The 72,089-nt window shown below is 40.6% G+C and overlaps 1 protein-coding gene across 1 annotated transcript; it reads right to left on the bottom strand.

Moving 5' to 3' along the window:
• Positions 1 to 31,148: 31,148 nt before the first annotated feature.
• Positions 31,149 to 69,911, bottom strand: Ndnf (neuron derived neurotrophic factor). Its single transcript, XM_006991637.4, has 4 exons — positions 69,395 to 69,911; positions 40,152 to 40,340; positions 34,665 to 34,789; positions 31,149 to 32,685 (listed from the first exon to the last, which is right to left on the bottom strand). The coding sequence occupies exons 2-4, from the start codon at positions 40,337 to 40,339 to the stop codon at positions 31,292 to 31,294; spliced, it is 1,707 nt and encodes a 568-aa protein (XP_006991699.1). The 5' UTR covers position 40,340; positions 69,395 to 69,911; the 3' UTR covers positions 31,149 to 31,291.
• Between the last annotated feature and the right edge of the window lie 2,178 nt (positions 69,912 to 72,089).

Raw genomic sequence — 72,089 nt, 5'->3', positions numbered from 1 at the left:
GATGGATAGATGATAGAGGTAGGTAGGTAGATAGACAGACAGACAGACAGACAGACAGACAGACAGACAGACAGACAGACAGACAGATAGATAGATAGATAGATAGATAGATAGATAGATAGATGATAGATAGATAGATTTGTAGGGCTGCAACATAGCTCATAAATAGAACACCTATTTGGTTTGCACAAAAATCTAGGTTTCATCCTAGTAGAGCAAGAAAAAAATATATAGAAAAAAATCTCTCTGCTGACCTTATAGTTCAAGTAATTCCATTTTGGAGATCAGTTTGTGTTAGTTTGTATGTGTGCCTCTAACTTTTATGCTCATGTGTGTTCTCAGGTGTTGACATGCAGGGAAACATCTGATAACTTACCTCTCTACTTTAGTCTTTAAAACACATAAAAATATGCACATTAAAAGAAACAAGAGATTGAAGAGACAGCAACCCACGGGGCGGGAGAGGAGTGTTTGCCAGTTGTTTATCTGAAAGGGATTTGTATCTAGGCTATATAAAGATCTCACAAGTTAACAGCAAAGGAACAACTAATCTAAACAATAAACAGACCCTTTTCTAAAGAAATATGAAAGCCAAAAATACATGAAAAAAATGCTCTCAACATCTTTAGTCATAAAGGACATGCAAATCTAAATTGTAGTGAGACTACAGAAATGTGATCATGGGACCTATAATCCTCAGGAGACAAAGGAAGAGAGAGTTCAAGGCCAGTGTGGGCTCCACAGCACTGCAGATGAAGCTCATTGTGTTGGCCTGGTTCATGTAGTGCCGTAGATTTCATCTGCAGGACCAGAGCAAACAAGTGATGAAAGTAACAAAACACCTCCTCTGAGATCCCATCTCACCCAAGTCAGAGTGGTTCTCATTGGAGAAATAAGAAGGCACACATGCTACTGAGGATACACAGAAAAAGGAACCTGTGTCTACCTTGGTTGGAATATAATGTAGTTCAACCACTGTGGAAATCATCATGGAGATTCCTTATAAAACTAAAAATAGATTTTGCCATATGAATCAAAGTCAGACAATACAGACACATCCTGCACATCCATGATTCTTGCCCAGTTATCTTCCTATGTGAGAAAAGTAGACCAGAGAAGAGACTATCAGGGAAGGGGAGCGGCTGGGGGAAGGGAGGATGGATGTGAGAGAGGAAGGGGGCAGTGAATACAATCACACTACATTTTCTGTACATATGAAAAAGTAATGATGAAACCATTGTTCTGTGCTATTAAAGAGACTATTAAAAACAGAATAATGATCAAGCAGCTCTTTTTCTGTTATGAAACATTCAAAACAACACTGAAATCACCTTTCCCATAAAGGCTTGATAGCATTTTTCTGAGAAATCATCAAGGATTAATGCTTTTTCAGAAGATAGGACAGATGGATTAAAATTTCATAACCTTCATGGAAGTGTTTTTAATGTTTTTTCATCATCTATGAGAAAATTGGTGATGAATTTTTAATATTTTCCTTCAAGGTATTTTCAGAAAAATCTGTGCTTCCAGTCCCATTTCAGTGTTCTTGTTAGCAGCAATTTCTGGCGGAGGGGAAAGGGAGGCAGGCAGCAATCTGGAGCTCAAGGCTTAAGGGCTCTCCTTTCCACCTTTAGAGTTAAGCAGAAATCTAAAACACTTCTGGGTCCCAGCTTTCCAGGAGAGGGATATACAGCCTATATGAATATATGGGGCTACATAACTATTGTTGGGGCTGTCTTGTGTGCAATGGATTTTGTTGTTGTTGTTGTTGTTGCAACTATCAAGCTTTCTTGCCATTGTCAAATATCCCCAGAGGTGAAATTGCCCCTAGTGGACATCACTATGTTCTTAGGACAAGCTTGCTTGCTTTTTCCCCCTCTCTCTCTGTCTCTCTCTCTCTGTCTCTCTCCCTCTATCTTTCTTCTTCTTCTTCTTCTTCTTCTTCTTCTTCTTCTTCTTCTTCTTCTTCTTCTTCTTCTTCTTCTTCTTCTTCTTCTTCTCCTCCTCCTCCTCCTCCTCCTCCTCTTCCTCCTCCTCCTCCTCCTCCTCCTCCTCCTCCTCCTCCTCCTTCTCTCTCTCTCTCTCTCTCTCTCTCTCTCTCTCTCTCTCTCTCTCTCTCTCTCTCTTCCTTTTTGTGGGATCCCTCTGGGTAACTATCTCTCTCTGGTCTCCAAGGTCAGAGTTTCTATTGCTGTGAAAATACACTGTGACAAATAGCAACTTGGGGAGGAAAGAGTTTAGTTTACAGTTTAATAGCCCAGCATGAAGGGAAGTCAGAGCAGAAACTCAAGGTAGGAACCTGAAGGCAGAGGCTGAAGGAGCACTTTTCACTGGCTTTATCCCTATGATTTTCTCAGCTTGCTTCTTAAATACAACTCAGGATCATCTTCCCAAGGCTGACACCACCCACCGTGGGCTGTGCCTTTCCATATCAATCATTAATGGAGAACATGCCCTACAGACATTCCCATAGGCCAATATAATAGAGATGTTTTTTTGAACATAATTTCCCTCTTCCCAGATATATCTGCATTTGTGGCAAGTTGAAAAAACTAAACAGCTCAAGGGTCATATCTGAGTCAGAAGGAAATTTGCCTCCAACCCTACCCCAGAGGCCTCCGGTTGGCCTCTTTCAAGAGACAGTACATCAGTTTCCAAGATGCCATTTGAGTGCTCAGAATTTATTTTGCTAGATCTTCTAAAATTTTGGGGTCCCAGGGTTTTTTTTTCCAGTTTTATAGAAAATGCAATGTGTTGGAATATTTGTTTGTTTGCATTTTTCATCTATTTTGTTTTATTTGGAGGAAATAGTAGACTGAGGATTATGTTATCTATACTCTTATTAAAACTGGAGTCCTAAACATGTCCTACAATGCTTACTTTTATAGAACAAAATCTTCTGTAATGGACACAGCAGATGGATATCCATTTGAAGCTCTATCTGGTGAGTCTCTCATATTCCTGACAGCCTTGTACAATGGCTTTGGATGCTGGCTTGAGGTCTTGAGGTCTTGGCTTTCAGAAATAGTCATGCAAAAGGGAGACTGTCAGATGCAGAACACCTGTAAGTCAAGGTGGTCTCCCTGCTGTTGAGCACTCTCTGCTGCAAGGACCGGATGCACATTGGGGCCTGTCTTCATCTGAGAGCCTTGTTAGTGAGAAGATGCAGCGATGGATGCAGGGGTGTTACCACCATGTCTCTTGCTCGGTCAAGGAGTGTGCTTCAGAAGTCAGCAGTTCCACTGCAGTCTCCTGGTTCCAACTGTCATGGTAATCATGCAGGTAGACCTTCATTCAGCCAGTCAACAGTGTAGTGTTGTTTGGAGGTGCCACTCTCTGGAAATTCTTAAGATTTGAAACAACCGAAATATTTTCTCTTTCCCATGGCTGGGCCAGGTCTGTTTATATTTTTTCCTTGAAAGTAGATTATGTATCATCATCTTTTATCATAATTTCAAAGCAGTTACTGATTTCATGTTGATGAAACTAAATGTTGATGTTGGCAAACTAAATTTGGTTTTCTGACCTACTTGAGAAAAAATTATCAGTGGAAATTGATCAAGATGTGGAATACACCTACAAACAACTATTTAAACGACCTCCATGATCTCATGGAAGAAAGACCTACTGGAGACAAGTTTCATGCAGGCTGAGCAATTGAGGTGATGGACCATCAGGGTTAGAATGTGAAATGAAAGGATTTGATGGTGAGTTTGTTCTTTCTCATTTCTACAGAGATATAAAGACAGAAGTGGAAGGCTCAGAATTAATGCCCTTAATTCAGTTAAGGGCAGAGAGCCAGAGATCTATTCTGAATGGCTGAAAAAGGAAAACTGTAGCTAGAGTTTTCCTGCCTTGCCCACAGTCAGGACAAATCTGTTACCCGCCAGTCCCACCGCCGCTCAGACCCAACCAAGTAAACACAGAGACTTATATTGCTTACAAACTGTATGGCTGTGGCAGGCTTCTTGCTAACTGTTTTTATAGCTTAAATTAATCCATTTCCATAAATCTATACCTTGCCACATGGTTCGTGGCTTACCGGCATCTTCACATGCTGCTTGTCATGGCGGTGGCTGGCAGTGACTCCTTCAGCCTTCCTGTTCTTTCTTTTCTCCTCTCTGTTAGTCCCGCCTATACTTCCTACCTAGCCCCTGGCCAATCAGTGTTTTATTTATTGACCAATCAGAGTAATTTGACATACAGACCATTCCACAGAAGAAAACTAACTTGAAGAACTGGAGACCTGCTAAAACCCAAATTAGACACAGAGATCAATTTCATATAGTCATACTTTTTCTTACAAACAACTGTTTTACTAAGTGTTTAGATGTTCTCTGCTCTTAATGACCTTTTTTTTATGATGCCATTAGTTTAGTCAGTCAGGACGATGGATAGCCTCTACCAGTTATCTTCTCATGGCTGTGACAAAATACTTGACTAACATAATTTGCAAGAAGAAAAATTACTATTGACTTATGACTTGATAGGTTTTTGATGTGGTCATTTGGATGGATTGTTTTAAGTCTGTGGCAAAGCTGTTCATTATGGCAGGAGTACAGGAAAGCTGCTCACTTGGCAGTGGCCAGGAAACGAGGAAAATGAGGGTAAGGGGCTGGGTCTTGTCTTAGTTATTTCTCTATTGCTGAGATAAGACATCATGGCCAAGGACACCTATAAAAGAAAGTGTTTAATTTGGGCTTACAGTTTCAGGGGGTTAATTAGAGTCCATAATGGAGAAACAAAGGCATGGTGGTAGCAACGGCAGAAAATTTACACCATGATCTGCAAGTAAGAGTGAGAGAGATACTGGGAATAAGGGTCTCTTTGAAACCTCAAATCCCACCACCAGTGACACACCTCCTCCAACAAGGCCATACATCCTAATCATTCCCAAACAGTTCTATTCATTGGCAATCACATATTTAAACATAGGAGCATTTGGAGGACATTCTCATTCAAACCACCAGTCTCAATAGTCTTTTCAAGGGCACATTTCCAAATTACCTACTTCCTCTACCTAGGCCCCACCTCTAAAAAGTCCTGCCACCTTCCAAGAGCACAGTCATCTAGGAGCAAGCCTTGAACATGCAGGTTTCATGAGACACTTATGATCTATAACATCCTTTTGGGCTGGTTGTTTTATTACAATGGAATCTAAATTTTAATGTGCATAAAACAGATGATATGTTTTATTTTTGTTCAATATCTCAAGTGCTTAGAACTTTTCTTATATATACTAAGTACTCATGAAAAAAAAGGTGTAGTGAGAGCAAGGCAGAGACAGAGAAGAGGTGAGGAGCGGCTAATATCTAGAAAACAAACTATTACAAAATCCAGTGTATGATTAACCCTTGCCCTAAGACAGGAGAGACAAGATGGTTATATTGGTTACTCTTTTGTTGACATATATTCCTTTTTTCAGATTCTCAGGGTTTTTATCATGAAATAGTGGACCTTGTTAGAGGCCTTTCCTACTTCCATTGAGATGATCATATGATTTTTATTGTTTTTCCTATGGTGGATCACACTTTCATTCCTAGAATAAAGTCCATCTAGGCATTGTGAGTTAACTTTGTATGTGTAGTTAACTTGGTGTGGTAGTTTGAAAGAAATTGACCACCCCCAAAGGGAGTGACACTATTAGGAGATGTGGCCTTATTGGAGGAAGTGGGTCACTGTGGGGGTGAGCTTTGAGGTCTTCTATGCTCAACCTATTCCCAGTGTCACAGTTCACTTCCTGTTGCCTGTGATCAAAATGTGGAATTCTCATCTTCTACAGCACCGTGCCTGCTTGCATGCTGTAGGATGCAGCATGATGATAATGGACTAAACCTCTGAAACTGTAAGCCACTCCAATTAAATGTTTTCCTTCATAAGAGTTGCCATGATCATGGTGTCTCTTCACAGCAGTAGAAATCCTAACTATGATACTTTGATTTGACAGTATTTTATTAACAAATTTTTAGCCTATGTTCATAAGGAAGATAATCAGATAATTTTCTTTGTAAGGGTGTGTGCCCATGTCTAGCTTTGTAATACTTTCTTCATAAAAAGAGTTTTGTAGCTATCATTCTTGGTTCTCTGTTGCTGTGATAGAACACTGACCAACAGTAAGTTTGGGGCATAATTTTACTTTACGCCTCCTCCAGGTAACAGTCATTTACTGAGAGAAGTCAGGGTAGGAACTCAAGACAAAAAGCTGGAAACAGAAACTGTGAAGCAATTCTACTTACTTACTGGCTTTTTCACTTGCTCACTCAGCTAGCATTCTCATAGAGACCAGGCCCACCTGTCTAGGGATGGTGTTGCCTACAGTAGACTGGACCCTCTCATATTATCACCTATCAAGACAGTCCTTCACAGACATGGTCACAGGACAATCTGACCTGGACAATCCATTAACAGAGACTAACTCAGATAACTCTAGATTGTGTCTAGTTGACAGCTGAAGTTAACTATGACAATGACAGTAGCTTTCTTTCCTTTTCTGTTTTAGATAATTGTTTGGGAAATATTGGTATTTGTTATTCTTTTCAGGTAGGCAGAATTCAGCAGTGAATTCTTCAGGATCTGATTTTCTTGTTTGATTGATTAGAAGACTTTATTATTGTTTTAATGTCACCGTTTGATATTAGCCTATCAAGACATTAACATTTATAGTTATCATTGAAGGGTATTATTAATTCTATTTATTTCTTTAGTTTTGTACTATTCAGCACTTCCCCAATTCTCACTGCTTATTTACTTTTATATTGAGGTTTATTCTTTTCTGAGCCCAGGTGTGTTTATCTTTTTCTCAGTGTTTAGGGTCATTTAAGTATCTTCTACAATGCCTGCTTAGTGGGAATGAATTTCTTTATCTTGTACTTATCATTTCTCAGGTCAATTATGAAGAACAGTTTTGCTGTACATAGTAATCTAGGTTGACAATTAATTTCCTTCCAGGGATTGAAATGCATAATCACACCTCCTGGACTTGAGAGTTTGCCTTAAGAAACCCATTTTTCTGATGGGTTTGTCATTGTATGAGACTTGGTGTTTCTCTCTTACAACTTCAGTTTTACTCCTTTTTTTTTTTTTTTAAACCGCAGTATGGAGGGTTTTTTTGTTTTTGTTTTTGTTTTTTCCCTGTCTTGAATGTTTGATGTTCTAAATGCTTGGCATCCAACAGTCATCTCTTTCTCTAGTTTTGGGACTATTTTCTGTGAATTGCTTGAATATAGTTTTTGTGCCTTTAGCTTCTCTTTCTGTGACCACAGTGGAACGATTTGATATTTTCGTGTGTCCCTCAAACCTCATACGTTCTGTTCATACGTTCTTAGTACTTGTCATTGTCTGAAACTTCTAATACTTTAGGTTGTCATCAGGTCCAATAGTCTGTCTCCTACTGATCCTTTCTACCAGAGACATTCCACTGGGTTTTCATTTGACTAGTTAGCTTTTTGTTTCCAAACTTCCATTTGAGTTTTTAAATTCGTTTATATCTCTTTATTGAATTCAAATTTATTCAGATCTTTTATTGACTTATTTCCCTCAGCTCATTGAATTCATTTATAATTTTTGTGTCCTTTTTAAAAATGTCATTGAAGATTTTTATAATCAATCTTTTAAATTTCCTGTCAGGTATTTCATTCAATTACCATCCTTTACTGTGGATTTAGTCATTTTCAGAGGAGTCAAATTGCTTTAAATCTTTATATTTCTTGTGTTTTTGCTTCAGGACTTGAACATCTGGGATTAACTTGTTGACTGAATTCCAGAGGCAGTAACTGCAATGCTCAGATGGGGTTATTTGCAGTAGCTATCCCCAAACCTTCTTCAAAAATCATTTCTTTTTCAAAACATAAAATTATTGTACAAGCGAACATACATGGTTAAAATGTCATATAAACTATCACTAGTCTGGTAACATTCTATTTACAAGTTAAGTTATAATCCATTAGTGGTCAGTCAGTTTACTGTGTTATGCCTAGTATTTTCAAAGTAAATGAAATATGACTTAAAAGTGTGACAAAGTTAATGTGAATCGTGCATCTTAAGTATGAATATTATTTAATAGACTGACTTTCAGAAGTGCAAATGTGTATGCTAGAGTACTCTCTAAACATACTCCCTAATATGGCCAGAGTTTTCAAATAAAAAAAAAAACCTTTTATTTTGAAGGTTAGACAGCAAACTCCAAATTTTAATTTTAGTTGTTCCTTATTAATAACATGAAGATAACTATGAGCCTAAAAGGGAAAGGTAGCGTCCTTTGTGTAGCACTTTCACAGAATATCCAGAAAAAAAAAAAATAGTAGTTGGGATAGGAGAGATAGCGCAGGTGATAAAGTGCTTGAGTTTGATTTTCAGAAGGCATGTAAACAAGAAAAGAAGAGCTGAGTGTGATGACATGCACTTATTCCAGTGTTGGGGAGGCAGAGATAGTGAGATAGGCAGACCCATAGAGCTTTCTACCCAGCCAGCTTCATCCACTCTGTAAGTTCTGGTTCATGACAAGCCCAGCTCAAAAAAAAAAAAAAAAAAAAAAGTTGCCAGTATTTGATGAGAATGAGAGAATGACACCTGAACTTGTCTTTGGGCCTCCAAGGACATATACACACATATGTATTTGTACCAATTTGCATCTGTACATACAAGCATGCATACACACACACACACGTACAAGAATTGGTATCATAAAAGTGTGCAAATTAGCATAATTAGAGTGAGTTGTTTACTGATCTCTTACACTAGCTTGCTGATCCCTTGAATATAATTAAATAAGTTCTACAAAGCACTCTACAGAATATTAATAAAAACATTAACAGAATGATTTATGCTGCAGGAAAAGATAGCCTTATGTCTATTTTTAACTCTGGCTATGACTTGAACACATCTACTCAAGTTTTGAGGGCTGCTAATCAGATAGCATGAAGGGGGGCTTCAAAGATAAAGGAGGACATCCCCTTGTAGGTAAGGCTGTGTGGCTTGCCTGGCTTCCATCGAGCTCTCTCTTGTCCATCCTGTTCCTGCCAGCATACAGCAAGTAGGCCTTTATTAGGCTCCAGATGTCACTTTACTTCCAGGGCTTTTAGGGGGAAAAATACATGTTTGTGAGTTACCCACTCTGTGGGATTCTATTATGGAACATAAAATAGATTAAGACAACCTCCAAGTCAAGGCCACTGACATGTCCATATGCATTTCAACGTGCTTCTGGTTAGTTTTGGAAAGAAAAAAAGCTGAAGGTGGACTTTATGATGAGAATAAATTTCACGTACTTGAGAAGGGTATCTGAGTGAAATATATTCTAATGGCTTAGCTGGATAGCTGTTGAGCCTTACTTGCAAGATCAGCTTGGGCACCAAGTCCAATAACTTGTTAGATTTTCTTTCTTTTGGCAGTAGAGAAAAGGATTTTTACCTTTCAAAATTATAGTGTGCATAAAAAAAATACTGATGAGTATTTGGGAGGAAAGTTATACAGGCCATTAAGAATACAAGAGCAAATAAAATTAGCAATAAAGAAAGATAAGTAGGAAAATATTGATTCCAGAAAAATAAACAGATGGTATCATCTTTGATCTACTTTGTTATTAGCTGGAATTAAAGATCTGTGGTTGGCAAGTCTGTTTTGAATACTGGCTTTTGGAAGAGTCTTAAGAATCGTTGCTTGCTTAAAGTCTTCTGACGATGTTGAACAGGGTCTAGGCATCAGTGGCTAGAGCTTGCCATGGTGCTAACATCAGCAGTATCCAGTGCTCTCTATCAAGGCTGGAGGGCAGTGTTCCTCCAGCAGCTGAGATCTTTGGACTGAGTCTTGGTGTCTGCACTGTAGGATGTGGTGCTAAGGGTGCTCATATGTAGTAAGACTTAGTATGTGCTTGAATTTATTACAGTGCTTGGTCCTATCAAACTTGCACAGGGAATTGAAGGTGAAATCCTTAAGTACTTGGAGTTACCCACTATTTACAAGATGGAAGCTGATGAGTCCAGGTGATTACATTGTTAAAATCATGAAATAACTAACTTCTGGGGACTGGAAGCATTACTCATTCCAGTCTTAAAGTTTCATCGATTTTCTCCACTTTTAATGAAGATGGCAGATAAAATATTTGTTAGTAAAAGCCTTTGAAAGGGGCCTTGAAAATTTCCCAGTAAGAGTTGCTGTGAAAAGTGTGTCCTACCATAGTGAGGTATCTGTTCAATTTCCCCATACCAGGGACAAAATAAACAAGACAACAACAATCAAACATTTTTCCACTACCACGAGAGCCTTTTTTCTTAGCAAGAAAATGTCTCATTTAATCCTGAGTAAACAATGGCAAAATATATTTATTGTCCAATTTTAGGGCAACAAGGGTTGGAAGTGTCTAAAAGGACTTTGCAATTTGATGGTTTCCATTCCCCTCTTTACAGTTTTGCCAGGATTGTGCTGTTGGCAAGTGTATCCTGGACATGACCTTAGCAGTCCTCTTTGAGATACATAGCCAGTGATGTTTCAACAGCATGTTCCACTTAAGAATGTGCCTGTGGATAGCACACTGAAGCGTTTTGCTAAACCCAGATTAGTTGGTCCATGTACCAGTTCATGAAGAGCACAGTTATTTTTAAGGAATGTATTTTCTGAATGCCCCCATGGTTTTCTATTTGTTTGTTTTTAATGAGCGTAAATGCATGCGTGCGTGCGTGCGCCTGTGTGTGAGAGTATGGAGGATAGAGGCCACATTGGGAGACTTCCCTTTATCACTGTTTGTGGTAACATATTGTGCACCCCAATAAAGCTTACCTGGGGATCAGAAGACAGAGCCAGCCACTAAATTAGACACAGAGGTCAGAGAGTGGTGGCACACACCTTTAATCCTATCACTCGGGAGGCAGAGATCCATCGGGATCTCTGTGAGTTCAAGGCCACACTGGAAACAGAGCCAGGAAGAGGTGGCACACACCTTTAATCCTAGCACTTGGAAGCACACACATCTTTCATCCCAGGAAGTGACAGAGGGCAGAGAAAGGTATGTAAAGCATGAGGAAATAGGAACTCCATCTCTTGAGGCTGAGGATTTTGTAGAGGTAAGCTAGTGGCTGACTATTCTGCTTCTCTGATCTTTCAGCTTTCACCCCAATATCTGGCTCTGGGTTTTTTATTATAAGGTTCATGTTACAACCGTCCACCTTGTTCCTTTTAAACAGACTCTCACTGAACCTGGATCTCACTGTTTCAGCTATACTGGCTGATCAGCAAGCTCCAGGACCCACTTGTTCCTGCCCTTCCTCGTGTGCCCCATGCCCTGCCCAGTGCTGGTGTGTCAGCCACACACCACTGCCCCCAACTATTTTTTATGTAGGTACTGGACATCAGACTTCAGGACTTCACTCTCCAAGTCACCTCCCCAGTTCCTCCTGTTTTTTGTTTGTTTGTTTTTCCTGTGTATTAAGGCCTATCTCTGGCTACTAATATCATTTTTTTAAAAAAAAATCTCTCCAAGGATCTTCCTCTTGAAGTGCTATGAGTGCAATCATTTCAGGGGATGTCACTTGACTAGCATGGCAACAGTGAGATCATTATGCTGGAATTTGGGATCATTAGACTTTAAATGAGGCTCCACTGTTATGGTGTAAAGTTTCCATCTTTCAAGCAAGTTTCTGTTGAGATAAGTACATGCATTTGATTGTAAAGCATTAGCAAGGCAGAGGCCAGCCAACAAGCACACTTGCTGTCTACGCAGACTGTTCCCAGCTTCACTCTTGTTACTTGGTGGTTTCAGCAGGGATTAATTTAGTGATAATTTTGGCTGGTTTTAGTTTTGGTTGAAGCTCATATTCTAAAAGCAAATTCAGATCAATGATTGAAATAAATATAACCTGCTTAATATTTTGATGTCCTATCCTGGTGTGTGTGTGTGCGTGCGTGCGTGTGTGTGTGTGTGTGTGTGTGTGTGTGTGTGTTATGTGTATGTGCTTTATGTGTATGTGTGCACATGCTTTTGCCTGGGCAGGCTTATTTAGAAGTAGAGGTTAATGTCTGCTGTCTTCCTAAATTGCTTTTCCTACAATTTTTTTTTTCTTGGAGACAGGGTCTTTCACTGAACCTAGAACTTTCCATTTTGCCTAGATTGGCTGGCCATCAAGTCTTCAGGATCTGCTTGTCTCTGCCTTAATCCCCAAGATGTAGGTGAACACTTCCATATTAAGCTCTTATGTAAGTGCCGAGTATCAAACTCAGGTCCTCCAGCTTGTGCAGCAAGTACTTGACCCACTGAGCCATGTCTGCAACCCTATATTTCTAATTCTTAGACACAAACAAAATTAAATCAGAATTGTCCAAGGAAGAAGTTTCAAAGGGCATCTTATTTTTACAGATCTCAATTAAGAGATTGCTTTCCAGGGGGGAGAACAAGGGAATCTGTGGCTGATATGTAGAACTGAATGGTATTGTAAAATAAAATAAAAGGAAAAAAAAAAGAGATTGCTTTCCTTTCTTGGGTAGAGAAAGGAGAGTTCTAGAATATTAGCAATGGGTAGATGAAATATTTGAAAATATCTGGGTTTTTTATTATAAGACATTTTAAGATTCATGTTACAGCCGTCCATGTTGTTCCTTTTAAACAGACTCTCACTGAACCTGGATCTCACTGTTTCAGCTATACTGACTGATCAACAAGCTCCAGGACCCACTTGTTCCTGCCCTTCCTCGTGTGCCCCATGCCCTGCCCACAGCTCCCAACTATTTTTTGTGTGGGTACTGGACATCAGACCTCAGGTCTTCACTCTCTGAGTCACCTCCCCAGTTCCTCCTCCTGAACCCAGATATTCAGCAGGAAGTAGAGCATTGCCCTATTAGAGCTCACAGTCCACCTGTGATGGGGAATCGTATGTGGAGACAATCGAGTATACCAGCTGACAGTTTTCCAAGCTCTACCACTGCAGCTTTTACAGAGTGTGGATGACACTGCCCAGTGGATGGAAATAAGCAGCAAGTTGCTTGTGCTTAAATTGGTATCACAATACCTGCCCAGAAGATTTATAGCTAAAGAACCAAAATTGTAGCTGAAAGTTTTCCTGTGTCCCACCTGGCCCATGGTCCCACAGCTGCTCTGACCCAAATAAACACACACAGGCTAATATTATTTTTAAACTATGGCCATGGCAGGCTTCTTGTTATCTAGTTCTTATATCTTAAATTAATCCATTTCTATTCTCTATACTTTGCCACATGGCTCATGACTTACCAGTATCTTTACATTTTGCTTCTTCTGGCAGTGGCTGGCAGCATCTCCCCTGCTCTGTATTCTTCCTTCCTCTTTCTCTCTTTAGAATGTCCCACCTAACCTTATTCTGCCTCATCATTGGCCAAACAGCTTTATTTATCAACCAGTCAGAGCAACACATTTTCACAGCAAACAGAATGACATCACCCATCACAAAATGTTTGAAAATTAGCAGGTGTATCTGAGCTTGATGGATCTGCTCATACAATAATGTGCTATGTAATTCTCTTACATTTTTTCATCACTGTGACCAAATACTTGGGAGAAAAAGAACCTGTCTAGAACATTCAATATCTATGGTTTTATTACTTTCAAGAAATTACTAGGTGTGGAGGGGTGAGATTGTTTCCATTCTGCTTTTGAATTAAGGAGTCATCTTGTTCCTTTCATCATGTGAGCCCATGTGTTTCACAACACTGCAGATTTACAGCCAGTTTCAAAAGCACTGGTCTTATCTGTCTTACAAATGCGGATGGTCACAGAAGATTTTGAATGCATTAAGACTGAAACAATGGAGCATTGCATAAGCATCCCAGAACAGGCACGTGTTAAAGAGACTAATCACAGAAGTGTGACTTATATTAAGCAGAACCAAAAGAGTAATATTTACACTCTGTTACAAAGAGGCATTCTCAGTGGTAGATGTAATGCTTGGATAACAAGTTAAAGGGCAGCATTTGCCGACTCCTGGTGCATGAGCAGTTTTGTTAGCACACACTTTTTCTTCTTTTATCAAGTGATGACAATTCTCCATGATTATTTTGTGATGTAGTCAAGGGAAGTCATCGAATTTGTACAGATTTAAGGTACTTGTAGATCCTGCTACATCTGTGTTTCCCAGACTCCATCCTGGTTTATAATTAAGCAAAGCCAATGCAAGAAGAAGCTTGAGGGGCAACATCAACACAAAGGAAAGCCTTTGGAGGCTGAGGATGTCTTTTATCTGAAATCATGTTTCATTTCAATGGAATTTCTTCTTTTGATCCTGCTGTCTGCACTGGTGTTAGCAACCTTGAGTTTATTTATGGCCTGTGTCTGTGACGTATTTATGTGCCGAAGCCTGGTACAAGGGTTCCCTAGATATGTTCTTGCTAAGGGTCAGCCCATAGCAGAATTGTGAAGCATGCAGCTAGTTTCCTTGCTCCAGTCTGGTTTAGCAATCATTGGGCCTCCAGAAAAGAGAAGCTGTTGGATGTGGATTTGTGAATTTGTCTTTCCTAGTCATGTTCATAAGCTGGCATTCAAATGGTCCAGTAAGGAGATGGCTGGGGTTAAAATGTAAAGACATAGGATTGCAGGATCCTTCCAAATGGCAATTTTGGTTTTATTCCTACCATCAAGGCTGACACTCTAACTGATGGATGGAAGTCATCAACATTTCAAGGGACTCTGTCTTCTTGAGATTCTGACATCTTAGAATCCATACCTAATAATTAAATTCAGTGATTCCATTAAAGTTTAACACTCATGGGAATTTCTTAAATGATACTTCTAAATGGGAAGACCACATATCTGAGCAGTTAAAACTGTGTTGATAGTCACATCTCCTTTTGATCCACGGAAAATGATAAAAAGGTATTTGTTTGGGTTTCCAAATTCCCTTTGCTCTGTTAAAACAACACTGCAGCCAAAAGACTCTAATGAAAGTTTTGCTGTGACAAGCCTGAACAATGAACCAATGGGAATGAAAAATCCAACTAATGAGAAAATGGTGTAAAGGCCAGATTTCTGCCTTCCCAGAAAGCTTTTAATTACAGAGAAATCAACAGATGTGCCAGGGGTAACACAAGAGTGCTGGCCATGCAAAATAACACCTTGGAGTGGACTGAATTTGGAGTAAATGGACTGGAAATATTGGGTTTCCAAGCAATCAACAACACATGAGAGAGAACACAGGGCCCTTAATTTGGGTAAGTGTACTGATCCCAAACTTTTCTATAGTATCTGGACACCTGTGTGTGTGTGTGTGTGTGTGTGTGTGTGTGTGTGTGTGTGTGCTCACACGCGTGCACATGTCTATGTGTCTGTGTGTGAGTATGTGTGGGGATGCGTGTTTGTGTGCATGTGTATCTGTGTGTGAGTATATGTGTGTGTGTGCATGCATGTCAGTGTGTTTGTATGTGAATATGTGTGGGGATGCATGTATGTTGTACTTGTGTGTGAGAGAGTTTCTATGTGTGATTTCATGTGTTTCTGTGGGGGTGGGCTCTGTGTGTCTATGTTCACAGACACTTCTGATCCTTAATTAAATAAAAAGTAATATTTGTCATGAACTCTTAGTCATGGTTTGAGAAATCAAGGTGATGTCTAGTCCAGAAACTCATATATTTTTTTCACATATGAAAGTAAATGGTCCCTTGAAACTATGAATCATTGCAGGAATACACTATTCTTTATTGTTTCATTTTGTATATCTCACTTTGCACAGAATATTTTCAACAAACATTTTTTTCCATTTCTCTAGAAAGTTTTTTTTAATCTTCCCATTCTTTTCTCTGTGAAGATTATGATTCAAGAACCTAAAATATACTTCTATTAGTCAGCACAAGAGTACGTTTTAGTTATCTGCAATATTGTTGTATGGGCCAATAGAGTCAACCAAGAGCTAGATTCTAATGGGCCCAGGACAGTAAAATAATGAAAAATCCAAAGCAAGAGAGTGTGATGACTAGAAAACAACCTAATATCCTTGGAAGCTGACTCTTACTTTTCTTCTTCTTTTAAGAAGTGTGACGCACTTGTTACGTAAGGGTGGTTCTCACTGCAAACTGACAGAGTCCCTGATACTGAGGTAATGGGATAACATTTTATTTCACCAAGATGCAGCCCTTTATGCCCACTCTCACGATTTCCCCCATGGTAACAAGGAAGAATCCCTGATTGTGAGGAATGGCACAGCTCAGTCCCTTGGAGCTCTGCTCAGAAAGGAGGTTTGGGGAGCTTGACAGAGCCTGGGATTAGAGCCCCACTTAAATTCAAAGTTCAGCTTTGGTGTGTGAACTCTGCCTTGATTTTCTAAATAAAGAAATTTGTCTTAACCTTTCAGAGCCTTGATTTTCTAAATAAAGCAATTCACCCAAGGTGACACTGTCATTGCTAGTGGGCAGAGGCATCCATTGTGGAACTTCAGGCTATCTGACTGTAAGCCTGTACTAATTTAGCTTTTGATTTGTTGGTGAAAATGCATGCCTCACACATAAAGAACTCAGCTGGTGTAGACACTGACTTCACCTGCTTTCTTCTGAAATATTTCTCCAAGGCTGGCTCCTTCTCATGTCTTACTAAGTCAGCTACACCTGGAGTGCATGGTTCTGACCTCCGACACTTGTGGCTGTGTCCTCTCTGTACATGACCCAGGCTGTGCTGTTGCTGTATGTTGGCTGATGCAAGAATCCAAGGAGGGAAGAGTCTCCTGAAACTAGGGTGTCAGAGCCTCAGAGATGGTGGGCCTATGAAAAACAGGACCATGCCCTGAGACCTTCTGCTCTCTTCTAATTTTAAAATCTTATTTATTTATTTATTTATTTATTTATTTATTTATTTATTTATTTATTTATTTATTTTAATAAATGATTGAAACCTCTTTTAAAGACTTGGGTGCCTCCTCCTTTCCTCACCATGAGAAAATTCTCTGCTCTGGACTGCTGTTGCTGGGTCACCTCATCGGGTACTTGATTGCACTTAGTTATCACCAAAAGGAGTACTTTTGTGTTCACTTGACTCTGCTATTGGTGAAGGGAGTGGCTATGCCCAGTTTTCCCTGGTAGATACTCAACAGCTGGCATGGGGCTCAGTTCTTGGAGGGCACTCAGCTGATGTTTGCTTTGAGGAAATAAGTCTTCTAGTTTGCTTTTAGTTGTTGTTATAAACATCATAAGCAAAAGCAATTTGAGTGGAAAGTGTTTATTTCTGATTACAAGTTACAGTCTGTCAGCCAAGGCTGACACTTAAGGTAGGAACCTGGGGGCAGGAACTGAAGCAAGGACCACGGAGGGAATCTGTTTACTGGTTTTCTCCTCTGGCTTGCTTAACTGCCCTGCCTGTACAGCCCAGGCCCACCTGCCTAAGGATGGCACATCCCTCCCCCTGGAGTGGGCTAGGCCCCCCTACATCGATTAGCAATTAAGGAGGTGCCTTACTGACTTGCCCATAGGCAAACCTAAGGGAGGCAATTCATCAGTTGAGGGTCCCTCTTCACAGGTGTTCCTAATTGAGAACTAAAGCTAACGATATGACAAGTCATTCTATATCTAAAGGCTCAAGTATCTGTATTAGTCTTTCTAAAGTCAGTAACCTCATGTGATACACAATATTTTTCTAGATGCTTAGTACATTCATCTATAAAACTTTCTGGTGAATTCACTAGGAAATGTGTACTTTTAATCTTAGAATGTTAGGTGACATTTATGATTTTTTCCCCCTAAGGACAGGGGGAAACACGTATTTTCTAAAGTTTACTTTTAAACTTTATATATTTTTAGAACAGCTTACAGGAGAAAAACCACCATAAAAAGTGTTAGATTGGGGTTGATGGAAATGAAAGGAAGGAGACCAATTGCTACAGAAGCAGGCTGTACTTCAATAACAGCAGTGAAGGCAGCGGTCTCCCCGAAGGACTGGAGACTGTGCACCTAAGCACAAGAGGATTGGGGGTTTTATAGAGCAGAAAAGTGAATTTTAGGGGTGAAGCTTCCATCTGCAGAGCTATTCCCCTACTGTCTGAAAGCTGTAAATACCAACAGGAGGTTGGTGTGTTGATTTTCTCAGTATCTTCCTGGATCCAATTTTCCTGCAGAGGATGTTATCAGTGTGTCTGTTTATTCTGTCTAGAGTTTCTCAGCTCACCTGAGATTTTGGGGTTATTAGCCATTTAAAGGCAGAACTGAGGATTTCCACACACTCCACAAAAGGTTTCTTCTACAAGCAAGTATACTAGTATCATGCATTTGGTCAAACAGTGAGTCTTTATTCATACCTCATCATTGGTCAAAGCCCCTACTTTACCAAGGTTTGCTTAGGTATTGCCCAATGGCCATTCTGTTTCAGGATCCCTGAGAATTCCCACACAACAGTCGGTAGTTTTGCCTCTTATGCCCCAATTGCTTATCATACTCTCTCCAGCTCTCCTTATTTTGCACCCTGTGGTGACTATTTTGAGTGTCTTAGCAGACTAACCTCTAGGCATTTTGTGAGAGTATGTACAGAGAGATTTAACTGGTATGAGAATACCTACCCTGAATGTGGGGGGCATCATTCATAGGCTGAGCCAAGGACTGAGTAAAAGGGGGAAGTGAGATGAGTGGCATTATTTATCTCTCTCTCTCTGCTTCTTGAGTGGATGCAATGTGACCAGCAGCTCCTCCTCCTGCTATCAAGACTTCACACACCATGATGATCCCTCCAACTGGAAATGAAACTAAATGCTCTGCCCCCTTTCTCTTTATCCCTCCCTTCCTTCCATTATTTTTGTCAGGTAATTTGTCCTATATTGCATGACCTTGAAAGTTATGGTCAGAGATTTTACAGTCTTTCAGTTGTCATTTTACTCTTTTCATGATCAGATTGACGGATGGGGGCTCAGCAGTTAAAGGTGCTTGATCTCAAGCTTTGTGACATTGAGTTGGATCTCTAAAACCCACCTTCTGAGAGAAGAGAGCCAATTCCTTGTCCTCTGACCTCCATGCATGTGTGCACACATATGCATAAACAAATAAACCAATGGTAATAAAATATTAGCCGATTGACCCTACAAAAACACAGAAGTGAGTGCAGTTTCTCATCTTTTCACTCATCAGGGAATTCTGTAAAGGCTATTTTGAGCCTTGGACATTGATCTTCCTCACCCAACGGTAGTAGGGCTTGTCATTCTGTGTTCTGTGAAATGACTGTTTTCCCCTCCTTTTCCACCCAATATTCTTGAAAGGAAGTCACCATACATAGTTCATAGTTTACTTAAGGAGTAGGAAAATGTCTCCACCTTTTAAAGGAAAAGGATCCACATAAATTATTTGAAATTCTGCCTAGAAGATTTGTCTCTCATCCCCAGCCTGGAAGTTCGTTCAGCTCTTTATCCTTCTTATCAGAATTCAGAATGATGATAGAAATCACTACATTGGTTCATTTCCTCCCTATTCCCAGCAGTCACAGTATGGGACCTATCAGTGTGTCCACCAACAGACAAATGGGTAAAGAAAATGCAGTTCATACACACCATGGAAAAAGAATGAAGTTATGACATTTCTGGGGAAAATAGATGGAACTAGCCATCATTTATTAAGCAGAATAAACTAGACTCAAGAAAACAAAAATAATGCTTTATTTTATTTATAGTGTGTGTGTGTAACAAAAGGAGGGTCACATTGCATTCAAGTCAAGAGAAAGAGAGAGAGAGAGAGAGAGAATGCTGCTTAGCTTACATCCTTCTTTTTATTCAGACCTTGACACAGCCTATGAATGATGTCTCCCACATTCAGGATATCAAGCCTATGAATGACGCCGCCTGCCGCGCCTGCACGGCAATTGGGCCCAAAACCTGGCGAGGGAAGTCGGGATGAACACAGCACACACCAGTCAAGTTGCAAGCATCAGGACTCTCTTTATTCTTTCTTCCCCATCTTATATACCCTTTCAGTAGGAAACAAACAAAACTGTTTATCAAGCACCCAGGGTCAAGGAATGGTCAGCATGCCCCAGGAAGCCACAGCTGCCAAACCACGAGATATACCAAACAGCAAAACATCCATAGAACAGCCTGACCTCAGTGCACTCAGAACAGGGGAGGTGGGGGCAATCTTAGGGGGGTCAGAGCCATTCTGATCCCAACAGCCACCCACATTCAGGATAGGTAGGCATTCCCACACCAGTTCAAGCTCTCTGTAAATGCTCTTACAAGTATGCCTAGAGGAGATCAGTCTCTTAAGATACTCTACATCCTCTGTCCTATCTTTTTTTTCCTTGTAAATCTAACAATAAATGAGGAACTCAAAAGGATGGTGGAATATATATGTTATGAAAACAGGGAGAGAATTGTTTATGGGATGAAGGTACGTAAAGGTAGAACTGACTACACAAAACTGTTCTCCACTTACCACATGTTAGTCACATAACCCCCCACACACATGATTTTGAAAAGCCTTGGGGACTATAGAGATGGCTCAGTGGGTAAGAGCACTGGCTGTTTGCCCAGAGAACCCTGGTTCAATTCCCAGCACCCACATGGCAGCTGACTAACATCTGTACTTACAGTTCCAGTGAATTTCATCACCTCTTCTGGCCCCAGTGGGCACCAGGCACACACGGGGTGCATGGACATACATGTAGGCAGAACACTGATACATAAAATAATAAAAATACTATAAAAGACTCAGTTCACAACGATATATTAAAGTGAAAAATTAAAAAATAAGTAATAGAAACACAACTTTATAATGTAAATATATGTTTATAATATAGAACTAAATGTAAAGCCAAATTAATGGAGTAAATAGTATATTTGATAAATCTACCACCATTGAGGATTTTAATACACTACTCTCAGAATTTATTGAACTAAACAGAACAAAAAATTTAAAAAGTCGTATGCAATGTTTGAAATACATAATTTGCCAACTGTATTTATAGGCAGTCTATCTACAGAAATTCGGTAGCCTGAGGCTACCCATTCTCAAAAAGCCTCAGAGAGCATTTACAGAAATTGAATATGAACCAGTCACAAAGCAAATCTTCATTGTTAAAAAAAAAAGTCTCTCTCTTTCCCTTTCCAGAAAGCAGTATGTAGAGGGTAGAGCTTCAAGGTGATTTGAAGATATAGACATTTTCACTGATAACAGAATTATTTGCCAACAAAGGGTACAAAGGAAAATCTCTTTTCTTCCTTCACTCTTCAACCCTAACAGATGTTTAAACTCTTCAGGTTGTCTGAATATGGTTCAAATGCTTGTAGAGTTGCCTTATGGGAGTATCAGCAGAACATCACAGCATAGGAAACACAGGAAGATGTAAACACTAAGATCATGGGAAAGGGAAGCCACACTTTCTACAGCAAAGGATGCTATCAGAAATCAAAAAGTGGGGTTCCTATTACGGACCAAGCACTCATGAAGATGCAGTCTCTAAGATACATTCAGAACTCCACCAACACAGCAGGCAAAAGTCAAGGACAAGATTAATGATGGTCAAAGAAACCTGAAAGCATGCTTACATCACTAGTCATCAGGGAGATGCAAGTCGGCCCCACCTCACATGGCTATTGTGAAAATAAAAGGTGAGTGTGCATTTTTGTGAGGAAGTGGAGAAACTGGAATCCTAGCATACTTGATGAAAATGTAAAACAATTTAGCCAATGTGAAAAACCATGCAAGTTATTAAAATACTTTAAAGTACTATGTAAACCACCAATCCTACTTTGGTGCTTTTGTCCAATTAATTCAAATCAGGGCTTTGAAAGGATGTTAGGGGAAAGGGAGATTCCTTTCAAGCTTGGTGACCTGAGTTGGATCACTGGGACCTGCATGGTAGAAGGAGAAAACTAACTCCGACAAGTTGTCCTCTGGCTTCCTCATGCATACATGGCACACTTGTGCCCCACACCCAATGAAGAAATGTAGTTTTAAAATTACAAAAAGAAAGAAAAGATGGTAATAGTCTCCTGCTTGTTTAGGATACTGAAGCAGCTGAGCCATTGAGACAACCTGAGTGTCAGTGAACAGATGGCTGGAGAAACCAAGGTGTAGCAAGTGTGTATGATGGAATAGGATTAAAATTCAGAAGAACAAGGAAATTCTTCAATGTACAGCAACATGAATAAACTCTGTGGGAATTAGGTTAAGTGAAAAAAAACCACCACCACCACCACCCAAAAAAAGAAGAGAGATTGTCAAGAGCAGAATAGAGGGGTGCTCGGGACTGTAGAATGGAACATTAGGGGGATTCTCAAGCATGGTTAAGTTTTCAGTTAAGCAAAACAGATTCAACTCTAGGGATTTGCTGCACAAACTGTACAAATAGTTAACAATAATATTGTTAGCATAAAAAGTCATTAAGAGTCTAGATCTCATGTTGAATGTTTTACCACAATGAAATAAAATGGAAAAATAAAATGCTTGGTTTTGCCCTTACTGGAATGTATTTGGGGGTAAGTCACAGGCTCTGTGGATGACAAGTGAGAAGCCAGGGGATAGCCTGCTTTTAATTCAACTACTAAGTCCAATGCATACAGGAGAAATTGGTACCAAGAATGTCAACTTTACATTCCAAATGCTGACTTGATCAGTATGAACAAGAGATAAGGGATCAGTACAGACAGTAAAGTAATGTAAACGTTAAAGTAAAAATCACTGAACTGGGGCTTTGAAGTAATTTTCTTAGAATTGACATCTGAACATAGGAATCCGATTTTAAGAATCATGTTGTCTGGGAAGCATCGTCACCAAGGTGCTAACAGACTGAAAACAAGCACAGCTTTTAGAAGTAGTTTCTCTGTACAAGAAGGTTGTGTGACAAAGTGGACATAGGAGAGGTTGACTTGAAGCGTGACTGATTCAGGCCTCCACCATGTGCTCACACTACACACATCTTCACACATGAGGACAGTGTCAGAGAAAACAGACTGTTTAAAAATGAGGCCAAACTGAAATAGAATATGGGCCAACATATGTAGAAATGGAAAGCCAGTGGAAGAACTGTGTACTTAGTATAATTCTGAATAAGCTAGAATTGAAATGGTTTGTGTGTGTGTGTGTGTGTGTGTGTGTGTGTATTGAAGAAAGTATAAGAATTCAAGTCTAATTGTTAAAATATTTTCTTTGTGGAAAAGAATCAGAGCTAAGAATCAAGTTTTGTGGTACAAGTGGCAGAAATGTAGTTTGTAGATATCTACATACATACACTTCAGCAATTAAAAATGGTTTCAAACTGGAGCAGGCAAGAGAGGCAGCAGAGTTATCATCCACCCTTTATCATTGTCCAGAAAAGTAACCCATGAAACCACAGCAGCTGACTCAAAAGCCACAAAGGCACTACCTAAATCCTGTGCCTGGCCTTCTCCTTTTCCATTTCTGGATCAAAGGCAGTGGCTGTGTGTGAGCCCCTTAGATGAGGCATGGAAGAATGTACGTGGGAACAAAGGTGCAATATAGCAAATGAGAATCTCACCAGCAAGCACAGGATGTGTCATCCAAGCAAGTCCTCTAGAAAAGTGAGTGACCTCACAGACTTAGAGTTAGTTACTTCCATGGAAGGCAGTTGGATGATCTTCCAGAACCAGCCCATCCAGTGCCGGCTTTGAAACCAGTTATAGGAGTTGACTGACTAGACCTCTTATTCGAAGCAGGCAGTGGGGGAAGTTTCTCAACTCCTCTGATCTCGGGTTCTTTAGCAGTGAAATATAGAAAACAACAGAATCTGCATCAGAAGTTGGTCATGTGGAGCAAAGATACAACCCTTAAGTTCAGGATAAAGCCCTCAACTCCAGACTTGGCAGCTGTGTGGTTGAACCCCCAAATATCTGTTATTAGAAAAAAAACAGCAACAAAGAACAGCAATATGCACAAAGGCAAGACAGAAACAAAGGCACCCAGAGGCAGTTCTCTGTGTGCCGAACAGGAGCATTAAAGAAACCTTTATTAATCCATATTACAGACATTCACAACATGTGTAAGAATTACAGCACATTCTATAGCATAACAGACAGAGTCAAATACCAACCTATTTTACACAATTTGAAGAACTCAGTAACAATTTGTCAACAGTGTCTCTCCTGTTTCTAGTTGTCCATATGTATGAATTCATGTCACAGGTAACCTGTCAATGTCCAGGGCAAGCTTTGAGCATGCTAATTTCTCCCTCTGTCCTTCAGCTGGCTTCTCAGTATCCTGTCCTAATGAAATTCTGGCTCACAAATAAGCATGACCGTTCATAAACATATGGGTGGGTAGAGAGATGCATGCATTTAGAACCAGAAGAATCTCACATATCCAGGTTCTACCTCATCTAACCTTGTGGCCTTGGGCACACTGTAGTTTCTTGGTTCTTTCATTTTGTTAAACAAGAACACCATCCTGGCTTCATGTGATAATTTCTATGATCCCTGAACTACTATGCTTCAAATGTTTAGCACTCGGTGTGGACTTTGTTTTCCCAGAAGGAAACATGGTGACCATCACCGCCAACCTCATTTGACAAATAAGTAAGTTTAAGTCTCCTTTCTCTTATTAAGTCACATAACTTCAGAAAAAAGAAAACTCAATGGAATAAAGATACATTGTCCTCTTTTTAATATGAGCAAGCTACAGAGCCTTTGAAAGTAGGAGTGAGATTTAGGAAGAGCAATAAGCAATCCAAGAACACTTTCAAGTCCTCAAAGACATTAAAAACAGCAGTTCTGCTCTTCTACAATTTCCACAGCAGAAATGAACATTCTGTATGATATGACACTAACAGTTCCAGAACTCAGTACACATCTGCCCACTTCAAGTTGGGCTTTCTGGAATGCCTACACATGGGAGTGGCTAATGGGTTGTCGTTTGATATGGAGAGCAGCTAAGTTTGCTCAGTACACAGTTGTTTTTGAAGCACCAGTCTCTACCAATAGTCACTCAGACCTGGACAAAAATGAATTGTTCATGCTGTGACTCAGCATGGTGCTTTCAGATATCTGTCATTTTTCTATACCTGAGCACTGAGTCTTGTGTTGATGGAAGGGTGAGAAACAACCTGGAGCTTACAGCTGGAAGGCAGATTGACAAACTTTACATTCAAAAAAAGGAGACAGTTAATGCTACCAATGTAAATGGCTTATAAAACAGTTGTCATGATGAAACTGCTGGAATATTATTTCTTTATTTAAGCAAATGTTTGTGTGCTCGTTTGTCTCACTCACCTAAAGTTCTTACTACATCCTGAAAACGTAGTGAGCATTAAACATTCTAAGAGTTAGCCACTGCTGGGCTGCGTGGCAACCAAGCATTGGATTACGGCAGTGCTGTTAACCGCTGTAGCCCTCTGTGCCTATTGCCCTTACTATAGGAATGGTTACATCACAATCTAGTTATTTTGCATACAGAAACTCCTTTTTAAAACTAATTTGCTTGTTTTATGTGTACGGATATTTTGTCTGCATAATTTCTGTGCACCACCTGCATGATTTCAGAGGCCAGAAGGAGACATTGGATCCCTTGGGAATGGAGTTACAGAGGGTTGTGAGTTGCCATGTATGTGCTGGGAATTGAACTCAGGTCCTCTGGAAGAGTAGCCAGTGCTCTTCACCTCCAAGCCACTTCCCGAGCCCCAGGTAGACAGACCTTCCTCAGTGGTTCTTGGGGGTGTCTGTCTAGCAGCATGTGACTATTCCAGCCAGTGTGATAAAGGTACTGGTGTGCTAAGTCCTCCTTGACAGTTCAGAGCACATTTTCTAGAATGCCTCAAACCCTCTGTGCTTCAAGTACTAAATGCTTGTTTCTGCTTGGTATAGATAATTTTACTCAGGAGCAAAATCCTGCTAGAATAATAATTAAATATAGACACTTCAGGGCTTTGTAAGGTTCACCCTGAAGCAACAGCTTATATTATCCTGTGCTATTATGCTTTCACAATCAGAGAGATTTTACCAAGAGACGATTGCAGACAAGAACTCTGCATGTTTGCTTTTTCCAACTCATAATTTGTTTGGATGCTGATCTTAGGCAGTATTTGTGAGAAGGGGGAGAGAGGGATAGAAAGAGAGGAAGATGGGAGGAGAAAGGGAGAGAGAGAAAAAGAGGGTAGGAGGGAGGGAGCGTGAGACTATGATTAGAAACTGCTGCTTAAAAAAATAGCCCAGTTTTATGCCAGGGCCAACCTGAAACAGCAGGCTCATCCAACATCTCATTTTCAATTTAGTCTTGTTTTCTAGGCCACACCATCTGCATCCTGTCACTCTCGATCAACACTGGTCCTCCAACAGCTCTGATTTACACCTTTGTGTTCACTCAAATACTATACCCATACCTGATGTCTTGGGGCAAGGCTCTATCCCAGTAGGTTGCCTTATATGTCTGCCTCTGGCTCAGTCTCAAAATTACATTTCTAACAAGTTTCAAGAACACCCACTTTCCCAAAAGTCTTGGGCAGCTTAGTGAGTAGTGGCTATGTTCCAGTAGAATCCTTGTCTGTAATTGCCTCTTGTTGTAATCCCTCCAACTGTGAAAACATAGTAGTGCAGAATAATATAAACATCCTTGAATTTTACTAGGACCTAAGGTCCTTTCTCTCTCCAAAACTGGCCCCTTTCTGTCTCTACTGACACCTACCTAGAGACAATGAAGCTGGGTCACTGTGTCTAAGACTCAATTCTTCAATCCTGGGCCAATTGCTTTTCTATGCAGTGCATCAGAAATCCCTCTTTCCCTTTTGCAAGTGAAAATACTACAAAACCATCTATGAAAGAAATACAGGGTAGATCTGTAAGGCCACCCTATTAACTAAGAATAGTTCCCACAGGTTGGAAAGAAGGGTGTAAGGAGAAATTAAACCAATCACGTCTGTGCACATATTTGGGCACTCCTAGGAAATGAAGTGTCTGTCAGTAGGACACAATTCTAATAGAGGATAGTGATTTGGGTCAGAATCTCCAGTGTGAGTTGCATGTAGGACAGCATGCAAAATCTTAATAAAACAGATTGTATTACAACTTTTACTTCTCTTCATCTCTGGGGCCTCTCAGAAGGGGAAATTAGATAAAAACTGCCCTTCTTTCTGTACTCTACTTTTTGGTCTGCTCTTCCCTCTTGAACTTTCCATTATCAAACCAACAGCAAAGGCCCAGATATCACACGACTATGCATATTTCTGGCCAAGGATCTCTGGAGGAAAACAAATGGTGAATGTGCCCTGATGCCTCCCAGGCCACCCAGAAAGCTACAAACCGATTACAGCTAACATCTGCATGTAGTCACCTTGACTTGGTCCTGGGAGAGAAGCTGCAGATAAGTTCCCCATAGATTTCATCTCTATGACACCCCATCAAAGTGTGACAGGAAGCAACCACCGTAAAGTTCCAGAAAAGCTTGTTCAAGTAGCCACCAGGTTTTGTTTTGTGGCACTCTTCAGACAGGTGGTCTGTAGAGATCAGTTGGGTAAGCTGTTGTCTGCTTCCTACAGCGAAGTCAGGCTTTAAACCAAGTCCTGAGTAAGCATTAAGTTGGGAATGAAGGAACCTGGGTTCCAGTCCTGGAGAGCCCTCAATTTCCTCATTGTACAGTATGGTGGCCATGTTAGCCGTTCTGTGGAAGTGTTGGCAAAGTGTTGGGAGGGAATTATGGAACGTGGGTTGGTGTCCTGAGGAGCTCTCACTTCCTGCATTGGAAGGGGGACAGTACTAATTGACATATGAAAGGGATTGGTAAAGTGCTAGAAGGGATCCTGGATTAAACGACACCTAATCATGAAATTGTAAGCAAGAATGTGTTAGTGTGTGTGATTTCACTGAGTACCCCCAACCCCAACCATCCCAAAAAGTAAGTAAGAAACATTAAGTTATGGGTTTGGTGAGATGGCTCTGTGGTTCAGAGCACCTGCTGCTCTGCCAAAGAACCCAGGTTCAATTCCCAGCATCCTTATGCCAGTTCACCACTATCTGTAACTCCAATTCCAAGGGATCCAATGCCTCTTCTGTCTTCTGCAGACACAAGGCACACACATGCACATAGAACACCCATACATACAATAAAATAATCTCTAAAATTTTGAAAGAAGCATTAAGTGTTGCTCAAATTCAAATTCTAAGTTTTAATTGAGTTCTCATGACAGTTCTCACTTGACTATTCAGGGCATGGAAAATATAGTTACTTCAGATGTGTTTTGGGCAACAAAAATTAAGGATGCACATGTTTTTTTTTTTTTCAGCTCTAAACTTTGAATGCATCTTTAAAAACTAATCTAGGGCCTAGAGAGATGATTCAGTGGTTAAGAGCATTGGATGCTCTTCTGGAGGACCAAGGCTCACTTCCTAGGACTCACATAGTGACTCACAACCATCTGGACCTACAATTCTAGGAGATCCAACATCCAATTCTGGCCCCCACAGGTACCAGGCACATACTTGGTGCACAGATATACATGCAGACAAAACACCCATATACACAAAACAAATTAATGTAGATACTGATTACAAATTAACAAAAAATTTGTTGTATGTTTTATAGAGTCGTAATAATTTTAGATTCCAAAATCTAGGTTTTACCATTAATACACAGACTAATAACCTTTCTGTCTTAACTTTATGTATGCAAACCTACATTAGAAATACTTTGTCTCCAAACAAGAAAATTAGAAATGACTGGGATTAAGATACTACTCTTTAAAAGCTAACCCAAAATGACTTTTTTCAACCAAATATCGGTGATTAATATTTGGAAAGGATTTTGAAGTCTGCATAGTAAATTGCTTAGCTGTTTCAACTATAAAACTGTTTTTTTTGGGGGGGTGGGGGAAGGGGGTCATTTGTTTGTTTGTTTTGTTCTCTTCTGTTTTGTTTTCTAGACAGTGTCTCACCTTGTAGCCCTTGGTGGGCCTGGAACTCACTAAACAGAACAGGCTGATCTCAAACTCAGAGCTCTGCCTGCCTCTGTCTTATGCACGCTGGGATTAAAAGAGTGTACCACTACATCTCGACAAAGTTTATCTATTTTTATTTCTCTTGTTTTAAATGTATTCTGTTTTTTTTCTCTGTCATTGCATCTGAAAAGTAAAGATAATGAGCTAAATACCCCCAAACCCTCTCTTTTCAAATCCATCTACACACAGCATTGTGTAACACCCTCCCCCCCCCACAGTATCTATTGTTCACTTGGAGATTAACATAGGCCTGGGTTTTCATTCACACTAGCAAGGTTATAGTTCTTTTGTTAATGTGAATGAGTCTTTCTTTCTTGTCCCTGATCTTACCTGGATGCTGTTGAAATATTGGCACATGAGTAGTAGGCCATGATTGTCATGGATTCCCCTTTGTTACAAGCAGTAGACATTTCACGATAGCTGTTTCATTTTCCTTAGTTTAAAAGGCAAAATTTTCTAAGGCCATGAAAAAATTCCTGTATTTGTCCAGAATATGAATAAACCACCATCACAGCTAGCAGAAAAGCCAACTTGGGTTAGATCAGCTCAGCCTGGCTCCCAGCTATAGGTGTTAGGCAGTACCCAAGAGCCCAGACCATCAAAGCTGCAGTAAAGCTGGTCCACTATAGTCCCACTCACAAGTCACTCAGCAACATTAGGAAGCAGTTTCTCCCATGTTTACAGCTAAATATATTTTCTCTGGGTGTTAATTGTCAGTCTCTCCTTGTACGGCAGTTGCTTAAACAAAGCATTGGGTACACAGTCTTCTGCCATCAAAAAATTATCTCAGGTATCATTCCTGCCTTATGTGGATGAACCAGTTTTTCTTAAAAGTCACTGCAGAGGAGCTAGAGGGTCTGTCCTAACTGTCATTACTCTTAAGGAAAGCAGAGCACATGTCACAGGGACTGTGAGTAGCCACATCTCAGCCACCTTATTCCTCTACTCCATAGCAATGCTGCCGGTGAACTCTCCCTAGCAAAGGCTGGCCTGGCATGTAGCAGACAGCAAAGAGAGTAAAGATATAGAGCCCGAGATTTACAAATGGCAACTTCTTCTGACAGAAGGCATCTAACAGAGTCACTGCAGCTACATCTACTACCACCTCAACTTCATAAACAGAAAAGGGGGATGGTGGACAGCAACAGATTCTCCTACAGGCATATTGTTTTCGGTGATTAAAAATGGCAGGTATTTCTGAATCTTGGTCTTGTGGTCTCATGATGTCTTGGTATTTATGAGTAAAACCTACAGAGGATAAAACTGCCCTCATGCTGTCCTGGTAGAGGCTGCAGATGTTATCAGCTAGACTTGTGTCTCACACTTCAATTACCTTTAAAAACGAGAACAAGATGAAAACTCAAAACTAACAGCAGCAGTGGTTTGTGAGTGTTTTAAGCAGCAGCTGTAATGGTCATGTTCTGTCTGATTAAAGTCCTGATCAAAATGTTCTCAGTTGCTTCAACCAGTAGTTAAAAAGATCTGCAAATATTTAAGCAAATGGAGTACTTATAATATCTCAATTTTACCACTTAAAATAAATGTTTAAAATGATTGATTATCAGGCTGATAGTGTTTGGCTTGCCTATTCTCCAACAGGTCTGTTGTGGTGCTTCAGCTCCCAGAGAGGCTGACTCCTACTTGGTGCCCAAATCCAGACTTGAATAACTGGATCCTGATGCCAATAAAGGTCAAGAGAAGCAATATTCCATCATAGCTACTAAATAAGAGTAAATTTTAGTGCCAAGTTACAGAAAAGCACAGTTTTAGGGACAGATAAGAAATTGAATACACCACGGTACTGCTTGGGAAAAGGAACAGTGTAATAATCTAATATTCTTAATTTTATGTACATAAATATAATGCATATCAACTTTTTACATGAGATACATACAGCATTTAAACATTTTACTGAACAAATAAGAATTTACAACCACAATATTACTGCCTAGAGGGCAATGTGATCTTAGATTAGAGCTATACTTTAACAGAGAAAGAATTTAATAGCTTACAATAATAGAAACACCAACATTTAAAACAGAATTTATAAAATAATTTATATATATATTTATATATTTTCCCCTAGCATCTACAGAGAGGAATGATTTGCATTTGTGGATGTGTGCAACAAATGGCATATTTTTAAATTTTTAGGTAATAAAATAATTTAGAAGCAGTTCATGCAATGCTCAAAGCAAGGGGTGGTATCCATCAAGATACCCTCTTCCTTTGACATCAACCAGCGTCAGACAGATGGACCCTAAGTACCACAGGTATGTGTGAGTACAAGTCTCCATGTTACATTACACGGACATCAATGTACACGTGTTGGTATCCTTCCTTTCAAGCACAGGTCACAACTTTGGTCCGCCATGCGAGTAGTCAGTTTAGAAAGTGATTCCGTGTCTCTCCCGGAGTCCTCCACATCTTCTTCACTCAATTTAACTAACAGACCTTCCTTGTTTTCACAACTTTACTCTGATACTTCACAGAGTGTCCCCCATGTCCTACGACATAAACATCCAGGAGGTAAGATTTGCCAGGCTGCAGATCTCTGATTGTCTCTGTGGTCACTGCTTTCCGCCGGTTCTGGCTGTGGAAATACTTGCAGAGGACCTTCTCTGACTTCTTCCTGGTGTCTGGCCCCAGGCACCGGTTTTGCTCTCTTCTCTTCTGGTCTTCGCTGTAGTTCCCATCCAATTCTCTTCTGTAGATACAAAACTTTCTCCTTTCTTGGGTGCCTAGCCAAGCCACTGTGACCGAAGAGCAGGTGCGTAACTTATCAAAGGCTTTGATTCTCGTGTCTTGCGGAAGAGAGGGGAAAGCCTGCTTACTGGGCTTAGTGGTGGCCAGTATTTTCAACATAGATGCTCCTTTCTTGCTGCCTTTCAGTCGAATGAGGTATTTTGCTCTGGGTTTTCCTCTTAGCTGGAACTGCCGAACGCCTACCACATTCTGGGACAGAAGCAGCTTCCCATCTCGTCTCACTTGGACTTGAACAGCATCCAGACAAGAGTGAATGAAGAAGCTGGCTTTTTGGTGAGAGGAGACTGGGGCAAATCGCAGAAACTTTGTTTTCTTCCTTTTAACAAACACGTCGGTGACCCTCCCATCTTTTAGCTCCACTGGCTTCTGTTTCGCTTCCTCCTTGGTCTTGGCAAAAGTACCCACATAAGCCGTGCTTAGGTTGCTGTTGGTATTGACCATGAAGACATCGAAGTAGTACTGGGTGTCCGGCTTCAGGTCAGAGACTGTGAAAATGTTTTTATTTCCTATGCAGATTTTCTGAATGTCAACCTTAGGCTTCCAGTAGACGTGGTGCCCCACTTTGGGAGAAGGCTTTGCCAGGAAGCTGCGATCTTTACCCAAATTATCTATTGGAAATCCAAAATGGGCGAAGTCAAAGGGGCTAAAGTCAAGACCAGGTTTGGGTGCCATCATGAAGGCGTCATCTGCACTCAGCTTTGTTTCTACCGCACAAAGGCTTTTGAAATTGTGCTCCTTGTTGATGACCACGCAGTACTCGATGGGTTGTTTCAACACAGAGGCTGTGGGGCTCGGCTTCCAGACTAAAGTTACCGTGGTACGTCCGAGGGAGGTCACGTCGACTCTAGGGTCATATGGTAATTCAGGGTATGGCTGATCAGATTCTGGAGTGGTGGTGGCGTATACTTTGAAATATGTGTCTTTCTCTGATGAAAGAAGCTCCAACTGATACAAACCAGCTGGGGAACTTGAAGACAGAAAATACTCTACGTCATTGCCCTTGTAGGAGAACAGTTCTGTGCCCGCCATGTCAGTCATCTGCTGCTTCTGCTGGTCAAGTGGTTCTGGGTCACCTGGAGAACAAGGGAGAAGAATAGGCTGAGTGCTACTGAGGCTTGCCAACCTTAGATTATATTTTCAAACATCTTATCTTCATGTCAAAGACATGACATAGTCCTAACAGACAAAGCACCAAAGGAAGCAAGGTGAGCATAGGAAAGTCACTAATTTCTCACCAGAGAGTCCTTTCTTACTCCTGTGTTGTGGAGTATTAGCTTAAGATGTGTTACATTCCTTTATGTGGTGGAATATGTGTTTAATGATGCAAACATGTGCTGCATTCTTTCATGTTGCATTTGTTTAACTCTGTAAAACTGTGTTACTTTGTCTGTCTATAACACCTGATTGGTCTAATGAAGAGCCGAGCAGCCAATAGCTAGGCAGGAGAGGGATAGGCAGGGCTGCCAGGCAAAGAGAATAAGTAGGAGAAAGAAGGGAGAGCAAGAAAGGGAGAAGGAGAGTAGAATGCCAAGGGCCAGCCACGGAGTAAGAAGTAAAGAAAGGCATATAGACTAGAGAAAGGTAAAAGCCCAGAGGCAAAAGGTAGATGGGATAATTAAGTCAAGAAAAGCTGGCTAGAAATAAGTAAGAATAAGTCTCAGTGTATTTATTTGGGAGCTGGGTGGTGGGCCCCCAAAGAGGAAAAAACAAAACAAAACACCAACAACATTCCTGTACTTCCATCCAGTCTTTTCTCTTACACATTATTTGAAGTTCATGTTATTTTCACCAATTTCTCTCCATAACTTAATAAAATATATCCTCATCCTCATACATATGTGAATCTAGATAAGCCATTAGTCTTAGAACCCAGTTCTTGCTCATGTCATAAAATAATACTATTGGTTTATCTTTTCCTATTTCAAGTGATGCTCATATATGAGCAAAGCTTTTCTTCATTTTGATTATTTCTGTGGGGCAGAATCCAGTTAGAGGAAAAGTTAGGTCAAAGACTAAACTTTCTAAAGACTATTAATCTGGTGTGAACCAAAATGATTCAAACATGCTGTTTGCAGATGGCCAGCCATTGTAATCGCGTGACTGTTAGTGGGACTGGATGACCTGATTAAAATACAGGGTGTAAAGCACTTAAGGACCAGTGGTTAGAACTGGTTCCCAGGAGCAGTACAGAAGAAGTCTTAAAACTAAGGGGAATTTTTTCCCATTAAAATATAAAATTTGGCTACTGTTAACACAAATACCATGCAGATATAAGCATAAGATATCTAGAACCTGGTGGAATGCTGGGTGATCAGAGTGAACAACTGTTTTCCAGCTTATTACCAAAAGTTGAAAGTGTTGAATGACTTATCCCAGAATTATGGGAAGAACAGAACCATACATCCATTAATGTCAGAGATTCTGTACTATATAAGTCTGACTACTTCCCCATGGGCTCTTCCAAGATTGCCCAAGTACTGTAACTCACAAGCATCCTTCCCACAGGAGCAGCTGGTAGGTCTTTATCTTTAAGCTAAGATGCCCTTAGAAGGAGCCACTGTTTTTCACTCATTTCCTGCTATCTGCTTCCCACCTTCTCTGTCTTCTTTAGATGACTAACCCTTTCCTCCTACTGACTTGCTTGTCCTCCTGCCTTTAAATATTGTTAACTGCTTCTCTCCTTCTTTGTATGTACCCTTTATTCCCCAGAAATGAAACATTCTTAACCTTGCCTGAGCCTCAAAATCACCTCCGGGGAGCTTTTTATACCCCACAATAATTAAGCCAGAACAACTGAGGCTGAAATCAAGGCACCTGGGGTTTCAGATGCTGCACATATGCAGACAGGCTTGCAGATAGCAGACACAGAGGCTGCCCAAACCGCTCGCCTCCACACTCCCTTTTGCCTCATTTATTTTACCAAGATCAATGTCATCTCATGCCATTTCTCCATTTCAGGCTCCAGCTTCACATGTGCATCTGGGCTGTTCCCCTTCCTTGTAGAAGGTTGTGTGTTTCAGAGCTCTGAGGCCAGGTGCATCCTGCCACTTACCCGATCCATCTGCACTCGCCTCCTCAGGCAGCTCCTGAAGGCTAAGCTTCCACTCCAAAGGTGCATCACAGGGTGTCACAGTGACGGACAATGGGGTGTTATCTTCCTCAACCATGAAGAAGTACCTAGGGGTAAGTTTAGACCCTATGATGATTCTAATAATGCCAATCGAGACTTACCAGAAAAGCCACTTGGTTTTCATTTTTACTCATTTAACACATTTTCATAGGAAACATAAAACGATGAAAGTCCAATTGTTCAAAGTCCAAATGCAATTTGGCACCTAACTGAACATCAACAAATACATCAAACAATACAAGCCAAACATCAACAAATACAAGGAAGTTAATAAAAGGATATTCAACCAAGTGTTGTGAATTCAACACGAACTCTTCTTGTCCATCTGTAGGGGTTCCCACCATAAAATAAGTCCCAAGCACTGCGCATTCCCTGTGTTCCCTATACCACTGAGTTTTGACTAGTGTTTGTGCTACCTTGAAGGCACTTTGACATGTTACCTGCTGTGTCAAAATATCAGTTTACAACGTCATAGTTCTAAAATATACCCTTGGTCTCTGGCAAGATAACAGTGTGTGTGTGTGTGTGTGTGTGTGTGTGTGTGTGTGTGTGTGTGTATGTGTGTATGTTTATTTACTTATTACTAAAACGTTGAATTAAGTACATTACTAATTTTAAAGCAGAGTTTGTTTTTTTTTTTTTAAAAAAAAAAAATCAAAGCATTTTGCTCTGTTCTTTTACCTCAGACATTTTTTTGTGGTACCTTAGGAGACATTTTATGAAGAATAAAAATATCATTAACCTATAAAAAACGATGCATATTCTAACTCCAAATTGCCTTCATGATTTCACTTAATTATCTTTCAAAGACTGCAACCCTGCAAATGAGGGAAACTGGTTTCAGTGCTGGCTAGCTCAGAGGTGCCTACTACTGGTTCTATGGCCAAGGGGGTGAGTGGGCTTCCCTTCCTGTATGCTGTATCAGCTCAGCATTCCTCACATCATTCTCATACACCCATTACCAACACACATGCCAAAATGACCACATTACCCTCCCCTGCTGACTCTGCTCACCTCCCAAGCACCTAATCTCTCTAGTGAGCCTCAGCCATCACATGGATGTCCCTTTTTCATCTGTTCTTGCTCCCATATCTTGCTCCCTTACCCAGATGCCTGGCTTTACCTTTTGTGTGTTAATAAGTCTCAGGTTTAAATCCTCAGCCTGAACTCTTTCCCTCTTCAATAAGACAGTGGCATTTCAAACTTGAGACATCTAATCTGAATTCCTGTAGCTCATCCATTTTTAGTAGATAACAACTCCAAACTTCTGGTCATTCCAGACAAATATTTTAGAGTCACTCTTGGCTTTTTTTTTTTCTACCTGACATATAATGCATCAGTATTTTCTTTTTATTTTGTCTTTGAAATATATGCAGATACTACTGCTTTGTCCTGGCTTATCTAAGTCTTCATTCCCTCTGGCCTGAGCTTGCTGTGGCCTCCTGACTAGGCTCCCTGTTTTTACACTGAAGCCCTTTGGTTTTGCAAACCTTAAACAAAGCACTTCCCCACTCAAAACCCTCTGAGACCTGTGCACTTCAGAGTAAGAGCTTACAGTACCCCACACGTCCCTACATGCTCAACCTCATCTGAATCTATTCTGCCATTACTCCATTCGGAGTTCTGCTGTCTGTGGTACATGTATGCCAACTCCGGCCTGGGGTCTCTGAAGTTCTGCTCATCTGACAAGCAGAGCACTCCTCTAGACAGAGGCCTGGGAAGACTTAGATGCTTCCTTCAGCACTCTGCTCCAGCACCATTGAGGATCCACTTGGATTCCACATGTAAAATATTTCCTTTTCATTGTTAAGGTATGTATTGACACCTAACATATTATATGTTTCTTGCATCCTTTTTTAAATTCTTTGTCTCCCTCAACTAGACTGACAGCCACAAGAGGGCAGCCAGTTCTTTCACTGGTATACACTCAGACACTGAAATAATTCAAAATATTTGTTGAGTGAATTATCCAATGGTGATGTCTACCTTTAAATCATTTTATTACTTCCAAATCTTTTTCCATTGAAACAGGATCGATATCTATAAAATATCCTGTTCAGTGTTTCTAGAACCTGGTGAAACTCTGGGCAACTGTAATGAGAATAACCCCTTTTTCCTTTTTTTTTTTTTTGGTTTTTCGAGACAGGGTTTCTCTGTGTAGCTTTGCGCCTTTTCCTGGAACTCACTTGGTAGTCCAGGCTGGCCTCGAACTCACAGAGATCTGCCTGGCTCTGCCTCCCGAGTGCTGGATTAAAGGCATGCGCCACCACCGCCCCGTCCTTTTCCAGCTTTTACCCAAAGTTGTAAGTGAAATATGTAGAATTTCTTGCTCCCAAATTAAGAGAAAAAACTCAAGCAACAGATCACTTTCTTCTGTCTAAACCTCATCATTTCTCACAGGCTCCTGTACCACTTCTCAGGTGCTGTAACTCACAAGCATCCTATGCACAAGAGCAATTGTCAATTGTTTAAGCTAAGGTACCTCTAGAAGGAGCCACAACATTGTCATGACCCTGTACAGACCTTGCATTTTACTCGTATAAAACACACTTTTTTTTCCCAGCTTTGAGCCTCTTTACAGCTTCATATTTTAGCATTAAGTAAGTTTTTAACTGATCTCATGGTCAAGCGTCCACAGGGGGGTCCTGCCTTCCTCACCAGGCTCTGTTCTTGTCTCTATCTTTTCATGCTGTAAACACATAGGATTTCTGTTGTCTCCCAAACACTTCCTCTTCCTGGGTCTTTGAAATATGTTTTTTGATAGCCCTGTCTCTCTGCCTTACTCATATTTAAATTGTGGTTCTTCAGAAATGCCCTTCCTCACTCATTCCAGAAGAGGTTTGCATACAGTCTCTCAGGCACTGTGCTGCTCAGATCTCACATTCACTGCAGTTTGTGACTATGTGCATTTGTGTGATTACTTGCTTTCATATTCCCCTAAGGCCCACTTAGGGCTCATCTTCTGTGTCTCTGTATGCCCTGTGATGAGCATGCTAGTACAGATGTCTGCATACAGCAAGCACTTGCTGGACATTTTTGAAATAATGAATGAATTACTAAGTCAATGAGCAAAACTCAACAATCTTGACAGCAATCTCATTAGTCTAGCCTGAGGATATTATATTCAGAATCTGTTTCTATTTGAGTATGTAGAATCCAGATAAAAATAGCAATTTTTCTCTATACTATTCAGAGATGAATTTGGAAATGGCAAGTAATATGGGGCAAGATGAGACAGACTGAGAAGCATATTAAGCAAATGCAAGGGCTTAAAAATTATACTAGGTAATCATCTAAAAAGACAACTAGATGATTCAACTGTTTTAATGTGTAAAGTCGGATGTACCACAGTCATCTATACAGGTTATTTGATATTTAATCTTGCCTATTTTCTGAAGAGAAGTTTGTTTTTTGTTGTTTTTTTTTTTTTTTGATCTGTTAGCAGGGATGACATTAAACTGAGCCTATCATATCACAGAGAAAGTGGCATCAAATAGTGTCTGGAATTTTGCAGTGTGTTTCTTGAATTTTTATTTGAGCAACACAAGATAGCAATGCCAAAGCCAAAAACAGTGCTCAAGCAGATCTGCCTCCTGCTTTCTCCCTTTAAGAAAACAGCCTGTTCTCTTATGTAAGCAACTGTGTGTTAGTGACTTGATGACAAACAGGAGGATGTCCACATCCCTCACAGTGAACATTGGGCGTGTACAGCAGCAGGACACCCCAAGGATAACACTTTCATCTGAAAGCTTGCAAGTTAGGGATAAATGAGAATCTGAACCAACTCAACATGTAATGCATTGGTTAGTAAGTGCTCACAGAGCACATGTAGAACAGTGGTAGGGCATGACCTGGGTGTTCAGATATGTACTACCAAGTGAGGCTGGAGGAGATGAGATGAATGAGGGATGCACACTACAAACCAGCCACCTTTGCATTATGTGTGTAAACATGAGAACAACTTGTACATCTGATGTCTTTTCCTCCTCCCACAGACAAACTTATGAGACATTTCATTCTAGGCAGAACATCAACAATGGCTGTGTGTACTTACCGCTGTATAGTCCCAACTCCAAAATTAAATTTCTTCTTGGAACTACAGCTCTACCTAACTAGTATAAGCAAACATTTCACTCAGTTATAAATATAAAAGGCCTTAAAATTTTGTTTTGGAAAAAAATACAAAACTTAGAAGGAAAGAAAAGGTGATGGAAGATGTACTGACGGTTATGTAAAATTGTATAACAAAAACATGTGTTAAAGAAGAAAACGCCATTTTTAATACCACCCTTAGAATTACAACTTATTTAATTTTTAGAAGATCAGAGGATAAGCCATTTATTTGATTAAGTGACATGATTGTATAATTGGAAGCTGTATTTAAAGACTACTAAAAGAGAACAGAACCCAAGTGTATTTGGGAATTGAAAGTTACACCTAAAGAAAAATTTTGGTTTGGTCTCATTCACTCAAATATTTCAAGCACAAAAATGTAAACTGTGCTCAATGACAATTCAATTAATATTAAGGATTTCCCTGAAGTCATGCATGGCTTTGTGTATCTTTCTTATTCTCACAGACTGAGTTTTTGTGCAGACCATGGCAGCAAGTTCCTTCATATTAAACATTTCATCTTATGTTTTCAGTCTCATGAATATGACTTAAAAGTTCATAATTATTTATACTTTGAGTCAGTTCTTAATCTGTCCCATTCCTTCAAACAAGTTATTTTACTCCAGTAACTTGAAACAATGCCCATTTCACCTATAAAAACTGATCATCTGTGCTCACCCAACTGACCAGAGGGAAAATGATGGGGCCTTTAAATAGGAGGGGTTTAGAATACCATTCTCCCTCCATGAAATTGATGACGTGAAGATTCTTCACATCTCAGTCTTTGCAAAGTGGGTTAGTGGTGTGGAGTAATTCTACATCTTAGAAAGCAATTTATCTCAGGTTAAAAGGACGAATTGTTTTTGTAAAAATTCAAAAAATTAACAATGAAAGGCAGAGAAGATTTAAAAGATGGCAGTTTGATAACTTTACATATAATTAGTTTGTAGTATATCATTTCCATGACATATGGGTGTAACTTTTAAAGATAGGCATATTTGGAAACACCACAGATGCCCAGTTGTTTAAAGTGGAGTGAAAGAAATAACTGCTGTCAGTTTTTCACTATTTCAATCTCTCAGAATTTCATCCTATCTCCTGGTACTATCCTTCCACAAATACAGATATTTGACGAACCATTTTTGTTGAAGTAATTTCAGTTTCATCCTACATATCATACATAAGCACACATAATGCTACTCAGAGGTTGACTCTATAAACTCCATCCGGAAGGTGACTGTCTTCTATGGAGCCTCTTTTATGGACCTAAATCAGCAAGCACAGCAAGGACAATACCTTCTAGGTGTATCTTTAAAGAGATAACTGCTGATCTCAGCTCCATCTGGAATCACGGATGAATCGTGGAAAAATGCCTTATCCCGGATCTGCATCTGAAAAAGCTCCTCATCTCGGGTGGGCAGCTTTTGGGTCCTCGAAGTGAGTGGTAACAGGAGCCACAACAGACACCAGTGGAGCAGCACCATCCTGGGCACAAGAGACAAGTGCCTTCATTAGTTCTGCAGGCAGACACTGGCTCAGGTAGGAAACTTCCTCGAGGGCTGATTTAGACAGAATCAGTGACATAGCATGGGTATTGGATATGTGCATACATTTTTGACACAATTCTCCTGTCTCATATTTTTCTTCAAACTATTTCATAATATTGAGAATAGATTTACTAGCTCCTCAGACATTAAAGAATATTTTAAAAATAAAATAACTGTTTTTTCATTAACTTCCCTGGATCTTAAGAAAGCAAATCAGCACTTCATTATGACAGAAGCCAATATCATCCTTACTGAGGAAGTCTTGTCAGTGTCTGGAAACTTATAGGACCACCAAGGGTCAGTCCTCTCAAGTTTTACAAAACGTACACCAAAGGTTGCCCAGAGTCATTGCTCAGCAGCAAATTTCTAGTCACTGACATGCTTGATCTCCAGCCTAAGTCATAAGACACCCACTTGAAGGTGGAAATATTCTACATATTTTTAAAAAATTCTTGCTCAAATGTTGATTCAGAATTTTGTATAATGTTTTACTTATCACACTAGACTTTCATAAATTAGTGATTTAAAAAAAAGATTAAAATGCTTAGCTCCATCATTCATAAAACAATGTGTTCAAAGCCATAAAGTGAGTTATTGTATTGATGTCTAACTGTTACAGCTAACAGAAGCACATTTGCATGCATACACATTTGCATGACAGAAACTGCGCCTCAGACCCCAGCCACAGAACAAGCCACTCAAACCTTTAAGCCCTTGCTCTTAACTTTTGAAAAATCTTTCCAACTGAGTTATATCATGGCCCTGTCATTGACTTCCATCCTGGGTCCCTATCAATACAAGGCTGATCTTCTACTACCTACACAGACAAGGCTGATCCTCTACTGTCTACACAGACAAGGCTGATCCTCTACTGCCTACACAGACAAGGCTGATCCTCTACTGTCTACACAGACAAGGCTGATCCTCTACTGTCTACACAGACAAGGCTGATCCTCTACTGCCTACACAGACAAGGCTGATTTTCTACTGTCTACACAGACAAGGCTGATCCTCTACTGTCTACACAGACAAGACTGATCCTCTACTGTCTATACAGACAAGGCTGATCCTCTACTGCCTACACAGACAAGGTTGATCCTCTACTGTCTACACAGACAAGGCTGACACTCTACTGTCTACACAGACAAGGCTGATCCTCTACTGTCTACACAGACAAGGTTGACACTCTACTGTCTACACAGACAAGACTGATCCTCTACTGTCTACACAGACAAGGATGCTGTCAAGGCCACTTCTTCCTCATGACTCAGTTTTCTGTAAGATGGCCAAGATAGCCACAAGGATTGACATGGTAAGTGAGGTTTTGTTCCTCTGATAAACTGTTCTATTTTTTTTTTTGCCTATAAAATTTTGTGAAGAATTATTTCCCAGGAATTTAAGTATTAAAAAAATACACTTTTTAAAATTTATACTTAAGTGCTTTCCATAGTGAGAAAGTCAAATGTTTGCAATAATTTGAGATGACGTGGATCCTAGTATCATTTAAAATAGCTATAAGTTTGACTAATTGGCCTTGGCTTTAAAACATACTTTGACTTTAATTCTGTCTTTTTTTGAGTATTATCAAAAAGATAGATGGGGGGCTGGAGAGATGGCTCTGAGGTTAAGAACACTAACTGCTCTTCCAAAGGTCCTGAGTTCAATTTCCAGCAACCACATGGTGGCTCACAACCATCTATAATGAGACCTGGTATTTATTATGTATACAGGCAGAACACTGTATACATAATAAATAAATAAATTTTTAAAGAGAGAGAGAGAGAGATGGTTCAGTGGTTAACAGTGCTTACTGATCTTCTAGAGAAGCCAAGTTTTGTTCCCAGCACTCACATAGGGCAATTCATAACAGCCTATAACTCCAGTTCCAGGGAAGCCAATGCCCTATTCTGGTCTTCTGGAACACCCACACATACTTGGAATTTACACACACACACACACACACACACACACACAGAGAGAGAGAGAGAGAGAGAGAGAGAGAGAGAGAGAGAGACTCACACAAGCACACACACATGCACATAAAAATAAAAAGTTTTAGATATTTAAAAATGATTTTTAGAACCAATAAACATTTTAATGATGGTATGAGTAGTTTCTCACAATCATCATGCCCAAAAAGTTCATTTTAACTTCTACAATTCTTTTGTCTGCTTTGTATATATATTCCCATTCAAAATACCAGCAGTGATGGAGTTACTGCATGCAAAGCCCCTTTCTCTGACTGCCTTCCTCTATTTAGCAAATGTTATGACACTGGGTTACTGCATTGGTCAAAATCATTATATAGTATGAAGTAGGTGCTGTTATCATACAAAAGGAACCGGTTACATAGCTAGAGAAGGGATCCAATTGCAGGTAGAGTCAACTGCAGCACTTAAACTTTGCAGTATCTCTCATGAAAGCTGCGGCTTTTCATCTTCTATCCCTACTTAGTTGCACTGAAATTGAAATAAAACTTGACAGAGAAATGAGAAAGCTAGCATTTAAGTTTTAGCCTTTTACTAGATGTATAATTTTAGGCAAATGAACATTCTGGAACTCAGTTTTCTAGAGGGCTTGGCTACATGATTCCTGAACTCCACGAATGGATGGGGATCCTGTTAGTGAGCTTTAAACTTATCATCTGGATCAGTTTGCACTTAGAAAATCACCAGGCTCCCTTGGATGCCATTAAAAAGTCTTTCTTTCAAATACTCGGTGCTTGTCAAAGAGAACTAGAAGGGACACTGTTGTCTAGGTGCAAGCTTTTGTGAGATCCTGATAGAAGTCTACAAGATTCATCTGAGTGAACCAAAGTCAAAACTCAAGTAACTTGTTCCTGCCAAACAGGGTCATGGTGGGCTGAGCTGGACAGATGCCTAGTCCCCTTTCTCTTCTCACTACTGCCCGGGGTGAAAAAACTAGAAAATCTGAATAGCATTTGGTATTTGCTAAGCATGCAATAAAATGTGCTTAGGAAGACTTGCTATTTTAACCAAATAACTTAGGGTAGTACTGTTCCCAAACTTGGCCTCCTGAGAGGAGATCCAAGACAATTGTTTAAGTCTCTTCAGAATGGTAAGGCTACTTCAGGGCAGCACACCTCAGTAGTCTCCCTGTCTGTCCACAAAGCTGTCAACTGTACAGTTCCACTTGGTGATTCAGCCCCACTAGGCCAACAATTGCCTTGGAGTATTTAGGAAAGCCACAGATTGAGAAAACTATGCATCATGACTGTCAGGAATAGCCCAAAGGTAAATTTATATGATAAATTAATAATTTTGTACATGAAGTAAAGTTCATCGTGTGGTATTTTTGATGTGTGTCATCATGCTGGGACTCAAAACATTCTATATTTTTGGAGTATTTCAAAGGTTTTATTTTTGGATTACAGATGCTTGGCTTGTCAACTAAATATCCCTGGAAAATAAAGCCTTGAGATACAAAAGTGAGAATAATCACTGCACATTGTCAAAGATGCAGAGTCCCTAAACTTAGCTGCCTCTTTGAATCATCTTGTGGGGATTAGGGTTCAGGAAGCCACTTGAAGAAAATGACACTGTATCTGAGGCTGTTCCTCTGAAGGACACAGTGTCTCTGACCCAGGAATCTCACACCTTCTTTAGGCCTTCACAAAACTATGACAAACTAACTGTTAGCCTGAATATTATAGACTCCAACTGAGAGAATAGACTTAACTTTTTAAAATTAAAAACAGCCTCTTTCTTCTAGCACGTAGGATATATTACTGAATTATTTCATCATACATATGCTCTGCTGTGCCATGAACACTTTTTGTGTTCTATATTGTCTCTTCTGTCTAGGATTTGGTATTCTTTATCTAAGTTTCATCTAGACTCCTCTTCTTTTATTTATCAAAATATCACATTTCCTCAAACATAATCCTATCAGGTACACTTTTGGTTTCTGACAACCATCATTATTGTCATGTTGATTTTGATGAGCAAGGCAGATTGTTTTTTTCAGAGAAGTGTTTAAAATTTGCATAACCTCAAAACACAGGGATTTATATTCTATCACACTATTGTTCAACATTTTAAACATATACTTACTTATTTATTTGAGGTGGGAGAGGACACGTGTGCCATTGTGTGTGCTCAAGCAACAAAGGTCAGAGGACAGTTCTGGGGAGTAAGTCCTCTCTTTGAACCATTTCTGTTCTAGAGCTTGAATTAGGTTGTCCGGCTGACCATTCAACATTTTCATATGACACAATTGAGGAGGGAAAAGGTACCCCGATGAACATTTGCCATTTGTCCAATTTTCTCATATTATAGACAGGATTTAGTTTTAGCAAAATGTGTTTTGAGGAAGCACCAAGAGTAGTCCAGCATTACTTTGTAAGCACAATATGTAGATGTTTTCATTAATAGTTTACACTCACTGATCAAAACAGATTCATTCAGAGATTCTTTAAATAGAGATCTTAAAGTTTTATAGTTTCTTTAACCCATACGTTCTCTCTAAAGTTTTCATTCTAAGAACTGGCCACTTCAAAGTTTTTTTAAAATTAGCCTACAAAGTAATAGATCTCGTTGCCATGTTTTTGCTCCTATGTATCATTACTCTTTGTGATTATCCAAGGCCTCCCCACTCCATTGGCCCATCCTGCTGGCCCCTTCCTCCCTCCATCTAGTCCCTGGCTTTCATGTCACATGTGAGGAATTAGCCACTTTAAAAGAACAACTGGAAATGCATTCTTCTTTCGAGTAAGCCTTGATAAGCTGGCCTCTAAGAACAGCCTTCTAAAATTACAAAAGTGCCCTCTAACGGTGTAACTCCTCTTGTTTCTGTTAGCTCTCCATAGCTTTGGCTTATCTAGATTTAAAGTATGAATTCAATAACACTAATCAGGCCAGACACAGTGGTGTATACCTGTTATCACAACACTTGGAATTGGAACAGATGGAAGGAGGAGGATCAGGAGTTCAAGGTCATCTTCAGATATACAACAGGCTTATGGTTAGCTCAAGCTACAATGAAACCTTTTGTCTCACAGAAACAAATATTACATCCCTTCCCTCTCCCAAATAAAATGAAACAAGCCCCAAAGCAACAATAATTAAAAACCCACTAGTCAGAATTCCACTTTCAGAATGACTTCTAACAAGGCCATCTGGTGGATAATTCGGGGAATGTGTCTGTATAGCAATGAATCTTTTATCTTTCTACCACAGAGTGTAGTTCAATCGGATGTAGAACATTGCCAAGATGGCTCCACATTGATATCACATACATATGCAAATGCATATGCAAACACACACATATGTATATACACTACACTAGGAAAGTCAATCAGGATGACTGCATGGACTATTCACAATCAAGGAAAAACTGTGCTGCAATCCTAAATACTTAGGGTCATTGTCATTGTTTGAACTGGAAATTTCTGGTGCCTGGAACATAGAGATGCTAACAAATCTCTGGCCCTGTTCCTGTTGTTAAAAGCCTTTTTATTAAACAGCACCCACCTTCCTGTGGAGACTGAAGAGAGAAGAGTATTGATGCCTGGATGTCCCAAAGTCTTTGTAATCACAGGCTGCTGACACATGAGATAGTTTTATTCTTTGGAAGGACAATCTGTGTCAGATTAAAAGTCATAAAAAAACAACCCAACAGTTTCTTTTTCTCCTTTGTTCTTCTCTTGCCCTTCCACCTCCATCTCCTTCTCTCTGTCTCCATCTCCATTTCTTTCTCCATCTCTATTTCTACCCCATCTTTATCTATGTATCTATCTCTATCATCTCTATCATCATCTCTACCTCCATCTCCATCTCCATCATCTCCATCATCATCTCTACCTCCATCTCCATCTCTATCTCTTGGGAACTGAGGAGTGGAGATAAGTTTTTTCTGAAAGATCATCTCAAGATTGCCTATGCATTCTATACTGAGAGAGATGTGGAGGGTCTGGGGATATTGTACAGTAAAAGTTGTATATTTAGCTATATGCGATACGTGCATGCATCTCTTCTTCAGGTCAGAGTACATAGAAATTTACAAGTGCAGTTAGTTGATGCAGAAGTGAAAATCAATGAGGAGTAGTCCTAAAGGAAGAATCTGTTCCATATAAAACGTGGCATCTGCTGCTGCTGTGTGGTAAGAAGGCAAACACCACAGGGAAGCAGATGTGACAACATTTTCCTTCTCAATGCTTTAGAACTTCAGTGCAGACTCACATCTACCTCATTTTCTCTTACTTCTTCTGAACCCTAAGAAGCACAGATTGCAATAGATGAACTGAAGACCAGTTTTAAAGAGTAAGCCAATGAACAAATAGATACTTTATTTTTAATTATGTGTATGGGTATGTGTACCCTACTACAGGCACTCTCAGAAGCCAGTGGCTTCAGGTTCCCTGGTACTGCAGCTATAGGCAGATGTGAGTCACCTGATAGCAATTCTGGGACCCAAAACCAGACCCTCCACAATGGTACACACTCCTAACTGCTGAGACGTCTTTCCAGTCCCAACCAATGAAAAGCTAGGAACCATTTTCATTGTTCTACAAAAACTAAGGAGAAGGGCAAATAATAATAAGTTAAAAACACATAAGTTAAGATATTCGGCATTAATAGAAAATTCTTATTCTTTTGTAATATTCATTTATTACTATCCATTCATTTATTTGTGTATATTTGTGTATGTGTGAGACTGTGTGGTGGTGGGGAGTAGACACGGCAGAAAATGTCCCCAAAGACTTGCCTATGTGTCAATCAGATAGAGTATTTTCTCAATTGAGTTTCCCCTCTTCCAAGATGATTCCAGCTTGTGTCAAACTGACTAAAAACTGAGCAGCAGACATACTGCTAGTTAATTTTGTAAGTTACAATTTGTAAGTGTGGTAAATAAAAACTATTTGACTTGTGATATATCTGACCAAGAGTTTCTGACTAAAGGGCTGCATGGTGTAAATTGAAGACACCAATCTTTCTCAGCCATGCAGACTCCTCAGAACAATAGCTCTCTTCAGTGGTATTACTAGAATCAAAGCAAACTCATTCAACCTCCCTTCATTAGTAATCAAGGTCCACAATGTCTTTGCAGAAACATCGGAACATATTTGTAAAGAATGGCATCAGGTGAGGATAGCCATTCCATACTATAAAACATAAGACCAAATTCATAAATATGCTACACAAAGAATACAATTTTAAAACACCCATGTCAAGATTCACTTTATACTACTTGAAATAAATTTAAAGCAACCCCCAAGCCCCACAAAAGGATGAGTATTCTGAATGACTTGGAGCAGATAACATCTGGAATAAATGAAATTTAATGTTTAATTACAGAGAGTAGAAAGTGCATGATTATAATTGAGTGAGGATAATTTCAAGGAATGGTATGCCACAAAGATTTCTTCTGTTATTTTCTTTTCATGAAAATATTTATAGTCTTTTTAACTTCTATTATTAAACTTGAAGGTATTTGTTTGTATTTGTATCATCTAAGCACATGTGATAAATATATATTTAAGTGCTTTTCTTAGCTGTAAAGGCAAATGTGGTATTGCTCTAAGGAAGGGTCCTTGTGTCTGCACCAACCTGCTGACAACCAGCAGAGTACCCTAGAATGCCAAAACTTGCCTCTAGGATACAAGCATCCCTTCAAGCCAGAAATGCAACAGTAAGAGTTAAATTCCTAGAAGTGGTTCAATTTTGTTGTCTTTTCAAACAAGAAAGATGTTGACTAAAGTTAGTTGGTTGTTTGTAAAACTCCAAAAATATACCCTGTTTTGGTTGAAGATTAAACAAGGAAAAAGTGCACTGTGCTTTGTTTTTTTTCTGTATGTAAAAAGAAAGGATTGCTGCAGGAGGCTCCTGGTGTGTCTTGTGCTGTGGTCTCAGCAGGTGAGAAAGATACTTTGTGGAGATAGCTCTGTTCACAGAATCTGCTGTCACTCCATAGTACCATAATTATGAAGGGCTTTTGAGTTCATTATACCAGTGATTCCAACCTCCTCGAGCACTTCCCTCAATGACTGCCAACTTTCATTCTGAAGGGAAATTGAATTAATATAAAAAAAGCAATGTAAAATTAAAACCTGCCAAAGAGTCAAATAAAGTTTCCATTCTGTCATCCATCTGCTCTGATCCTCCTGGTGCACAGTTCATGACAGGGCCAAAGTCAAGGACATTCTAATTTTAAATGGCCAAGTGTACAGAATCAGAACTACATGAAGGAAGAACACATTTTAAAGTAAGTAACCCTGTCATCTCACTGTTATTAAGGCCAAGAAAAGCACAATGGTCAACATAAATGGCCAAAATAAATGCACCATAAATAGCTATAGCCTTTGGTCTGGGAAAGCAGATTTAGTTTACCAAAGGAAAGAAGGCTTAAAATGCAGGGGGATGGGTCACTACAAGATATAACAAAGTTCAAAGCAATGTATAGGAAAATGAAAAGTAAAGCTGAAACAAAACAGTGAGTGCTTTCTCCCTATCACAATGTCCTCTGGATTTGCAGCTGAGATAGCTGGGAGAACTCCCACCATCTCAGGGCAACTAATGATTCCTAGAATGAAGAGAGCCTGTGGGGAGGAAAGAAATGCTTGGTTGCTTTTCTTGAACAACCAAGGTATTTTTTTCCTTGTAGATCTGCAACAAAATGAAAGTGAATTCCTGTGCAATGTTCCCAAAGCAGTCCACTCCCTGTACATCTCATTCTCTGCAGAGATGGAGCAGAGGCTGTTAGCCCCAGCACATGTCAGCAGAGAAGAGCGGGTGATGGCAGCAACCGTCTCAGTTGCCAAAGACTGTTCTGCACACACCCTCAAATTTGACTTATAGTTACTTTAGCTGAGATGTCAACTTACCAAAAATTAAATTTGGCCAAACGGCTAATAAAAATAGCTAAGTTGCTAATAAATGTCTTGCTAATTGCTAACTTAGTACTCCAACTGAGTTGGGTGATGGAGGGACTCAACAACAATAACAAAATATCCTACTAAAGCTGTTTACAAAGACAAGTTGCATCAATATTTTCACCCACTATTTTTAAATTCAAAGTCTTTGTAATGAGTGCTTGCTATACATCAGGTATTCATTTGGGGACCTACCATAAAGTTCATATTGTAGGCATAATGATGGATAGTACATACATATAAATAAGAAACCAATACTGGCTACTATCCATTGCCATGCAGAAAATTAGAATAAGCTTGTGTGGAAAAGCACAAGGTGACAGCAACTTCAGGCTGAGTGTTTAGGCAGTGGTCATAAAGAAATAACGTTGACATTGAGATTGAAATAGAAAGAGAAAGCCAGAGAAGCAAAGGTCAGGGCAAAGAACATCCTGGGCAGAGAAATGTCTGGTGCAAAGGTCCTGAGCTGGCACTAGATTGGGAAATTGACAAAAGAAAAGGATATTAGTGGATCACAGAAGAGGAAGAGATCAGGAGGCAAGGTGCAGGTTTTTACAACCATATCAAAGACTTTGGATTCTACTCTGAATGTGATAGAAAGCTCTCTAAGCAGGGTAGGATCTCTGGCTAATCCATGCTATCTATCTATCTATCATCTATCTATCTATCTATCTATCTATCTATCTATCTATCTATCTATCTATCTATCTATCACCTGTCTGACTCTCTGTCTTTCTGTCTACCTATCTGTCTACCTTTCAGTTCATCTGTCCATCTAACTGCACTGTGTAGGGATGAGTTTTAAGGAAACGATAATCACAGAAGCAAAAAAAAAAAAAATTGTAGTCCCTTAAAAATACAGAGGAAGGCCCTGGCAGCTGCTGGTGGCAGAGGGAAGATGATTTGGAAAGAGGATGAAAAAGAGTGGGGAGATTTGGAACACATTTTTACAGAATAGATCACAGAGAGTACAGAGGCGATGAAGACAGGATCAGGGTGAAGCATCAAAGATAACATGCTTGGAAGAAACACAAGAAATCAGAGAATACAAATAAGGCAGGACTGACATAATGCTTACATAACTACCTATCTTAGATGCAGCTTTTAAAACTAATTCTTTTCTTAATTTTTTTACATTTTTCTCTTTCTTTTATTTTTATTTTGTGCATGCCACAGTGTGCATGTGGGGGTGAGGGTCAGAGGAAAATTTGCAGAAATAAGTCCTGTCCTTCCATTGTCCTGTCAGGGATCAACTTAGGTGGTCAGCTTTGACCCACTGAGCCATCTCTCCAGCCAAAGCAATTCTTATGTCAAATAAAATATTTGAGCATAGGACAAAAGTAGAAACCATTCTCTTTTTGTGATGAGAATTCTATGCAATGGAGGAAAAGCTCAAGTATGAAGTTGTGAGATATGTGACCTAAAAAAGTGAAAGTCTTGATTTCAATAGTCATAATGCAAAATAGGACCTTCCAGAAATAGGAAAGGCTGATGAGACACACTGGGAAAGCAGTTAGCGCGCGCGCGCGCACACACACACACACACACACACACACAAACTGCTCCTAATGAAATAAATTTCAAGTAGAAGGATGCAAAATATTTCAGGTGCATAAATGTATCAAAAGTACCCAGAGAACCAAGAAGCCTGGAGCTGTGTTTCAGTTCAGTGTATTGCTAGTGAGCAGGAGACAAAAAAGAAAAACAGACACAGAAGTTATGAAGAAATGGACTTGAAAAACATGACAGACCAGATCTCTTTCTAAGCTGTGTCTTAACAGATAGCCAGGAAAAATCTAGGAGCCCTCCTACAAATTAACATCTGCCTATGTCACATAAAAATGTTAGCATTTTTTAGGTAAAGATTCCCAACATAAGGAATCATATAATACAGGCCGTGTGATGAAACGGGAATCCACTGGGTCTTCTAGGCCTAGGTTTTCACCGAGGAAGCAGATGGGTGCCTAGGGAAGAGTGGAAGGGGTCAAATACCATCAAGGCCAGAGACAGCCAAGGAGCAACCCGATACATCACGGAATGGTAACACACTGAGGGGATGGACAGTCCAACATAGGAAATAAGGGGTCCCTTTGTATGCTTTGTAGTAGAGCCAGGTGCTTACTAAGCTCTACTAGATAGTGTGGCCTCTAGACTAGTCCCTGGACCCTCTGAACTGTGATGCACTGGTCTTGTTTGTGAGTGAGAACAACAACAACAGTTAGAATAACAGAGACAACTATAGCAGGAAAGAAGAGCCCACAAAAACTCGTGGACTCTTCTCTCCTCTCATCCATAAGCAACGACCTTAAATCTTCACCCACTTGCTGTCAACCTCAGGTAGTCTGTGTCACTTTCTCAAAAGACCATCAACATTCCACTCTTCACACTAACCGACAAAACAAGGCGTTTAATTATTCAAGTTCAAAGATATCCCTGTTTGTATGACAAACCTGGTTTTGAAAAATGCTTTGGTGATTCTCCAGCTGTGTCTGCTAAACACATGGGCTGCATCTTCCATAATGCTTTGATCAAAGGAAGCTTTTAAAACGCAGCTCCTAGTGATGTAATTAAAACCAAGGCCCACCAACAAGAAGAAGCTGCTTTAGAACAGCAAGCATGGTGGAACCACAGAGCTCATCGGGCAACTGGCCAAGCACTGGTTGGGGAAAGAGGCTGTGCTAACATCTGGCTGACGGACCGTGATTCAGCAATGAACAAGATTTGTGAAGTGCCTGCACCTGTCAGGCTCACACTGTGGTCAAAGAGACGAACAAGAAAAGAATGATATTGGCTTAATACGCCCATTCCAGAGAGGAATAGGCCCCATGCAGAAAATGGAACCACCAAAGGGACTGGAGAAGACAGGGAAGGAGGGTCTTCCAGGCTCTGAGGTCAGAGACAGCAGCTGTGAGGAAGATCATCTCAGCAGGGGTCTTAATAAAGGCTAGAATAAAGAGGAAGCTATAGAGAGCTAGGGATATTGGAATAGGAAGGAAATTTGAATGGAGCACACTCTGAGGAAGACAGAGGAGCAAAACAGTGGTCTCTCAGGCCTTACACTTGGGAATATGTCCACCTATGTGTTAACTGCAACTACCAGCCAAGAGAGATTTGCTGTAGGCATTGTATGAGAAAACTCATCCTGGGAAAACACTGCACACACACACACACACACACACACACACACACACACACACACACACACCTACTCACCCCAAAGAGGGAGCCACGACAGACCTAGGTATGGAGGCCACCAAAGTCCAATTTGGTGAACCAATGAGTTTTATTGGGGTTACTTACAGGAGTATGGGTGAGTATGAAATGTCTCAGACATCATCAAAGTCCACTCCACCATGAACAACAGCCAGCAGAATTAGGAATCTGGAGCACGTGGCTCAGCCCAGAGGCAGCTCAACAGGTAAGAGTGTCCTTTTCAGGTGCCTCAGTTGGTCTCAACCTCTTCCAGGCAGCACAGCTGGTTTCTTCTTCTGGGCAGCTGGTCTGCTCTCAGAATCTCCTTTGTGGTTTAGCTTCTCTGAGAGTCTTCTTTGCAGCTCAGGTACCTTCCACTGGAGAGGGACTCTCAGCTTTTATTGCTCACTCTGGCAGAGCACCTACTGAGTCTGATCAGTTTCAGGGACTTCCTGAAGCCATTTTGAGTTAGTTACCTTCCCGTTTGAGGGGCTTTCCACATGATATGTTTCAGTCTTGGAGGAAATGGTTTCATAACTGCTACAGTAGATCAAAGGGCCAGGAAAACAGGTCCTGGCTCATGTCAGGTGAGGAATAACAAGCTAGAGCTAAAGCAAGAGTAAAGCAATGAGGCAGAGGAACCTCCCAGCTCATTCCAAGGACCCAAAGGTAGTTGAGACTACAATGAAGTACCATCATGATGTACTGGCATGGCCATTCTGCTTAAAGGAATTGTTTAAAAATGTCAGAGCTACTGGAACAGTACAGGGATGCTTTGCAACCTTCTGGAGTCAGGCACCAAAACAGTGCTCTATAGACTACAGGGAGCCTCTTAGGATGATGCCAAGGAGCTATTCACTTAAATGGTTTCTTATCTGAACCCCCTCTGTACAATGTCAGTAACCCAGCTTGTGTTTATTAGGCGCCTATTGTGAGACAATCCCCTGGGGGTGGAGGAGGTGCTTTAGAAACAGGGAAGAATCACAGTCCTTTGCTGAATCCAGTTTTTTTATGTTCTCTTCCCACCTCATTAGAATTGGAAATATTTTATATGTACTTTTGCCCCTATAGAAATGCTGTTTATGAGACTTACAAGACACAAGTTTATGAGCAGAAATTTCTATTTATCTCTCTTTACATGCTTAGGTGGTTATTTTTAGTTTGCTTGCACAAAACGGTCACGTAATAAATGTTTGCTGAGTTTAATACAATCTGTTTTTGAAATGCTAATACCAAAGACCAAAGTAATCTAGACTGTCTCCTATCAGAAAAATCCTGCAAGTTTCTGGCATTTGAGAGGAACGTAGAGATGGCGGCTTGCTACAGTCCCTCAGCTCATCCTGAGCTCTTAGACCCTCATTCACTCTGATTGCCCAGCAGTGGAAAATGCCACAACTGCAGCCTCCCTTAGCCAGGCTCCAGAGTCAGACTTGAATTTCCTTCTTCCAGCAGAATGTCCCTGTGCCATTATGACTGTGGGTAGAGCATGGCCATGCTCTTAGCCTCGGAGTCCTTGCTTGATCACAGAGGTACAGGTCCTGATGACGCAAATGGAGGACTGAGATGCTGTGTGAAGGTCAGAGTGTGCTTCACTCACAATAGCAGACTGATCCGCGAAGCTTTCAATGAGGAACACGGATAACACCCATGTTCTGTTAACCATCAAATCCTTCCAGCCCACCTGTTGCGTATGCCGTCTCTACTATCCAAACCACCAACACCAAAAGTTAGCTACATATCTCTCTGGCCTGCTTTTATACTTTGTATAATATTCACATTGCTATCTTCATTTTTAAAAATAATATAATTTTATAATAGTAATAGAATAATTATGTAATAATATAAAAATATAAAATAATGTAATTTTAATATAACTTAGGGCAAAAAATGAAGGTGTCAGATGCCTTTCCATTAACCTAAAGCTAAAATCCCTGCTGTATGAGAGTCTAGTCCTCCAACTCCTACTTACTCTGAAAAACTCATTTCTTCAACTGTCTCCCAGTCTGCTTGGAACTCCCAGCACAGGCCCCAGCAGAGGCCATTCCTGTGCTGACACACCTTTAACCATTTCTCTGGAGGCAAGAGTCTGTTCCTCTTGTAAGACTCAAGCACTGATAAAATCAGGGCAATCCAGTCGTACATTTTCATAGACAACCATCTTAAATTCTATCTGTACACATGAGATCCATGAGTGTTCAACAGTTAATAATGCTAATCACAAAGCCCAGCATCGAAATATTGAAATTGACTTGTTACTGAAGAATAGAATTATTTTACCAGGTAATAACCTGATCTGAAGGGAAACAAAGGGGGGGAATATGTGCTTTTAACAATTTTATAACTGCCAAATGTATAATAGGTTACTATGTAGAACTGAAGTAGCTGGGAAGTATATCCTTAATATTTTGAGGTACATCTCAAGAGCAGCCATTGGCAAGCCTGCTGTGGGCAGGGGAGCAGGCAGATGCCCCAGATGTGTGCTGGAAAGATATGTCTTCTCTCCTGAAGAACACAGAAATATTCTGGCAGAATAAAGCACATTCTATTTACTTGGGGAGAGAATATTCGTTTCCTATGACATGTACTGGAATACATTATGATCTGAGGATAGGAGTGCTATATTCTCAAGCTAACAGACACATATCACTCAGCTTTCCCAGTACAGTGCAGTCTGGTTCAGCAGGCATGGGGTTGGTCCTGAGACTGGCCCAGTAGCATAAGGATGCTGGTAGCTCCTAGGCTGCACTCAGATACTCAGGTTGCAGATGGCGTTGCCTCTGAATCTTTTGACTTTCATGCGTTTTTTATTTTGAAACTCTTAAAACATTAATACCTATCATGTTATTCTTAAATAACTAAGCTAGAGATAATGAAAGCTGTAGATGAATGAGTAAATAGGTGAGGGGACTTAAGTGGTTAAAAATGGTGACACTCTTATTCTTATTTCTAGAAAAAAAAGAAAAAAGGAGGTGATACAGAAATGTGTCTTGTTGCTGTGAAAAGGAGTTTAAAAGTAATAGCTGTTCAATATGTTTTTCTTCTACAATAGTCCACTCCCTTCCCCTGAACAAAGACACATTTTGGAAAGATGAGATAATATCCTCCAAGGATGCAAGTTCTGACCTCCTAGTCACTCTGAGAACATAGTGGGAACCCAGCTTTCTTTTCCTTTCTCTATTTAGCTCTCTCATCCACTGTGTGTCTCCACATCTCAGATCCTTCCACATCTTATTTTCCCATCAATTCAAGAGATTTTCTTACAGGTACCTGACTTAAGTACAGGCCTGTTCTATGTTATTTCCCATCCTTATCTACCATGATATTTTTGCAATGATTTATGTATTAAAGTTTGAAGAGCTGAAAGATTGTCAAAACAGAGTGAACAAAAAGAAAAGATGACTAAACATGAGGTGAAAGATCCAAGAGGTCCGAGTGGTGGCTAACTCTCGGTCAGCTCTTGAACTTGAGCACATCCCTGACTCCTGGTCTTCACTTCCTCATCAAGTGTGGAAACCACGATTCTTCAAATAAATATGAATGCTTTGAAACTAAAACTGGTCTCTATTTACACACAAATCATGTAAGGCAAACTAGCTGCACAAATGGATTCTTTTTTTCACACTGGGGACTGGGGAAGAAACCCAGGGCCTTATTAATACTAGACAAGCCCTCTACCACTGAGTGACAGCCTTAGCTGTCAAAACTGTATTGAACAATAAAAGACACACTTAACACACTTAAAAAAAAAACCACCGATATGAGAAGGAGTTTCAGCATCTAATTGGTCTGTCTTTACTGATTTACCTGTCAGATAAATGGGTAGGTCCCTATTCAGTTAGGGACCCTATGTGGAAGGAGAAAGGGGCCAAGATACTGGACCTTGTGTGTGTGTGTGTGTGTGTGTGTGTGTGTGTGTGTGTGTGTCCATGGACATGCTTATTAGCCCCACTAAACATGGCATAATTGTACATATAGAAGACCGAGAAGGCTCAATTTTCACAAGAGAACTCTTCCCTGTAGCTTTACCTACATCTGTGTTTTAAAGCTTACAGCCTATGCTCTGACTCATCCCACAGAATGAAAGTGATACATTTTCTCATTTTTTCCCAGTGGAAAGAGTACACTTCCCTATGTACTAGTAACTTGAATTAAAAAGCTTTTATGTGTTTGAAAGATTTTTTGAATTTAATTTGAATAATATCATTGAGAATTTCATGGGTGAAAGTATTTCTTTAATCAAATCCCTACTCCTGCAGTCTCTCCCTTCCAGGTCTTCCCATTCTCGTCCCCAATTCTTCCCTTCCAACTTCATGTAATTTTTAAGTCCACAAAGCCCACTCTTATTATCAGCATGTGTACTGGTGTATAGCCATCTGCTTGAATATGGGTTGCCTATCAGGAGGCCACATCTTAAATAAGCTGATTTTCCTTCCCCCAGCAACTATCAGTTGCCAATAGCCCTTCAGAGTCGGGTGGGACTGCATGAGCCCCTCTCCCACTGATGCTGATTTTAACTGACTTGATCTTGTGGAGGTCTTGGGTCTTCAGTCACGGCTGATGTGAATTCATATCATGCAGCATTCCTATCTTGACCAGAATGCACTTTCACAGAGGCCCTCTATTATCCCAGGCTCTTACAATTTTCTGCCCTCTCTTCTGTGATATCCCCTAACCCTTGGGGGTAGAGAAAGTGATATAAATGTTCCATCTATGGACAAGCATTTCACAGTCTCTTGTTCTCTGCATTTTGACCAATTGTGAGTCTCTGTATCAATTGCCATATACTACAAGAAGAAGCATCTGTGATGAAGGATGAGAGCTGCACTAATTTATGGGTATAAAGATAAACATTTGGGGTATAGTCTAATACTATGTCCATTTAGCTAAATAATGGTGGTAAGTTCTTTTCTAGGGTCTATGGCCTATCTAGGCACAGGTTCTTGGCCTGGTTAAGAGTATACTCATGGGCTCCATTTTCTTCAGCGGGCTTTAAACCCAACTGGAAAGTGGTTGGTTACTACTGTAATATTTGTGACACTATTGCACCAATAGACATACTGTGCCAGGCCACTCATTATTGTATCTTGCTTAGGTCACAGTTAAGTAAGACCATTAGTAACTTTTCTCCCCTAGCACCCCTTTCCAACACTATGAAAAGCTAGCCAGTAGAGATAAAGCTCCCAGGTCAATGACAGCTAGATTTCTCATGTCCTATGACTCAAATATATGGTGTCTTCCACAATAGAGTCTTACTATCAAGTACTGGAAGGTAAAGAAGAGCAACATAATGACCTGTATTGCTTTTGGAGGTCTGCTGACTGGCTAACAACTTGAAGGGAGGGAAGTTATATCTAGTCCTGGGCTTCTTGCTTGATAGCATATGACAACTGGGAGAGGCATTACCCTCTCAAATAGGGTCATTCCATCCCAACTCTTCTTATGTATGCATCTTAGGAAGCTTCTACAGTAGTAAATTTCCATACAGCCTTTTCAAGTTCAGTCTTAGTCACCCCATGTTGTTGCCCTCCGACCACTACCACTCTGTTCCATTCTCTACTCCACTTACCCTTCGCTGCCTGCTTACTTCCTTTCAAGGCAAAGAGGATAGGTGAACACTAGGGGGAAAGGGAAAGACTTGGGGCTTTATAAATAATCACAAAGTAGCACACCCTTAGCATTCTTTCTCCACCCTCTGTCCACCAGGATCTCTGCCAGTGTCCACAGCACTCACTATACATCATTGGCGTATAACTGGGCCACTAATGGCTCAGACTTCCCACACAGTAGCTCTAGGACAGAATTTAAGATGCACATGCTGAGATTACATTGCTAAGGATTCTGCATTGTTATTTCTAGATTAAGAGATAATTAATGTAAAAGACCCTTTCAAAAAGCAGATGATGCATACTGACCCAACAGTCACAATTAATGAGTTTAAAACAAATAGTGATGAAGCAATATAAGTAAAATGTACGAATAGACAGCTGACAAACCACAAATCCTGATTCAATATGGGAATTCTGACTCCAAATCAAGTCATCTTCTTCTCCCCAAAGCAGTAACATATGCGGTTAGGTGTGCGCTTTCCTATTTGTTGCTTTTTAAAGGAAAGTACTATAGGAAAGGCTAGTAAGACCTGTGGTCTGAAACATTCAACCATCACTACACAAGATGGAACTATCAAAAAGGAAAAGGACGTAGAAACTGATGTGTGGTTACTGCTGCTTTGTAAGTCTGAGCAAACTTGAAATGTCGACCTCAAAAAAATTACAGATCAGGTTTGATGCCACCATGTGAAATGGGTGTAAGCACAGACTTACAAGATGTGAACTTTTGTTTCATTGTGTTTTTAAGGGCCGTAAGCCTTCAGAATGCCTGGAGTTTGTTGTTGTTGCTGTTGCTGTTGTTGTTGTTTTGTATCTGTCCACAACTGTTCTCAGTGCTCTGCTGAAATGTACCCTTTCAGCTATGTTTTTAGAAATAATTTCTTTTTTAAATTGTAAAACTCAACTACCTTTAGTCTTTATTGCTCAAAAACATCACAGTTAACAGAATAAAGTAACTGCTGAACTATTAAATACAATTAGTTTGGAGGAGATTGGATTTTTGTTTTCCAGTGATACAGTTACTACACATAAATTAAATGTTTCAATATTATAGGTTATATGTCTCGAGTAAATGTCCAACTCATTTTTTCTAATCCTAACTTGCCTTATTAGTTCCTACTTACTAAAAAAAATATTTTATGTCTTTCCCCTCTGATAAATTCTATGGTGTTTGGATATCTTTGTCAATTATAAATAGATACATACATGTGAATGTACATACATATGTACACACTGACATAAAATCAACAACGGAGAACTGACAAAAAAAAAATAGCCTATCTTGCAGCACTCAACACCCAGAGACTTCCAAAGCTGGTCAGGAGAGCAGAGAAGAGAGCAAAGAGCCAGGCCTGCCAGAAGAGATTTCACAATCACAAGGGAATTAACAGCAACTGCAGCCTCCTTTGCCTTCCGGGGTGGAGCCTCCAGTGTGAAGACTGGCTGGGTGGGGGGTGGTGAAGATTATGTCAGCATGCACGTGTTCACAAGTGGCTGCCCCATTTTACTTTCAGTGATTTCCAGTCAAAAAAAGTTATCTTTCTAGAAAGTAACATGTGGACCAATAGTTATCTACTTACCCTGTACACCTTCTGTGCCTGTTGGAACCAGAGTGGCCATTTTTTACTTTTAAGAGTAACTTACACATTAAAAGTTAAAAAGTTTCCCTTAAAATGTTTAATAAATTATTCCCTAAGCTAACGAAAAACCTTTAGTAGGCAGCACAAAGCTATGATCTTGCAGACTAAATCAGGAATACAATTTTTAAAGGTTTTGCTTTTATCTGTCTGTGTGGGGGGTGGGGCTGCACACGTGTCTCTAACACATGTGGAGGTTAGAGAACATCTGCAGGAGGTGATGCTCTCCTTTCACCTTGTGGGGCCCAGGGATTAGGACCCAGGTCTTCAGGCTTCCTAAGTAAGTAATATTCTTGAGCCAATAAAATATAAGGAAAAAATTTCATTTACATAAATTAAGTTGGTCACTAATTTCAACTCAAATTTTATAGAATTTTTAAAAACCATTTTGTCTTCGAACCAAAGAATTAGTGCTGTATTTAAAAAAGTCTTGTGAATTTTCATGTGCTCATTGAGCTAATGCCTTAGACTTCTCATTAGCAGGGAGGTACAATGGAAATCAAGGGATGTGGAAATACTTTGTAAATATTCAAGGCTTATCTAGAACCATAATAATGTTAATGGATATAAACATTGGCATCTATGTTTAAAATTCAAAACACAGAGACAGCTTTAATATCAGTTAGTAACCGACAACTTTCTAGAAAACCAAATTTTCAAGGGAAGTTTCAAAATGCAACACAGGTACTGCCTATCGTGGGACACCTTGCACAGCCTTGATGCAGGGGGAGGGGCTTGGACCTGCCTCAACTGAATGTACCGGACTTTGCTGACTCCCCATGGGAGGCCTTACCTTGTTGGAGGAGGGAAAAGGGATTGCGTTGGGGGTTTGGAAGAATGCTGGGGGATGGGAAGAGGGAAGAGAGGGGGATCCGTGGTTGGTATGTAAAATGAATAAAAAATTTCTTAAAAGTAAAAAAATGTAACACAGTTTGCATGAAAAGGTAGAAAGTGATCTTAAACTTTCAGAACACTGGAGTTTTCAAATTATACTGGCACAGTATCTATTTATTGATAACTGGAATTATAAATGCTTATGCAAATAGGTATACCTATTCCTCACAATAATGACAAGTTAATTTGGGGGCATTTCGTCTTCACTTATTTCAACACTCTCAGTTTGTAGTTTTCTGTCTACATGTTAGATTACAAATCTGGAGTGTTGTGTTACATATGTGCTGTATCATATATGGTGTGTTTGACAATACAGTGTCCTACGGTGAACTGAGTATCATCACTAACTACACTAGAAATCACGGTGCATTTCAAACGTGCCCTGGTCTGTTTCAAGGGTGGTTTGTCGACAGGGCTGATTACAATTCACTAACTTGCCTCTTGCTTTCACTTGGAAAGGTCAGAACCTTTGGAGTGGCTACCCGACATGCTGAGTGTTTTCATTCGTTGTACAAGTACACACGGCTTCACTCTTCCCATGTAAAAGCAAATTTAAATACATCTTTGTCATTTCATTTTCACATCATGAGGAGACACTTGTGCCTTTGTAGTGACATCTGCTTTACAAAGTTGACATCATCCCAAGCTGTGAGTCAGTGGGTTTTACGGGCTCTGGAAGCCTCTACATCAGTGGTTTAAAAGAGCGTTTATATCTTTCACTGTTCTTAAAATTTAAGTTCTTAAATGCAAATATTCACTGGACCTAACCTTGCAGATAATTTGTCCTAGTTCTGGACATCAGAACATTTTGTCTCAAATTCACACCAAAGCAACCCAAAAAGGTGAATTTGTTGGGCAAATATAAAATGAAAATATAGGGGAGGAATAAAGCTCCTCACTCAAAACTCAGGGCTCAGGGAACTCTGTCAGAAAGGAGGAAGAAAGATTGTAACAGCCAGTTGGGATGGAAGATGCCAAGGAGACAGTGCCTTCTAGACACAACGGGATGAACTACATATGAACTCAGAGACTGTGGCAGCATGCATAGGGCTGTCACAGGTCCAAGACAGATGGCATCCCAGAAATGGAGGGAAAGTGGACACAATCTCTTATCCACAACCAGAACTATCTGCAGTTGACAACTGCTCACAAACAAACAAACAAACAAACAAAAAAAAAAAAAGTTTTCTCCAATGGAGTCTCACTAGGTATACAAACAAACCACACTTAAGGACAGGCCCCATGCCAGAGTAAGTGAGCAACACAAAAGGAAATAAATGGTATTTTTGGAGATGTTTTCTCTCATAATGCTTTTGGGGAAAATTCTTTTTATTTACTGCTAATACATTTTTGCTATATACTATGGTTTCCAACTTTGTGTTTTTATGGAGCTTGTGTGTATGTGCATGTGTGTATGTGTGTGTTTCTCATGCTTTTTATTTGCCTTTTTCCTGTTTGTTTACTTGTTTTGTTTAATTCTTTGGTTTGTTTTTATTTGCCTGTTTGTTTCCTAAAGAAAGAGAACTGGAGAGGTGGGGAGAATCTGTGAGTAGATGAGGGAAGAGAAACTGTGATCAGAATATACATTTTTTTAAATTTCCTGAGGACATCAACCATGAGGCCATTGTATTTGTATGTGTGACCTATGAAGCTAGCCCTAGCTGTAACTTTTGTAAAATACAAGAGACAGAATTATTAGAAGAGGAAACTAAGGGAAGATTGGTTGCTCAAAAAAACAAAACAAAACAAAACAAAAAAAACTTTAGGACATGCATGCATGTATATTAAGATGGTCTCCTTTCTGCTTGGTTTTATCTATCTTTTTAAGATCTTAGCTGATATAATTTTGCTGTTACTGTTGATGCATTTTTGTAGTTATAGAGGACCCTGAAAATAAGATTATTTTAAAATTAATATAAAAGTCTTTTTCATGTCAGACCCTCCTTCATAACAGCTGGGCAGGGAGACTTAGCCTCATGTCATCACATCTTAGCTCATTTGGGAGGACAGAATCCTGCTGCCAACACGGTTAGTGTTGGTTTTTAATCTCCCATTTAAGAAGCAGCTTCATTTCTTCATAAAAAAATTAACTTTTCATAGCATATTTCCACAAATAACTCTGAACCATCACGAATAAAGCTTATAGAATGAAACAAAGGGGTAAAAATGAAACCAGGTGCCCAGCTGGGGCACCAATATTCCTGCCCCTGATCTTTGTCACTACTGTAGCAACAAATGTCTCTTCAATTATTTGGTCCAGAAATGTCAGAATCTATCCAAATTTAAAGCTCTTGGCAATGAATTCTGGTGAAGGTATGTCTGAATGACACCAACAAGCACATGGCATTTGGAGCTACGTGAAGACATGCATGTACATGTACATGCATGGAAGTGAGACTATACTTACCATGTGTGTTTTAATGCATTTTAACATCAAGATGAATCATGCAACTTTTTTTTGTTTGTTTGTCTTTGTTTTTCAAGACAGGGCTTCTCTGTGTAGTTTTGGTGCCTATGCTGGATCTCACTCTGTAGCCCAGGCTGGCCTCGAAGTCACAGAGATCTGCCTGCCTCTGCCTCCCAAGTGCTGGGATTAAAGGTGTGCGCCGCCACCACCCGACTGGATCATGAACCTTTAGATCGTGTGGATTCACTTGTATGATAATATTAAATACATTTTATTTCTGTAATAAAATGTGCAACATTCTACTTGGCCGTGCCTATATGCTTCGTGTGCATATGAGCTCAATGCAAGAGAGTCATCATCGCCATTTTAGGATGTATGAACTGGCTGTGGATCATGTTTTACCGCAATGTTCTGTAAACTGTAGGTATCCACTTTCCAAAGTCTCTTGACACTTGCAGCCTCTAAGCTGGGGAGACCAGTCAATCCTGAACAAACAGGCCTTTTCAAGTTAGCACTGTTTCTCAAACATCTGCTGCCAATAAATAGCAAAACACTTAAATACCTTTACCAATGATCTGAATCTTACTCTGTGTGTAACGACTCTGTTCATAATTATTATATTATAATTAAAAATAGGCATGGTCCTTCCTAAAGCAAGATACAATAACACTCTACAGGGTATTCTAATTGTGGGGACAGATCTTATTGTTTATTTTATAAAAAGAAAATCTGAGCCAGGCTGGTGATACATGCCCTTAATCCCAGCATTCAGGAGACAGAGGCAGGTGGATCTCTCTGAGTTTGTAAAATAGCCTGGTCTACAGAGCCTGTTCTAGGACAGCCAGCATAATATAGCGAGACCCCATCTCAAAAACAAAAACAAAACAAAGTAACAACAACAACAAAAAAAAAAAAAACAGACAAACATAAAAAGAAAAGAAAAAGAAAACGTCAATCTTACTGTTTCATTTTATCTCCATCTTTATACATAAGTCCGCTAACTTGGGCTGGTGGTGTTGGGATACAGAAATAATGACTTCTAGTTGTGGATAAAGTGTACACTTAAATACACTACATAGTTTACTGCACCTTTAAACTGCAGCCTGTCTCGGACAAGGCAGCTGGAAGAGGACATTCACCTGGTTCCTCTTAGAGTCACTGGCCCAATCGTCACTGCACTTTGTGTTCGCAGCACTCAACTCCAGGTCTGTAAGTGGGCTAAGTTCAAAAAGTCCCCATGCTGCAGAGTCAGCATTTAAGAGCACCACTCAAATGAGTTGATTTCTAAACATACATAATCATATTATGAAGGCCTTCCAAACTTTATATAATCCGTTATTCCTAAAAATCTTTTACCATTTTCACAACCAAAAAAATTTTTTTTTCAAAAGAAGAACTAAAGCAGATGTTTGATAAGTTAATCATATCCATTTTACTGCTTTGGGACTGTATCGTCTTTCTTCAAAAGAGAATACTCGCTTCAGAGTTTTTACCAGGGAGACTAATACACTTTGGAAAATATATGTAAAATAGTAAATATGTGTCATTCAAATTTCAAGTAGGAAAGACTGGCAAATGAAAAACTCAAATTATTTACCAACTAAGCAAAATCTATTTCTAAAAGATTGAAAGAACGACAAGATTCAGTCCTGCGACTCTCGGTGCCTTTGTTACAGTGCTGAGAACCATGGACTTTAAAGGGAAGCGTAGATAGAATCTCGCTCAGTGAGTTCCTTGGTAACAGTGACACTGCAGCGGGACCCAGTGTTCAGCTATTCTGTGGCCAGACCTGTTTCTTCATCCCAAAGGCGTGAGTCCACAGAGATATGCTGTGCCTTATTCCACACCCATCAAATGTTCTACTCTTAAATTGTAAAGTGCAAAACAAGCATTTTTTTTGTATTTGGGACATTTATATTATCTATATTTCAAAAGAGTGAAATTTGTGGAGTTAGCCTTTGCAGGTTTTCATTACACTGCAAAGGAAGAGGGAAGGTATGGGTCTCTCTAGATTTGCAACTTAAGAAGGAAGCAGCCTACAACAGACTTCTCTGAGCAGCCCTGGGCAAGTGCCAGGTGACATCTCAGAAGTGTCAAGAGATATATGAATCTGCACAAACACACTAAAATGTTGTGCCGCACACTCTGAAATTATGGTCTATGTACTACCATGTGACACAACAAACTACTATATTTCCTGTATTTACTTTTCTTTCTAGATGGAAATCAACAAGGAAGCTTGACTCTATACATCTTATCATTTTATTATTTTTTATCACTCGTAATACGTAGGAAGTAGACACCCTCCAGACTACAGGGCATAAAACGCATAGTATTTTTAAAAGATGTATTTACTTTATGATATGTGTATGAGCGTTTTACCTGTGCATATGTATATGTACTACACACGTGCCTCCTGCCCTCAGAGGTCAAAAGAACGCATTGGATTCCCTGGACCTGGAATTGTAGACTGCTGTAAACCTCTAGGTGAGTTATGAAAACTGAACTCAGGTCCTCTGCAAGCGCGACGAGTGTTCTTAATCACCGAGCTGTCTCTCTAGCCTTAATACAGAGTTTTTTTTGTTTTGTTTGTTTTGTTTTTTTGTGAGGAGAGGTATTTAAATACTAGCAGAGTCATACTCTAAGATCAGTTTTAAAGCAAATGCTGTATGTTGTTAACTTTTAAACAACTCAGCTGTGCTGTGTCTACACATAAAAGGGACAAGCCGACAGGCAATGGATAAATTACATTTTTCAGAATAATCATCCCAAAGTAAATGCTTAGAGACCATAGAAATTGTTTCAAGGATCCATGAATTGTTGGGATGACTTTGTGTTGGTTGTGCTTGTCTTTGAAGCAGCACGAAGGACTGTGCCACTTATGTCCTTCCTAGTAATTAGTAGGGATGATTCCTTAACTGGGTGCTTCTGTGGGGTCACAGTTCTCAAACAAGACATGACAAGAAAACAGAGGGGAAAAAAGGAATATTTATGAGAAAGTATCAACAACCTCATCACAGAGAAAAAGAGGACAGGACACTAAAATAATAGAATCTGTGCAATTATGCGGGATCCACATACTCTTCGAGTTTTCTGATAATCACTCCTCATCTGTCCCTGTGTTAACTTGAAAAGCCCTCGTTCTAACCACAGTGATTGGAGAGGGTGGGGAGTAATATAGTCAGCTTTAAAGTAGAGCATTCTGACCCCCACACACACACACAACAGGCAGAGTCTGGTTGATTAAATCCATGCAAGAAAACCTCAAGTCAAAAGGGCCAAGTGAAAAATCTCTAAGTAACCCCTAAGGCCAACCTGTTTTGGCTCCTGGGGTTGTTGCATTCCCCTGTACCATATAACAAAGTTAGGACTCGAGGTTTTTCTCTCTAAGATTCATACCTTAGCACATGAATGCTAAGACCCGAGACAAATAAAGTAAGGGTGAGGCTTCTCTTGTTCATACAGGGATGGTTTGAAATGACACTTTTTGTTTCATCCTTAGAGATAAAAGCTGTATGTGCAAGTGATTAAAAGATGTTTTCGTTCCTGCTGAAATAAATGCATAACTTAAGCCACATATAATTCATAGCAATTTAGGCCTGTTACAGAGTTCCAGCTCCTTTTTTTTAAAACTATAGTTCCTAATTAAAAGAGTGTTGCTTCCATGAGCTGGAGTTTTTGACATAAAAGTTTAATGAGTAAGAGGCCCTGACATAAAAATGAAAATAGGAATACAGACAAAGCTGCAAGCTGTTAGGTTTCCAGTGTATGGTGACGATTAAGGACAGTCACTAAAGAACCATACAGAGAAGGAATGGGTAATGGCTCTCTATCAAGGAAAAGAGAGTTTTGTTTTCTTGTTTTAGTTTGGTTTGGTTTTGGTTTTTTTAGACAGGGGAAAAAGAGTTTTAAAGTTTTATTTATTTTAATTTTTGTGCATGTGTGCGTATGCACACACATGAGCACTTAAGGGCAGGTGCCAGGGAGGACACAGGGACTTGCAGGGAGTTGTGAGTTGATCACTGCGGGTGCTGGTACAGAACTGATGTCCTTTGCAAGAGCATCCAAAGCTCTTAACCTCTGAGCCGTCTCTCCAGCCCCCAGAAGAAGAGTTTCTGATGGAAATTTGAAACAGTACTAATCTGTCTAACTTCGGGGGGCCCAGCATTCCCAGTTGCTCCACCATCCCCCAAACTGGAATGTAATTTCACGAGTCACTTTTAGAGAATGAGTGATGGGATATTTTAATATAATCCTGAATATAGGTTTAGATTGAAAATGGGAATTGGGACCATAATTAATTATGTTGCCAAGTTTTTTAAACTCTGAAAAGGCAAAGTGATGAAAATGACATTTCGTAGGGCGGCAGCCCTCTGCAAGTTCACGCGTTAAAACTGGTAAAATGACAGTATCTTTTTTGACAGTTGATTAGTCCCATATGTGGAATGAGTGTGGGGAAATGAATACAGTTGTGGTGTTGGCTCTTTCGGAAACCACTGTAATAGGAGATTGACATAAAACCAAGTGGGTGTAAACACAGACTTCAGCGAGGGTGATGGCCTTATTAGCACTCTTAATACTTAATAATGAATAATAATAAATACCGACCTCCCCAGCACACTCTGCTCCGTATTCGCATTGCTTCTTGCTCCCATCCATCACTCTTTCAGGATAATAAAACAATTCAAACGCATCCAATCCTCAGCAACAGTTCCCTTGGGAGGGAGGGATGCTTTATCTGTTTTATCTCTACTTGAGTGAACCCAGGGAGGGTTTTTCTTGCTTGAAGGGGGCGGGGAATGGCGTGGGGGTCCTGTTTATTTCCATTGATGACTCCTCTAGTTCTCACAGGCACTCAGGGACTCGGTGGGAGGAGATGGGGAGGAGTGGAGACCCTCTTCTCCAAAAGAAGAAAGAGAGAAGGAAAGAAAGAAAGAAAGAAAGAAAGAAAGAAAGAAAGAAAGAAAGAAAGAAAGAAAGAAAGAAAGAAAGAAAGAAAGAAAGAAAGAAAGAAAGAAAGAAAGAAAGAAAGAAAGAAAAGAAAAAAAGGGGGGCCACAAAGCACATAGAAGGAGGGGTGGAAAGAGAATGAGAAAGTAATGTGTTGGAGACCTGCAGCTCAAGGCAAATAAATAAACTATTCCCTGTGATTTAACAGCACTGAAAGACAAGAAGTAAACAAATTGCCAACCCAAGTAAGAGCTCTGCTTAAAAAAAAAAAAAAAAAAAAAAAAATCAATACCAGAGACTTTTCTAAGGTTCAGTCTTCCACTCAGGGAGCTAACTGTCCCCAGAGCAGAGAATGGACAGCGCCCTGAAGGGCCAAGGAGGAGGGCGGTGACCCTATAGAAGACTGGGGTGAACCAGCTTCGAGGTACTCCCGCCAGAGAGGGCCTGGCCACCCTACTGCAGCTGGAGCGACCTACCTTGGGAACTATCTCAGCCTGGGACGGGGAAGACGGGAAGAGTGGGAACGAAGTGCGGGAGAAAAAATGGGAAGGGCACCCCACATCCAGCAGTTTGAGAAGCGCCCCAAAGAGCAGAGAGGGTCTGAAAGCCGGCGTTCAGACTCGGGAGCGTCTCCCCCGCCGCCCCAAGGAGAAAGGTGGTTCGGACTAGAACGCTCCCTGGCTGGCACACAGACTGGGGAGGTCACCACACAGGGTGGCCGCTGCAGCGGGAGGGCGTCCCGACCTCCGAAGCCGCTCTGCTCTGCTGCGGAAAGTATGCGCGGGACCCAGACCACCCAGCTTAGAGAAGTTTCTCTAAGGATGCGGGCCTGCGTGGCAGAGGACAAATGAGGGGAGAGCGCGGGGTCCCTGGGCGAGTCCCAGAAGATGCCGATCACCGCCGCGCCATTACCGTCTGCGGGGAGCCCGCCTCCACGCTCCCTGCCGCGAGTCCCACAAGCTTCGCAGACCCACGCGGGTGCCCCCACCCCGTCCCCGCAACACCCAGTCCCGCAGAACTAGAGTCGGGTGAAGAGGAGGTCCTCGTACCGGGAGAGAAAGGCAAAAGCCCACCGGCAGCAGGCCAAAAATCAGTGTTCAGGCAGGGCTAGGATAAAGCCAGCGGTTCCGAGGACCCGCTCCAGCCAGACAACGCGTGTCCAGCACCCCCGCCCTAGCTCTGTGTCTGCCCACCTAATGCCTCTCACCGAGGACAAGTCATAGGCGGGCCAGACAAGCCCAGGGAGAGATGTCCATGCCCGTGTCCTAGGTGCTTCTGATCTCGTCCATCCCAGTGTTAGGACGCGTCTCAACCCGGACCTGAACCGGCCCGTGGGTGCAAACGCGGTCGGACTAGATCTGCACCGCCGCACTCAGGCGTCGGGGAGGAGAGGATTGCTTCATTCTTGCTCCTTACCTTAAAGAACTTGTTTGTTTTTCCTAGCGGGAAGAGGAAAGTTTGTTTAATTTATTTCTCCCCGAGGATGTGGTGCGCGGGGAAGGTCCACGTCCCAGGATTCCACCAAGATGTCAAGCACCAGGATCTACGAACCGAGGGGACCCGCACGCTAGGGCAGAGGCAGATGAAAGAGCAAAATTCAATTGCCCAAGTGTCCCAACTTTGTGGCGGGAGCCGCAAACTTCCAAGCGGCTGCAGAAGTAGCAGCGAAGTATCGCAGGCAGCCGCGCCCGGCCAGAGGTCGCCCGGCAGCGCGAACTGATGCGGGCGCCGGGTGGCGGGAGGATGCTGAACCCGCCCGCGGAGCTGGCGCTGCTGGACCGGCGGGCTCGCTAAGCGCCGGCGCGGGCTGCTGAGGCAGAGCCCGGCACACCGGCGACAGAGGCGGCAGCTCGTACGCGGCTCGCTTAGCTCTGCTCTCTGGCGGCTCCGGGCAAGGAGTGTGCGCTGGCTCCGAGTGTCACAGCAGAAGCCTGAGCCTCTGCCCCTCCCAGCCCGCCCGCCGCTGCCCGCCGCCCCGCCTTCCTCTGCCCGCCGCTCCCCCACCGTGCCTCGCGTCCTCTCTCCCGCCGCGCGCCAGCATGCAACACACACACACACACACACACACACACACACACACACACACACACACACACACACACACACACGTCCCCTCGCTGCCTCTCTCTCCCATACATTCCTGTCCAGCGACCAAGAGCTCCCCTGGGGGGAGGGGGTTCACACAGGACACATTGCACTCTTCAGGTCCCTGCCACCGGGGGGTGGGGGGTGGGGGGCGCTTCTGAGACCTCCGCAAGGATGCACAACCTGGCCAGATGCACACGTGGGACCGTCGCACTGTCCAGAAGCCAAGGAAGCACAATGGAGAGAAACTCTGGGCTTGGTTAGGTATAGGAGAATGTTCAATCCGGAAAGCTGGAGGTTTGAGGAGAGGAAAGCTAAGCGCAGAATGCGACTCTTCACCGACTGCCTGCCCCAGCCTTCTTCACTCTGGAGCTTTTGCGAACCTCTCCAGCTAGAAACTCCGCAGCTGTTTTAACAATTGGAAAAAAAAAAAAAAAAAAAAAAAAAAAGCCCCTACAGGACCAGTGAGACTGGGCAGAAATTGCCAAGTCATTAAGGTTGACTAGGTAATTATAGTAAGAAGTTACTTAATTAGCAACCTGGCCTGAGCCTGGGCTTGTGTGAGGGTGGGGTGGGGGTGGTTTACGGAGGGATACCCATCTCATTTTTGTGGCTGAATACCTAGTCTAGCAAGACTTTCTTTCTTTCTTTCTTTCTTTCTTTCTTTCTTTCTTTCTTTCTTTCTTTCTTTCTTTCTTTCTTTCTTTCTTTCTTTCTCTCTCTCTCTCTCTCTCTCTCTCTCTTTCTTCTCTCTCTCTCTCTCTCTCTCTCTCTCTCTCTCTCTCCCTCCTCCCTCCCTCCCTCCCTCCTTCCTTCCATTCTCCCTCCCTCCTTTCCTCTCTCGCTTTCTCTCAAGACTTTGGCCTTTAGGGTATTAAGTTCTAAAAATATATTGTCCAGGATTTGTTAATAGTGTCAATACTGAAAGCATGAAAAAAGCTTGTCTATTTCCGTTGCCACCAAAGCAAAGATAAGGTGAAAGACAACCTTATTGAAATCATACTTAGAACTATGAGCTTTCTGTTAAATGCCTTTGAAACTCAAACATCTTACAGAAGGCAGTCCAACCCATCTTCCAAAGTTCTGAGGCTAGGGAGATTACTACCAAAGGCGGATTTGTGAAATGCTTCCCTGCCATGGCATAGTTTTGCAAAAGTCAAAATTTAAATAGATAGGTAGGTAGGTAGGTAGGTAGATAGATAGACAGATAGATGATAGATAGATAGATAGATAGATAGATAGATAGATAGATAGATAGATAGATAGATAGATAGAAACAGTCTTGGGAGGTGCTCAGGGTATAGATTTCAGTGCAGAACTCTGGAGAATGAAGGACTCCAGGCAAATAAGGATGAGGGAGGGGAAGAGCATTCCACAAACAGAAGTGAAAAGGTCAAGAAAGTGTTAGAGTACATGGGTACCCTGGGAACAGGGAGGAGTTAGGTGTGGCTGCATTGCAGGTGAAGTGAGCAAGGCCTCCCACCCCAGGCTCCAGCACACGGAGACAGAACTTCTGAAGGTGACTGTTGTTTGGAAAATGATTAAAAGTGTTAAGCAAGGGCAGATCATAAGGTTTGTTACGTGTTATCTGGTCCACATTCAGAAAGGTCACTCTGATATCTCTTTGGAAGACAAATAGGAGTGAGTTAACAGTGAAGACTTCCACAAGGTGAAAGCAGAAGTAGGTCTCAGCCAAGGAAGATGGGAGGCCAGGGTCATTTCAGATACATTTAGAATTTGCAGACAGGGGTGAGTATGTACTTAAAGGAAGATGGAAGGAGATGGTTTAGGCTGATTCTAAGTTTTTTGGGTGGCACAAGACATGTCATGGTGCTAATAGCCAGGAGAAGCAATATGAGAAGCAATATACTCATAAATGTATACACACATACAGCATATATGTACATATATATAATAATATATTTTGCTTTATGTTTGTGGAGTTAGGCTGCTGGTGATGTCTGAATTCAGCATTGTGTCGGCAGCTGGAAAAGGAGGGAGGCTTCTGAAGGAGGTCAGGCTGGAA

The sequence above is a fragment of the Peromyscus maniculatus genome, chromosome 3 (assembly GCF_049852395.1).
Source record: "Peromyscus maniculatus bairdii isolate BWxNUB_F1_BW_parent chromosome 3, HU_Pman_BW_mat_3.1, whole genome shotgun sequence".
Lineage (NCBI taxonomy): Eukaryota > Metazoa > Chordata > Mammalia > Rodentia > Cricetidae > Peromyscus > Peromyscus maniculatus.
The sequence above is the reverse complement of the archived record's forward strand: the minus strand, read 5'-3'. Positions and strand labels throughout refer to the sequence as shown.

Bases quoted from the DNA above. Each gene is read 5' to 3' on its own strand.
- Ndnf (XM_006991637.4), bottom strand. From the start codon at position 40,339: ATGGTGCTGCTCCACTGGTGTCTGTTGTGGCTCCTGTTACCACTCACT. The intron at 34,790-40,151 runs GTATTGTCCTTG...ACTTACCCCTAG, and splicing joins TTTAAAGATACACCTAGAAG to GTACTTCTTCATGGTTGAGG. The intron at 32,686-34,664 runs GTAAGTGGCAGG...CTTGTTCTCCAG, and splicing joins GGCGAGTGCAGATGGATCGG to GTGACCCAGAACCACTTGAC.